Raw genomic sequence first — 72,089 nt, forward strand, 5'->3', positions numbered from 1 at the left:
CATCACTTATACAGCTCAAACAATTTATTTTAAAACTCCCAGATAAACTGTCAATCTGCGTTATAGTCACTTAAAAATTTGTATCTTGAGTTCTGAAACTCAAAATTTAATTCCGAAAATTTTTCCTAAAACTAGACTCATATATCTATCTACTAAAATTTTTCCACAATTTTTGGTCTGTCCAATTAATACAGTTTATTAGTTTAAGTCTCCCCTGTTTCAGGGTTTGACTACTCTGACCTCTGTGTATTACGAACCAGATATCTCTCTGTACAGAGATTCAATGACTATTCCGTTTGTCCCTAATAAAACTAGAATCAATAAGGAATCTTCAAATATAAGGTATGACTTCTAATTATCTTTGTAGAAATTATGGTGAATTTCCAAATTCGTAACAGGGGATCCAGAAATCGTTCTGACCCTGTTTCACAAGATTTTAAATATCTCATACAATATAACTCATATTCTTTTTTTACTTCTTCCATGTGAAAATAGAGTCATCAAGCTTCGATTCCATAATTTATTCATTATTTAATTCCATTTCTACCATTTTTAGTGATTTTTCAATTTCACATCACTACTACTGTCTGCATCTATTATTAGAGTAAATTTTACCTATTAGAGTAATTTAACAAACATATCACCAAGTATGATCATGACTAGCCATACCAAAGGCTAATCATTACCAAGCATTTCCTTACTACTCAATAACCATATCGTGAGTGTAACACCGGAAATGATTAGCCATGACAAACGGCATAATAATCAAATAGACTTTAACTATTGCTTATAACTAAGTATCATAAGACCAAATCCAACTTAACATTTATGCCATTTTCGCATGGCTAAAAGTATACATACCAAAGTTCAAACAAAACATAATAGCCTATACATGCCAAAATGTTCTCTTAGACCAACTAAGAAGAAGATACCAAAAAGTTGCAAGCTGGTGTGATGACTTCGACGATGGTCCCGAGCACACAAAAATGGATCAAAGGAACCTAAATAAGTGACAAATAAACACACCGAATGAGTATATAACTCAGTAAGTCATAAGCATTACACTGCTGTCCATTTATAAAATATCATAAAAGAAAACAAATAATGCAAGATTAGGTACTCCATCCATACCGACTATGCTATAATTTCACGCACATTTATCATTACATGCTCTCAACTAGACAAGCCTCCATTGACATCTCGTATGATATTCGATATGATATTTGATGCATTTCCACACATCATTTTATTTTCGTTTAGATTATACTAATAATAGCATTTCATCTATTCCACAATAATCTTATGTTCCTAACTTCAAATATAATCACCACATAGGTTCAAGACTTACCAAGCTCAGTTCCAAATATAAACATAACGTCTATTCCTTATGAACTCAAAATATCTACTCATTCCGCTGTCCATGATTTACTCGATAAAGTCGCACACTTAACGTTAATAATTATTCGAAAATATATAGTAAGTACTTAGTGCTTAATAGTCAAACTCGCACACTTAGTGCTATACAATTAAACTCGCACACTTAGTGCCAATCTCATTATCGTAAATGTTTATACCCGCACACTTAGTGCCGAAATCAACAACTCAATACATCTCACTTCTTTTTACAATCGATAATTTTGTCACTACATGCATTTATATATCGTCCCATTCGGCATAAGTACATAAGTATTATGATTATTTAAATCAATACAAAATATATGCTTAATAACTTACCTTATGTTGGGTAAAACGGTTCCAACTCGGCTACTCGATGTTCTTTCCTTTGCCTTTGCTTGATTCTCCTCCTTTAACTTCTTGAGCTTAATCAATAAATTAACTAGTTTAACCGTCTTGCTAAATATTTATATCAAATATTAATGATTTCATATCATAGGAGATACATGACTAATTCTTATCTTCCTACCATATGTTTTTGAGCTATTCGGCTAATAACCATATGCTATCACCCTACTATCAATAATCCAATCACACATGCATATATATATATATATGGCCGAATGTGCAAAGCTTAGACTCAACATCACCTATGCTCTTAATTTGATGGCCGAATATGCATACATATATATATGATATCAACTATACTATCATCTTTAATTCACCTAAACACAAAATTTCATCTCATGAACACTTGACCGAATCTTTCCTAATCTAGCATGGCTTCACATCTATTTGTAACATCCTATAAATCCACATATACCACATTTCTACATAAATTTTCTTTTACTTTTTCACTACTTCCATTCACAACATCAAAAGCACCATACACTTAGCATTTACCTCTTCCTAACCATATGCCATCTAAGTACCCTTTTAGGTAGAAAATTAACATATGGGTTGTAATAAGACATTGGCTACTAACTAGATTTTCACAAGAATTTAGTAAAAGTAACATAAATCCTACCTTAATCAACCCCTTTTGAGTTGGCCGAATGTCTAGAGCATTTCTTCTTTCCTTCTCCTAACTCACGGCAATTGCAAGAAAAGAAAGAAGATGAATACTCCCTCTTCCTTCCTTATTTTATTCATCTTTTCTTTTTAATTCCTTTCTTTAATTTATTTTAATTGCTAACTAATAAAAGAATTGCATTGAAATTCAACCTAGTGGATGGGCATCATGGCTTGGCCGGCCACTACTTGGGTGTTTGGGCAATTTGACATGCAAACCCAAGTTTCCTCACTTTGTTATTATTTGGTCCTTACATATCCCCCTATCATATTTTCTTAAGTTCTCAACTAAGTCAATCACATGAAATTCACGTTCATAAGTCTAAATTAAAACATCAAATTTTCACACATGCACTAATACTCATAGAGGATATGCAACCAAATTTTTAAATAAATTTTGGGACTCGGTCTTGTGGCCTCGAAACCATTCCGACTAGGGTCGAATTAGGACTGTCACATTGTATAAATATTTTGTTAGGAAATCTTACTGATTACATGTTTAATTGATAAAAGGAAAAAATTGCATAAAATGCAAAAGTTAATTCTAGTGGCTAAAAGAATCAATAGCTATGGAATTCAAAATTGGAGGTCCTTATATGATAAATAAACCATTAAGATGAGTTAATAGATAAGTATGATGATTCATCCATGGAAATTTAAGAAAAGAAAAGGACTAAATTAGAAAGTAAATAAATAAAAGATGATAAATAAAATAAATATCTAATATCATCATTTTATATCATCTTTCCCAATTAAAAGACATGGAAACCCTAGTTTTTAGGTATTGAGTGCAAGAAAGTTGTTTTGGCTCAATTAGGTATGGATTCTTATCCCATTTTTAGTAATTTTTATGTTTTCGAGATCTCAATAGCTTAATCTACCTATCTTGGCGATTAATTTGTAAAGTTATCAAAGTATTAAAGTTTTTTCACGGATGAATATGCATGAATTATGAAATTTTTGGTAGAAAATGAAAGGTTGTTGATAGATAAACAACTTTTGTAAAGTGAATTTTAATGAAATTGTGAATTAAGGACTAAATTATAAATATGTAAAATTTATGGAAAAAAATTGAATTTTATGAATTACATGGGCTGCAAATGTTACATGTAAAAGTCAGTTAGGCTTGGGATAAGGGTTAAGTTGCCTGAATTTCATTGTTCGAGCCTAGGGACGAAATCAGAATTAATCAAAAGTATAGGGGAAAATGGTAAATTTTCCTAAGATATGAATTGAATATGAATTGTATTAAATTGAGCTACATTTACTCGTATAGATCCAGATAGACCAAATACGAAGTTAGATCGAGGTAAAGAAAAAGTAACGGATTAGTAGCATACAAGTTCACGAACATTATTGAGGTAAGTTTGTATAACTAAATTATATATTTATATGTTTGAACTAAATTGTATGCATGTGAATTGTATAAATGTCGTATGTATGAAATTTATCATATATCCAACATTACCTGATAAATGATAAATTCCATTTGGATAAATGATATTCGATGGATACAGGGTTCCCGAATTGGTTGTGGTCCTGCATATGTTGTGAACACACCATAGCTCAAAAGAGCGTCCAATTCTTAGCTCTCATGAGCATCCTGATATATGGCCCTCTCGAGCTTCCCGTTATATGGTTCTTGCAAGCTTCCCGTTAATAGCTCTTCAAAGCATCCCGATTGGTTGTGATTCTACATGTGTTGTGGACACACCACAGCTCTTATGAGTGTCCCATTATATGGCTCTTTGTGAGCTTCCCGATATGGCTCGCTTGAACTTCCTGATAATAAGCTATCAGGAGCTTCCCGTTAATGGCTATTCAGAGTTTCCCATTATTGGCTCGCTTGAACTTCCTTATAATAAGCTATCAGGAGCTTCCTGACTATGGCTCTTATGAGCTTTCTATTATACAACCCGAATAAGCTTTTCGTTACATGGCTTAGATGAGTTTCCCGTTATATGGCTCGAGAGAGGGCTTCTCAATTATGTGCTTTAATAAGCACTCCCGAATATGAATTGACGGATTATAGATTCATACACTTTGTGTATATTACTTTGTATATATCAATATTTCAAATGGTTCAACGAACAAAGTTTTGATATAAGTTAAGGTGAATTTTGAATGATATATTACCTATATACACCTGAAAACACATAGAAATTTGATATTTGATTAGCTCATCCCTAATTCTTGATATTCACATGAAATACATGACTAACATGTTGATGAAGTTGTGTGTTTGGGCTATTTATATTGTATGCTTGGATTTATTTTTATGCTTACCTTAAATGTAAAATAATGGTAAGTTTACTTCCTGTTATACAAACTTACTAAGCATTAAATGCTTACTCTATTTTATTTCCTCTGTTTTATGATAGCTCAGAAGCTCGTTAAGGTTGGAAGCTGGTCAGAGACACATCACACTATCCATCAGCTCATTTCGGTATAAATAGTAAATTAATTTTAGGTTATAATGGCATGTATATGTTTAAATAGCCAATGTTGGCATATAAATGTTTTGGTTGTAATATTGTTAAATATGGACTATTGATAGTAAATTTCATAAGTATTTCTAAATGTATTTTTGGTTAAATAGGTAAGTTTCGATATATGGATTTATGAAGTAATATGTCATGCATAAAACTTGATTTTTGGCTTGGTTTAAATGTCTTGGATTGGCTTGTGTATGTGTTAAAGTGTTTATGTAGGTGGAAGACTAATTGGGTGAGAAAATTCGCCTTGAAAATGGCCTATTTTCGTCCACACAGGCAGAGACACGGGCATGTGTCTCAACCGTGTATCACACATGGCCTAGCACATGGGTGTGTGGTTTAGCCATGTGTCCCCTGCATCTTTAAAATTTAAAATAGAATGCTTAGTATTTTTCACACGGCCTGGTACACAGGCATGTGGCTTGGCCGTGTGACCCTTGCACCTACACACTACCTAGCACACGGGCATGTGACTTGGCCATGTGACCTAAGTCAGAGACTTACACGGGTATGGACATGGGCATGTGTTCCCTACACTCTTGGAAAATTTTAAAGTTTTGCGAAAAATTCTCTAAGTACCCGGTTTAGTCCCGACCTATTTCTAATGTATGTTTTGAGACTTGAAGGCTTAAATAAGGGACAATATAAATGTATATGATTGATTTCTAATATGATTGAAAAATGATATTAAATCTTTGTTTCTGATCTGTAAATTCTGGTAATGCTCCGTAACCCTGTTCTAGTGACGGATATGGGTTAGGGGTGTTACAATTGTGAAGGAGGATGACTGCTTCGTAGTTTTGAGGAGGCCGAAATGCCATGCTAGACGAGTCACGTGGGGCCTAAGCAGATATGACATTTCCTACTATGCTCTGTTTGGTGGCAGCAAGCAAAGGCCATGAAGTAAGTAAGGTTGAAGGTGTGCCCCATCGCCATGTTCCATAAAAAATAATCGTTGAATGTATCGATGACCTTGATACTCTCCCTCTGACCAGTCAATGTGTGGAGCAAGATGGCATGGATATAGTGCAAGGCCGGAGGTAGTGAAGTCACCTTCAATCGATTCTGTTCATATGGTATCATACTAGCAGTAAATGTTGCCCATCCTAGAGACAGTGAATAATGTATGTACCGGTATAAGTTTAGGAACCCTTTGGCACTCATGAACTCCTCAGTATAGAGTCCAAGGACAGCTCCAAAGTCAGGGATGCTCAGATAACATATCGTACCATTGAGTCTGAAAAAAATAGTGTGCGGCTCATTGTGGCTCGACATCATTTGCTGTAAAATGAATATCAAACAGAACTCGAGGGTAAGCTACGAATAGGTGGGCTTAATGATTGAGAAGAAATAGTTTTATGAATCTGTATCAAGCAAGGCCCTCACTGTATCAACCAAATTGATCTGCTCTAAGTTCTTCCAATCAATACAATGGCCCAATCTCAATGGTCATTGTTGGAGACCCTGTGAAAACCATAGAAATGGATGGCGTGCATTGGAAGTAGGGTTAGACGATGAGGTTGCTCCTGGAGTCTTCCACTCTTTCGAAGAGGGAACGATGGCCTTAGTCTTACCTCGTGTGATTATCATTATGTCCCTAAAAGAAAAACATAAAAATGAAATCAACATCAACACTATGAAACAAATAGGGAAACCAATTCAGCAAATTAGAAACCCAAATTGTATTCGTTCAGGAAATCACACAACGAACATTGAAGCAAACTATAATTGAAACCTCAAGACCTAATAACGAACCTAATAATAACTAAACTAATATTAAACATAATAAAAATAGTAAAAACATAATAATAGAATTAAATACTAATAAAAATCAACATAGCCATATACAATTAATAATAAAAATAAACTATCGAGAACAGTAATAATAGTGCTAAGAATAAAAAACAATAATAATAGACATAACCAGAAAATAAGAGTAAAACTAGAGTCAACAGCAAGGAAAATAAGACTAGTATCAATGGTAATAAAATTAAAAACAATAATCAATAATAATAATAAACGAAATAAATAAATAAATAAAGAAAAAGAGTAGGGCAAACAGTGCGGGTTAGGTGAATCACGGCGGCACACATGAGGGAGGAGGTGCAACGATAGATAATCAGAGGTGAGGTTCTGACGATGGGGGATGAACGGGGAGAGAGTAAGGGGAACAGTGGCTTGGGAGATAGGTCACGGGGAGAGGAGATGAAGGGGAAGGGAGGGGTTGTCTCGACAATAAACGACGGCGCGAAGGTGTTGACGAGGGAGAAAGGAAAAAAAAGCGAGAAAAAGGGGGAAAGAGGAGAAATGAGGGATGAAGAAGGGGCAGATGGGGGTAGTGGGAGAAAGAAAAAAGGGAAAGGGGTAGAGGTAGAGTGGGGGCGAGGGAAAAAAAGGGAGAGGGTTAGTTTGTTGATCGTCAACGAAGGGAGAAGAGAGAAGAAGCATGACAGTGGCTGGTCAGAATGGTGAGGAAAAAGGGAAAATTGGTGGCTAAGGTTTTGGGAAAAGGGTGGGGGAGGAAGAATACTACAAAAAATCAGCACTTAGGGTTTTTTAAGGGGACACGGTAATGTAAAGGCCCATGTTAGGCCACACAGCCATGTCACACGCCCATGTAGTGTTTAAAAATTAAGCCTAGTGGTCACACGGCTTCAAACACAACCGTGTGTAAACCTCCTTTACTTCTCCCATGCTCATGTGTGAAGCCGTACGAGGCACACGGTCTCACAAATGCCCGTGTGACTGGTTGTGTCTAATATACGGCCGTGTCTATGGCCTGTGCAACTCACTATTTTTGTAATTAAATTGAAAAGTTGACTCCAGTACACACACAGCCCTAGACACACCCGTGTATCCAGACCGTGTGTCCCACACGGCCATGTTGCTAGGTTAGGTGGATCACCTTAGGCCGTGTAACAATCAAAATCGAAAACATTAAGCGCTAGGAGTCACACGACCCAGGACACGCCCGTGTGTCCAGGTCATGTGACCTCCATGACCATGTCTTCAAACCATGTAACTCTTTGTCATTTGCTCCAACATACACACGACCTAGGACACGCCCATGTGTCCGGGCCATATAGGTTAAAAAAATTTAAATATAATTTATTTTTAATTAACATGCGATAAAATTAAATGAATTAACAAAATTTAAACACTTGAGTTGCCTCCTGAGAAGTGCATATTTAGAGTCTAAACCCGACTTTACCTTATATGCACAAGGTTAAGATGATTCTTGGAGCCGAAACTCCTCTTTCTCGTTATCAAATTTAACACAAAATAAGGTTTAATTCGAGTATTGTTTACCTTAACTGCGCCAAACTCAGAATGTGTTACCTGAATTGTATCGTATGGAAAAACATTCAGTACCACAAATGGGTTTGATCTGCTTGACTCAAGCTTTGAAGGGAAAATTTGTGGATCCAATTCGTCTAGCAATACTATGTCCCCAACCTTGAATTGGTTCATTTTCATCACATTCATATCATGGCGTCTCTTTGTGTCTTCATCGTGTTTTCTCGGTTTTTTTTCAAAATACATTCGCCATTCATCTAGTTCATCGAGTTGCACCATTCGCTCTTCATATGTTATTCGGTTTCTATCACCTTCAAGACATGGCTCCAACACGTTTTCACGAGGGATGTCCTGTAAAGAACATTGAGCTACATGATTACTAACATTAACAGGACATTTAATATCATCTGACTCACTAGTGACTCTCATATATTCACGTGCTTGAAGAGTAATCTTTTTGTCACCTACACGAAGCACAAGTTCACCCGTACCAACATCGATAATAGTTCTAATAGTGGCTAAAAAGGGGCAACCTAAAATAAAAGGTACCTTACTATCCTCATCCATGTCTAATATAACAAAATCAATAAGGAATATAAATTTATCGATTTTCACAAGTACATCCTCAATAATACCCCTAAGATATCTAATAGTTCTATCTGCTAATTGAATACTCATCCTAGTATGTTTGGGTTTCCCAAGACCAAGTTGTTTAAACATTTTATAAGGCATGAGATTTGTACTAGCCCCTAAATCTGACAAAGCATTTTCAATATTTAAACTACCAATGGGATAAGAATAGTAAAACTCCTTGGACTTTAAGTTTTTTGGGTAGTTTGTTTTGTAAAATGACCGAGCAAACTGCATTGAGCTCCACATTTGACGAGTTATCTATCTTCGTCTTCTTTGTTAATAGCTCCTTTAAGAATTTGATGTAATTTGGCATTTGCAAAAGAGCTTTAACAAACAATAAGTTAATGTACTAATTTTGTAAGAGTTAAAGAAATTTACCATATTGTTCGTTTGTGTGGTCTCTCTTCAACGTGTTTGGATATGGAACTCGAGGTTTTCATTCTCTAACAATCGACTTTTGCTCTTTTTTAACTTCTCCAGCCTTATCAATATTCACCACAACTTCTTGCCTCGGTTTCTGTTCAGGTTCAACTAACCCTTCCATGTCTCAAACAATAATTACGTGAAGCTGCTCCCTTGGGTTAGTTTCAGTATTGCTAGGCAAGATACCTTATGGTCTTTCTGAAACTAATTTAGCAAGCTATCATATTTGATTTTCAAGTTCTTGAATTGATGCTTGCTGATTTTTTAGTACTGCCTCAATGTTTTGAAGAATGAGTTTTTGACATTGAGATAAATTTTGCCAACATCTCTTCAAGGTTTGGCTTCTTCTCTTGCTAATAAGGTTGTTAAAAACCCAGAGAATGTTGTGTTCTTTGATTTCCTTGACCACCCAAAGAAAATTTGGGATGGTTCTTGATGGTTGTTAAACTAACTAAAAATTCAACTAAGGCAAGCGCACCTATCGAGCAATAGTATAGCTATGGTGAGACCGGGAATATTGTATCCACGAAGACTAAAAGTACTAGTAATTACTATCTTTTTATTATCTAACCTAAGAATTAAAGGATGTTTTAAAACTAAAACTAATTATCTAATTAACTAAGATTACGACAAAGATTAAAGTTGAAAAATAATTTTTAGAAAACCGATGGAGAAGACAATACCCAAGGAAGAATCTACCTAGACTTCACTTATTACTTCTAAATTAGACGATTTATTCACTTGACTTAATCCGTAGAAATCCCTAGTTTATGTTATTATCTCTCTCGAGACTAAAACAAATTGACTCTTGGTTGATTAATCGAAATCTCATTCTAATTAAAAACCCTATTGTCGCATTAACTCGATCTATGGATTCCCATATTAGATTTGACTCTAATCTGGCAGATTTATGTCGTCCTATCTCTAGGATTGCATGCAAACCTACTTAATTATGAAGGATCTACTCTTAAACTTTTGCTCCACTAAATAAGCACATCAAAACCTGAATTAATATCCTGGAACATTAAAGCAAGAATTAGAACATACAATTAAGAATAAGAACAAGTATTTATCATATAATTCAAATAGCAATAAGGTCCATCTTAGGTTTCATCTCCCTTAGGTATTTAGGGAGTTTAGTTCATAACAATAGAGGAAAACATCTCAAAATTGGGAAAACAACAAAAACATAAAGAACCTAATGAACTTCTAAGGAAATTGGATGGAGACCTTCAGTCTTGAAGTAGATCCTACTTTCGAGCTGATTCTGATAGCTATCCTTGTGTATTTTCTGCCTTCTACTCTGTGTGTCCCCTTGATCCTCTTCTAGGGTGTTTATATAGACCTTGGAATACCCAAAATAGCCCAAAATTGGCCTTTTCAGAATAGAATTAGACTTTGGCTTGACAGGGACACGGCTATGTGCCACGCCCGTGTGAAGGTGCTCAGGCCGTGTGCAATCTGACTTGGTCTAATGTCGACATGGCCACGACACACGGGCATATGGCCTGCTCGTGTGTCACACACGGGTGTGTGGTTTACCCATGTGAAAATGCCTAGGCCGTGTGCAATTCTAAATTAGGCCCAGATTTGTCCGTTTTTGGCCCGTTTCATGCTCTTTTTGCTATCCTAAGCTCTCCTGAGTATAAAACATGAAATTAAAGGATTAGGAGCATCAAATTCACTAAATCTTATGATAAATCATCAAAAAAAAATATGTCAATCATGGGATAAAAATATGTATATATTATGGTTTATCAAATATCCCCACACTTAAGCATTTGCTTGTCTTCAAGCAAAATCCTCAACTCTCAATTAAAATAAATTCTTATCAACTTACAATTTTGATCAATATTGTATCGAAGTAAACCACAAACAATCATATATTGAGAATTCAACTAAAAGAACATCAAAGTTTCACACAATCTAAGTTGAGCATTTTAATCATAAAATTATAGGTATCCCCCTTTATCTCAGTAATTACCTTTAATTTCAAATTGACACGAGTTGACATCCTCACTAAGATTCACTCAAATTACTCAAAGTGTTTAAGGTTCAATAATTAAGTGCTCAATAGTCAAACATGAAAAGTTATTACCATAGGCTTTCATGAAAATCAGATCTCCACCAGTATAAATGAGGTGATACACAAATCAAAAGGTTTTTAACAGGTTTGTATTGGGGCTTGGGTTATAAGTGTGGATAAAAGCTAAAAAAGAGGGTTAGAATCAAGATTAATTTAATAATTTACCAAACTTAGAAAAATAAAGCTAATTACTGAATTACAAACAGGTGCCAAAATTAAAACCATCCGGAGCTAGTCAAGTAAGCTTTTTCTTACTAAAATAACTTTAACTCATCCAAGCTCTTTATAATATGAGTAAAAATATATGATTTTTTTTTAAGAATAAGAACAAGTACAATAATGGAAAGTGCATAATAAGGAATAATTCAGCAACTTGAAATGAATGAACATAGTTAAGTAACTAATCAAATCAAATCTCGATAAAAAGGGAATCAATAGAAAGGGAAAAATTCTTAACGAATCAAAAAGGTTTAAGCTGTGGGTTAATATTAAGGGGAAAATCAAGAACTAATAGTTAAGGCTCAAAGGGTTCACTAGGGGTCAATTATGTGGGTAGGCTTTTATGGGGTAAATAGGTTAAAACCTAAGTGCCTTTATCATCTTCGTATATCAAATCAATGGTGTGGTCTCGACATGTATAATCGAAGCAAGTTCTAGAATAACAAATCAATGTTGACACACTCATAACCAATAAAATCAGTGAACAAGAAAGATATATGCTCTAAAAGGCTCAACATCTCATAAAAATTATTGGTATTTGATGTCAATCTCATAAATTCAAAACTTCAAGATAATACCTCAATTCAGGGAAACAACCTAGCAATTTTAATTCTCAAAAGTCAACTTATCATGCTTGATTCTCTAATGCTTTTAAAGTTTAAATAATCAATCCACAATTACCTGTGATCAAATTCAAAACATATCAAAAAAAATCATAAATCAATTAGAATTCACTCTAATAATAGTATGAGGAAATTATTTGAGAACAAGATAGAGATTCAGGAGTTTTCTAATATAAATAACCTCCCCGCACTTAAGATGTACATTGTCCTCAATGTACAAAGATAGATAATGATAATATAAGCATAAAAGAATAGGGGAAAAGTGAAACTGCCCTGAATTTGGATGTAGTCCTTGAAAGAGCGGAAGTAGGTTTAGAGACATTGGACGTGATGTGTATGTGACATGTAGACAGAGGTGAAGGTGGTGGTAGAGGTTGGGTTCCACAATCACAGTGCCCAGCGAAGAGGTTATCGTGGTGGTCGGTGTTGTGGTGGCTATGGTCATGATCGAGCAGGACTTGGCAGTCGTGGGGGATTGTTTGTATATTTCTGAGTAGCACCAATCGACTGAACCTTTTGAAACTACGATGCCATCAGTAATGGTTTAGGGAGTTATATCGATAGGGTTGTTATGGTTGGTAATAATGGAATAACTAGATAAAAGAAAATTCAAATTATACTAATAAAAGTCTTTTAAGAAAATGATAAATAAAGATAAAAAGAAATGAAAAAATAAAAATAAAAGAAAAAGAAAAACAAATTGAAAGATAAATGGACTCAAAAGTCCTCATCGACAGCTGGATCGTGAGGTGGTGGTGCTGGAGGCGATATGTGAAAATGCTAGCAAATTTGTTGTAGGGTCGCCTTGATGCTGTTGAATCGCTGAGTGCAACATTGCTCAAAGTGATGAAGGTGGTCAAAAATTTCAAATAATGAAGCATCCGCATGAACTGGTCGATGACTCGGTGGTGGCTGAGAAGGTGGGTCCTCTTGGAAGGCAGGGATATCGTCAGGAATATCCTCGGCATCATCCTCATCAGTAACTCATGCAAGTCAGTATTAAGGAGAATGGAACCCACGACAATGCTCTATCATCCTCATATAGAGTATACTTTGGATGCCCTATGGGGACATCTGGCCGATGAATGTGAGCGATGAGGATTGCGTTGATGTGTTCAAGAGCCTTAAGTATCAAGCTAGTCGAGTCACGTACGGGCCGAAGTTGATGACTCCCTTTCGGTGTCGCTCGGTTTTATGGCAGAAAGCAAAGGCAATGAAGTATGCAAGGTCAAAAACATGCCCTTGCCTCATGCTCCACAGAAAGTATGCGTCGTGAGTGTTAACCATGCCGGTGCTCTCTCGTCTCCCTGTTAATGTGTGTGCCAAAAGGGCGTGGAGATATCACAGAGCTAGAGCTAAAGCCGATGCCTTTGAACAGCTGGGGTCATAGATGCTTGTAGCAGGCATCATGGCTGGCCAACATGATGAAGGCACATAATGGATATGACGATGGAGGTGTGGAAAATTTTCGGCCTCTATCAACTCGTCTGTATACAGTCCCAAGGTGACACCGAATTCTGGGACACTCAGCTGCCGTACTAAACCACCAAGGCAGAATTAGACTGTTCCTGGGTCGTCGTATTTTTCCATAACTGTTTGCAATTGAAACGTCGAGCATAGTTCCAAGGTGAACTCTAGATACGTCGGCTCGATTATATCAAAGAATCGGTCCCACGGAGTAGTGGTGAGGAAGGCCCAAACCGAATCAACTAGGTGGACCTGCTCTAGTACGGCCCAATCGATGCAACGACCCACACCAAGGGGTCGGCACGTAGAATCTGAAATAATTCTTCCTATGGCCCTAGTGGAAATTGAAGGAATGGATGGCGGATCTCATAGGTGGCACTTGAAGAAGTCGTACCTGGTCCCTTTCGTTTTTTAGAGGCGAGGACAGAAGTTTTCTTGCCTCTAGTGTTTGTCATGATGTACCTGAAAAAATAGAATAGTTCATCAATTAATAAGCATCCAAACACTAACCAAAATCGAGTCTCGAAAAGTCAAAGTAGTCCTAATAGTAAATTTCTCCAAAATAGGGTGCACAAGTATCCAATCACACACAACCAAAGCAAAGTCATCAAGAACCAAAGTGATGCAAATAAATCAAATGAAGAGTCCTGACCTATAGACATATTCTTGGTGTTCTGGAGGCATCAATAATTCTTTAAATAATTAATTTTAATATGAAGGAGAAATCAATAGCAATATAATCCAAGAGACTAAACTAAGAGTAGAACTATCCTAGAATTTGAGAATGGGACAGAAGGTGATTAACATAAAGTTTATGCAAATAAAGTTCTAATGGCAGTGAGTATAAGAAAAATATAAATAAATAATAGAAAATGAGTATACTAATATTGATAAAAAGAAGTAAATAAAATAAATATACATGGCATAAAAGAGGGTTAACAGGGTATAAAAATCGACGGTGGGGGAAGCGACGGCTGGAGGTCTGGTAATCGTGGTGTGGTGGTTCGTCAGCGTGGGTAAGAAAAAAGAAATGAGAGGAAGGATAAAGGAAGAATGGAGGGGAAAAGGGAAAAGAAGGGGGAAAAAAGAAAGAGAAAGGGAAGGGAAGTGGAGTGTTGGTCGTTAGAAGTTCATCGGAGAATAGTGGCCGGAGTGGAAGGGATGAATAGTGGGGAAGAAGAATAGTGGTAGTGGGGTTTTAAATAGGGAAGGGGGAAAATTTAGGGTTAAGGGAGGGGAAAAATGGGGGCCACGGTCGTGTAAGCCCCGTTTTGGGCTACATGACTATGGCCCACGCCCGTGTGGTGTAGTCTTAGCCCGTGTTTTTCGTGAAATCTTAATTAGTTTTGCACACGGTCCCTTCGACGCACCCATGTTTATAAGCCGTGTGACCCATACGGCCACATCGCACGGCCGTGTGCACATTCATTCATTTCTCCCACGCCCGTGTTATGTACACCACGCCCGTGTCCTTAATTTGTGCTTATGGTATGATGATTTAAGTCAGTATCGCACACGGCCTATGGACACGCCCGTGTATCCCACATTACCGCATCACATAGCCATGTGTGCTGTATTCGCTTTTCCCACGCCCGTGGTAGATCCAACATGCCTTTGTCTGGTAATCAAGATTGCGCACGGCTTTCAGGAACGACCGTGGCTTCAGCCTGTGTTCTATTCTGACTTGTTGAATGTTTCGATCTTTGAGCAAGTTCCCACACGGCCCCCTGCACGCCCGTGGTAATGACCGTATGGCGTTCACGGCTGCCTAGCATGGCCGTGGTGATTTAATGTATGCCGTCTCTCTGCTGATTTATTTGAGGAATTGAAGTGAAGTTTCACTACGGTCTGGGACACGCCCGTGGCCTGAACTGTGTGGTGCACACGACCGTGTTGTACGGCTCTGGCTATTTATCGCAGCCCGTGTGTCATCCTATCTTGGGAAAAATGCTTGTCCTATTTTAGCACGGCCATGGTCACACTCGTGTTTCATACCCATGGTGAGTACATGGCCTAGGACACTCTCGTGTGTCAGGCCGTGTGTGCCAAGAATACCTACAGTTAGATTATAAAAATTGGAAAAACAAACTAAAGTTATTTAGTGGGGTTAGTCTCGGGTTGCCTCTCGAGAAGTGGTTATTTAATGTCTAAGCTTGACTTTACCTTATGGGTATATTTAGGTAGGTTCGTGGAGCCGTAGCTCCTCTCCATTGTCTTTAAAATCCTCACTGTTATAAAGTTTAAGATGATGCCCATTTACCTTGAAAACGCCTTGGGTGACTTACCTCTACTGTGCCATATGGAAAGACGGTTTGGACTACAAACGGACCTGACCATTGTGATTTAAGCTTCCCAGGAAACAATTTGAGCCTTGAGTTATATAGTAGGACAAGGTCTCCAACTTCAAATTTCTTATGTTGCTTTAAATGAGCATCATGGCGGTACTTCGTGGCTTCTTTGTATAGTCGTGAGTTCTCATATGCGTTAGCTCGCCATTCATCTAACTCGTTCAGCTGCATCAATCTCTTTTCACCTGCAAGTTTAGGATCAAAGTTTAGGAATTTTATATCCCAAAATGCTTTATGATCTAATCCGAATGGTAAATGACAACTCTTCATGTAAACAAGTCTGTAAGGGGATGTTCCTAATGGGGTTTTAAAAGTAGTTCTATAGGCCCATAAGGCATCATCTATTTTCTTTGCACAATCCTTCCTATTTGACTCTACAGTCTTTTCTAGGATATATTTAAGCTCTTGATTTGCGACTTCGACTTGTCCACTGGTTTGAGGATGGTAAGGGGTAGCTGTTCTATGGTAAACTCCATATTTCTTAATGGTTTTATCAAATTGAGTATTATAAAAGTGTGTACCCCTATCACTGATAATTGTTCCAGGTGTTCCAAATCGAGAGAAAAGTTTCTTAAGGAACTTCACCACCACTCTAGCATCATTAGTAGGTAAGGCTTGGGCTTCCACCCATTTGGACATATAATCAACGGCTACTAAGATATACTTATTCCCAAATGAGCTAGGGAATGGACCATAAAGTTAGTACCCTATATATCAAATATTTCACATGAAAGCATATACGTTTGAGGCATTTCATCACGTTTAGAGATATTACCTGTTCGTTGGCATTTATCACAAGAAGTAACATACCTGTTAGCGTCTTTGAATAGTGTTGGCCAATAAAAACCTGATTCGAGTGCTTTATGTGCGGTCCTAGTCCCATTGAAATGTCCTCTAGTCGGTCCTAAGTGGCAATGTTTCAAAATTTTAATTGCTTTTGTCTTTGTAACGCATCTTTGAATTACTTGATTTGCACATATACGAAAAAGAAAAGGTTCTTCCCAAAAATAGTTTTTCACATCAGTGAAGAATCGCTTCTTTTGCTGATGTGTCAACCCTTTTGGTGTAACATTAGTAGTTAAATAATTTGCAATATCTGCAAACCAAGGTTCCTCAAAGTCAGAAATAGCAAAGAGTTGTTCTTCCGTCATTTATCTTCTATTCGTCAAGCTCCTTGAGACGTGGGTTTTTTAATCCAGATAGATGATCTGCTGTAAGATTTTTTGCTCCTTTCTTATCTTGAATTTCTAAATCGAATTCCTGCAATAATAAAATCCATATTATTAGTCAAGGTTTTACATCTATTTTAGTAAGAAGGTATCGAAGGGCTGAATGGTCAGTGTAAACGACAACTTTAGATAATATTAAATATGGTCTAAATTTATCAAATGCAAAAACCATGGCCAACAATTTTTTCTCGGTCCTCGTATAATTTTCTTGTGCGGCTGTCAAAGTTTTGCTAGCATAATAGATCAGTTGAAAGTGCTTGCTTTCTGCTGTCCAATAACCGCACCTATTACAAAATCACTCACATCACACATTAGTTCAAAGGGTAAATTCCAATCAGGTGCAACCATAATTAGGGCATTAATTAATTTGTCTTTAAGAGTATTAAATGCTTCGAAAAATTCCTTGCTGAAATTGAAAGGCACATCTTTTTCTAGTAAATTTGTTAAAGGCTTAGCTATTTTAGAAAAATCGTTAATAAATCTTCTATAAAAACCCATCATGGCCTAAAAAGCTTCGAATAGCCTTAACTAAACTAGGGGGAGGTAATTTCTCAATAGTTTCAACTTTTGCTTTGTCAACCTCGATTCCCTTACTAGATTTTTTATGGCCTAACACAATCCCTTCACGAACCATGAAGTGACATTTTTCCCAATTCAGTACAAGGTTCATTTCCTCACATCTCATTAAAACTCGTTTTAAATTTTTAAGGCATAAATGGAAAGAGTTACCAAATACCGAGAAGTCATCCATAAATACCTCCATAATTTCTTCCACGAGTTCAATAAAAATGGCCAACATGCATCGCTGAAAAGTAGCAGGAGCATTACATAATCCAAAAGCCATTCGTCAACAAGCAAATGTACCGTATGGACATGTAAATGTCGTTTTCTTTTGGTCCTCAGGAGCTATTGGGATTTGGAAATAACCAGAGAGTCCATCTAGAAAGCAATAATACATATGCCTAGATAATCTTTCCAACATCTGATCAATGAACAGTAAGGGAAAGTGATCTTTACTTGTGGCATCATTCAATTCCCTATAGTCAATACACAATCTCCATCTTGTGACATTTCGCATTGAAATTAATTCGTTCTTCTCATTGGCCACAACAGTCCTGCCTCCTTTTTTAGGAACAACCTGCACAGGGCTCGCCCAAGAACTGTCAGAAATAGGATAAATAATTCCAGCATCTAGGAGTTTAATTACCTCAGCTCTTAAAACTCCTTTCATGTTAGGATTTAGTCACCTTTGAGCTTGCACGCAAGGTTTGTATTCATCTTCCATTAAAATTTTATGTGTGCAAAAAGAAGGACTGATCCCCCTTATGTCAGAAATCTTCCAAGCTATAGCTCTTTTGTGCTCCTTCAATACTTGGAGTAACTCCTCCTTTTCAGTTAACTGTAAATATGAAGAAATAATCGCTGGTAATGTGTAATTATTTCCAAGAAACACATATTCTAAGTGATTTGGTAGTTACTTTAATTCCAATTTAAGAGGTTCTTCAACAGAGGGTTTTAATTTTAATTTATTGTTTACCTCAATACCCTCATAGCTCTTCTGTCTCAGTGAAGCCTTATTAGAATTAAGTTCAGCTTTTACCTTACCTATCGCAGAATCATCATCATTTAGCTCCTCTCCTTGGGCAAGATGCAGTTCCAACGTATCTTTATGTACGATATCCTGTAAAGATTCTTGAGTAGCATGATCAATAGAATCAATAAAATAATAGGAATCATCTTGTTCCCTAGAAAATCTCATGGCATCATAATCTTAAATATAATCTCTTCGTCGCCTACCCTAAGTACAAGTTTACCGTCACCCACATCAATAACAACCCTAGCAGTGGCTAAAAATGGGCGACCTAAATTTAAAGGCACCTCAACGTCCTCATCCATGTCAAGCACAACAAAATCAACAGGGAATATGAATTTATTTACTTTTACAAGTACATCCTGTATAATACCCCTAGGATATTTAACAGATCTGTCAGGTAGTTGAATACTCATCCTAGTAGGTTTTGGTTCCCCAAGGCCAAGTTTGAACATTTTGTAGGGCATCAGATTAATGCTAGCACCTAAATCAGCTAGTGTCTTCTCAACATTTAAACTACCAATTAAGCAAGGAATAGTAAAACTTCCTAGATCTTTTAGTTTGGTTGGCAGTTTATTTTGGAGTATGGCCGAGCACTCCTCATTGAGTTCCACTATAGACAATTCTTTAAACTTCTTTTTATTTGTTAGAAGCTCCTTAAAAATTTTGGCATATGTAGGCATCTGCGAGATAGCTTCAACCAAAGGTAAGTTAATATGTAACTATTTAAAAAGTTCAAGAAATTTATCGAATTATGCATCCATGCGATCTTTCTTCAACTTTGCTGGGTACGGGATTGGTGGTTTATATTCCCTCAACACTGGTTTTTTATTGATTTCGGGTTTTGCCTCCTTTGATTTTGGGTTTTGCCTCCTCATCTTCTTTTTTGTCAGCTTCTGGTGGCAGCTTATTTTCAGATTTAGCTAACAGCTTCCCACTCCTTAATGTAACTATTTTCACATGCTCTTTTGGATTAGGTTCGGTGCTACTAGGTAGACTCCCCGGTGGTCTCTCTAAAATCATCTTAGCCAGCTGTCCTATTTGATTCTCGAGCCCTTGAATTGATGCTTACTAATTTTTAATTGCAGTTTCAGTGTTCTGAAAAGAGTCTCCGCTCCTAAAATAAACTTTTTCATCTTCTCCTCAAGGTTCGGCTTTTTCTCTTGCTGGTAAGGTTGTTGTTGGAAGCCTAGAGGGGGTGGTGGTCTCTGATTGCCTTGGCCTCCCCATAAGAAATCCAGGTGGTTTCTACAACCTGCATTGTAAGTGTTACTATAAGGATTATTTTGAGGCTGAGAATTATTACCCATATAATTCATTTGCTCGTTCTCCATGTTAGGACCATAAGATGGATATTCTAAATTGCTCGTTCCACCTCCATTCGCATCGCACTGCATTACTGGATGAACCTATGTAAAACCAAGTAAACCATCAATTTTTCTATTCAAAAGTTCAACCTGATTGGAAAGCATAGTAACCGAATCGACATTAAAAATGCCAGCTATTTTCGTTGGCTTTTCCTCATGACTTGCCACTGATAATTGTTCAGTGACATCTCTTCTATGAACTCATAAGCTTCTTCAGGGGTCTTATTATTGATGGTTCCACAGGCAGCTGCATCGATCATTTGTCTAGTTGAGGGATTCAAATCGTTGTGAAAAGTTTGAACTTGTAGCCAAAGAGGCAACCCATGATGAGGGCACCTTCTCAATAGATCCTTGTATCTCTCCCATGCATTATAAAGTGTTTCTAAATCCATCTGCACAAAATAAGAGATATCATTCCTTAATTTAGCCATTTTAGCCGGTGGAAAATATTTAAGTAAAAATTTTTCAGTCATTTGTTCCCAAGTGGTGATTGACCCTCACGGTAACGAGTTCAACCACTGTTTAGCCTTATTCCTTAAAGAAAAGAGAAATAACCGAAGGTGAATGGCATCATCAGAAACACCATTAATCTTAAATGTATCGCAGAATTCCAGAAAATTTGCTAAATGAGTGTTTGGATCCTCGTCCCGCAAACCATCAAACTGAACAAACTGTTGTATCATTTGAATAGTGCTAGGTTTCAGTTCAAAATTATTTGCAGCAACCGCAGGTCTAACTATACTCGATTCAGTTCCTATTGAAGTATGTTTAGCATAATCATACATAATACGAGGAGCAGGATTCTGATCTATTAGATTTGCAGCAACCAAAGAAGGTAGTGGTTTATTCTAATTTTCAGCCATCTCCTCGGTATTAGTGTGAATATCGCCCTCTCGCTCTTCCTCTATGTATTGTAGACTTCGCCTTATTTCTCTTTGGTTTCTGCGAGCTGTGCTCTCGATCTCACTAACAAAAAGCAAAGGTCCTGACGGGTTTCTTCTAGTCATCAACTATAAAAACCTACTAGAACTAAAAAAAGAAAAATTAAACTAAAAGCAAAAAGTAAATTACAATAAAAGTAAAAATGGATAAAGTAATAAAAATCAAGCGTTCTTAATATCTTAGTCCCCGGAAACAGCGCCAAAAACTTGATGGTCGTTAAACTAACTAAAAATTCAACTAAGGCAAGCGTACCTACCGAACAATACTATAGCTATGGTGAGACTGGAAATATCGTATCCACGAGAACTAAAAGTACTAATAATTACTATCTTTTTTATTATCTAGCCTCAGAATTACAGGATGTTTTAAAACTAAAACTAATTATCTAATTAACTAAGATTACGACAGAGATTAAAGTTGAAAAATACTTTCTAGAAAACCAATGGAGAAGACAATACCCAAGGAAGAATCTACCTAGACTTCACTTATTACTTTTGAATTAGACGATTTATTCACTTGACTTAATCTGTAGAAGTCCCTAGTTTATGTTATTATCTCTCTCAAGACTAAAAACAACTGACTCTAGGTTGATTAATCGAAATCTCTTTCTAATTAAAACCCCTATTGTCACATTAACTCGATCTATGGATTCCCTTATTAGATTTGACTCTAATCTGGCAGATTTATATCGTCCTATCTCTAGGATAGCATGCAACTTTGCTTAATTATAAAGGATCTACTCTTAAACAGTGACTTTTGCTCTACTGAATAAGCACATCAAAACCTGAATTAATATCCTGGAATATTAAAGTAAGAATTAGAACTCAAAACTAAGAATAAGAACAAGTATTTATCATATAATTCAAATAGTAATAAGGTCCATCTTAGGTTTTAATCTCCCTTAGGTATTTAGGGAGTTTAGTTCATAACAATAGAGAAAAACATCTCAAAATTGGGAAAACAAAAAAACATAAAGAACCTGATACATGATATTCGCAACAGGCGTTGAAAATCTATAATTAGTCGTTCTTGAAACTAACTATTATCATGATGAAGGCAACTGTACCTATCGAACAGTAATATAGCTTTAGCAAGACCAGATTGTCGAACCCAAAGGAACTAAGAGTACTAGTAATTACTTTCTTTTTATTATCTAGCCTAAAAATTAAGGGATTTGTTTATCTAAACTAATTAACTAAACTAAGAGTGCACAGGGAGAAAATTAGAAAACAACTTTTAAAACTCGATTGATTAAGACAATACCTAAGGAAAAATCCACCTAAACTTCACTTGTTATTTGACTCTGAATCAGACGATTATTCATTAGACTTGATCTGTAGAAATCTCTAAGTTATATTATTATCTCTCTCGAGACTAATAACGTCTAACCCTAGGCTGATTAATTGAAATCTCTTTCTAATTAATGCCCTAGTGTTGCATTAACTCGATCTATGGATCCCCTTATTAGGTTTCACCCTAATTCGGTAAAATTTTGTCACCTTATCTCTAGGCGTGCAATCAACTCCACTTAATTATGACAAATTTACTCTTAGACAGGGTCTATTCCTCCTCTGAATAAGAGCATTAACTCGAATCAATATCCTGGAATATTAAAACAAGAATTAAGAATAAGTAAAATATTTATCATACAATTCAGATAACAAGATCCGTCTTAGGTTTCATTCCCTTTAGGTATTTAGGGGGTTTAGTTCATAATTATAGAAGAAAACATCTCAGAAGAATAGTAAATACAAAACATAAAGAAAACACAAAACCCCTGAATGGAAATTGAAGGGAGAACTTCAGTCTTGATGATGAATTCAGCTTCTGAGATGGACAAATCGGCTTTTCTTAAGTAATTCCTTGCTTCCTACTCTACGTCTCGATTCTTAAGTGCCTCATCAGGTGTTTAAATAGGCTTTAGAATGCCTAAGAGCCCTCAAAATTAGCTTTTTCTGAATAGGGTTATACTTGGGCTCAACAGGGACACGCCCGTGTGCGATTACTCTAGCTCATGGTCAAGGCTGTTGAATAGGTACGGGGGTGTAGTCTACCCGTGTAGGTTACGCGTCGATCCTACCAAAGAAACACGGCCGTGTGACATGCCCATGTGAGGAAGTCCAGGCTGTGTTGATTTTCCATGTGGGTCCATTTTCTCCGTTTTCGGCCCGTTTCTCGCTCTTTTTACTCTCCTATACCCACCTAAGTATAAAACATGAAATTAAAGAATTAAGAGCATTGAATTCACCAAATCTAAGGAGAAATCATCCATAAATGTGTTAAGCATGGGATAAAAATATGTATAAATTATGGTTTATCAAATACCCCCACACTTAAGCGTTTGCTTGTCCTCAAGAAAAATCCTCAACTCACAATCAAAATAAATTCTTCTCAATTTATAATCCCTATCAATAATATCTCAAAATAATCCATAAGTATTCATACATTAAAAATTCAACTAAAAGTACATCAAAGTTTCAAACATTCCAAGTTGATCATTTTATCACGAAAACATAGGTGTCTCCCCTTATCTAAGTGATTACCTTTGATCAAAATATCACAGAGTTTAACATCCTCACTAAAGATTCACTCAAATCACTCTAGGTGTTTAAGGACATTAATTAAAGCACTCATTAGTCAATATGAAAAGTTATTGCCATAGGCTTGCTTGAAAATCAAATCTCTACCACCATATATTGAGCTGATACATTAATCAAAAAGGTCTTTAGAGGGTTGTAACGTGGCTTTGGTTTGGGGGTGTGGTCACAAGCTGAAGGAAAAGGTTAGAATCGAGATTGAATTGAAAAATTGCCTAGCTAGAAAAATAACTAGTCATTAGTTGAATATAATTGAGCTTCTTTTCAGAAAATGGAATTAACACTCAAGCTTAAAAACGACGAATTACTACTAATATGTATTGCAGTAATCTTTTTTTTTAAGAACGAGTCAAATACATAGAAGAACAAAACATAGCTAAGCAATTAGTTCAAATCAAATCTCGACAAAAATAGGGATCAAATTAGGGGATTTCAACAATAATGGGTTATGGGTTAATATTGAGGGTAAATCAATTAATGGCTTGTTAGGCTCAAAGGGGTTCACTAAGGGTTAATTATGAAGGTAGGCTTTTATGGAGTGAGTGGGTTAAATCTAAGTGCCTTTATCATCTTGACATATCAAATCAAATGGTGTGGTTTTGACATACATAATCAAGCAAGCTCTAGAATAACAAATCAATACTGACACACTCATAATAAAAGTGAGCATAAAAGAAATAAAATATGCTCTAAAGGTTCAAGATCTCACAAAAAATTATGGCTTTTTGATGTTTAAACTTGTGAATTTCAACTCAAGATAATACCTAAACTAAAAGTTTTTTAATTTTTCAAAAATCAACTTATCTTGCTTGATTCCCTAATGTTTTAAAGTTTAAACAATCAATGCATAAATGCCTATGTTTTAATTCAAGACATATCAATAAAAATCATAAATTAATTAAAATTTATTCTAATAGTGATATGAGTGATTCACGTGAGAATAAGACAAAATTCAGGGATTTCTAATGATGATATAAGAGACCCCTCACACTTAAGATGTACATTGCCCTCAATGTACAAAGATAGATATAGTGAAAAATATAGATAAATAATCGTAAGATAGGGAGAGGGGTGAAACTTTCTGAATGATGAATGAACTCCTTAAATTGGAGTTATGGAGAATAATCAGCCAAGGCAATGATGAGAGTGGAGGAGGATACTCTAGTGGTGGTAGAGGCTCATTAGTCCATAAGTCCTGCGCCAAAAGAATATTATACCTAGTGGTGGCTATAGTCATGGTCGAGTAGGACATGGCAGTCGTGAAGAACCTTTGCCAGTGCAGTTTTTAGTTCCTATGCGATGATGAGCTTTGGAGCTCTTTATAACTGTGATAGAATTAGGAACTCTTTAGGAAATATAAGGAAAGATAATTACTTGTAATGAAATAGCCAAAAATAAAAAATCGTAAAAACTAATATTAAACTAATATTAAAGGAAAATAAAAATAAAAATACTTAAAGAAGATAAATAAAGATAAAAGTGAAAATAAAAATAATAAATAAAAAGTATTTAAACATCGTCATCGTCGGATGGTTCGCGAGGTGGTAGTGGCGATGAAATGAAAAGGTGCTAACAAATCTAGTGAAGTGTAGCATCAATGTGATCAAAACGCTGAAAACACTGCTGCTCAAATCGAGTAAGGTGCTCAGAGATGCCAGAGTATGAAGCCGCCGCATGAACTGGACGATGGATGGGTGGTGGCTAAGACGGTGGGTCCTCATGATGTGGAGGGACATCATCAGTAATATCCTCTAGGTCCTCCTCCTAAGTGGACTAGACGAGGCAGTACTGAGGAGGGTAGGTGCCACATATTTTCTTGATCATCCTCATGTTTAGCATGCTCAAGATGCCTTGTGGGGACATCTGGCTGATGTGAGTGAGGGAGGAGGATTGTGTCGCTATGTTGAGGAGTCGGAAATGTTGTGCCAATCGAGTCACATAGGGCCCAATAGAGATGACACCCCTCCGATGTCGCTTCGTCTGATGGCGGATGGTGAGGGCGATGAAGTAGGCGAAGTCGAGGATGTGCCCATTCGCCATGCTCCATAAGAAATAGGCATCGTGGGTGCACACGGCCGTGTCGAACAGCCGTGTCGCAATGCCGTGTCGCACGGCCGTGTCTTGCTTCGTTCGCTTCTCCCACACCCGTGTATGATAGCCCATGCCCGTGTTAGTTTGACAGTTTCGACCACGGGGGCTTGGCACGGGCGTGTCGAACGGCGGTGCTAAATTGACAGGTTTGCCCATGGTTTCAAAACACGGGCGTGTCGCATGCCCGTGTTGGTTTGGCAGTTTCGCCCACGGCCTTATCACACAGCCGTGGTAACTTATCGCATCCCGTGTTGGGGAAAAATTTTTGCCTTGTTTTTATACGGCAGTATCGAACGGCCATGTCTCCTTCTGTGGTATCAGCACGGACTAAGGTACGCCCGTGTGCCTGGCCATGTGGATGGGAAAACCCTGTGTTTCAAGACTCAATTAGTAGGTTAGATGTGAAAAACTAGAATTTAAATAAATCATTACTGTTAGTGGTCGGGTTGCCTCCTGAGAAATGCTTATTTATAGTCTAAGCTTGACTTACCTCCCTAGTGTGTGATCATGGTGGCTCGAGGAGTTTGTACTCCTCATCTCTACTATCAACTTTATCAATATAAGGTTTAAGACAAGTATTATTTACCTTAAAAGTTCTAAATTTGGGGTGAATTACCTCGATTGTACCATATGGGAAAATACTGAGTACCGTGAGAAGAATTTCTTCATTAGGTTCAAAAGTGGTAATGCGAGGATCTGCTGCATCTAGTAGTACTTTGTCTCCAACCTTAAGTTGATTTGGTGATGTATTGAGCTCGTCCTGGCTTGGTTTCAGTTTATCGGGTGTTCTCAGTTTCTATGTCCGCCATTCATCTAATTCCTCGATTTGTAGCCTTCGTTCTTCATAGATAGGTCCTTTGCTATTGCTTAAACATGGCTTGTGTAGGTTCTTCAAACTTATTTCCTGTAAAGTAGGTTGCACCACATAGTTAGTTTTAGTAAAATGATCTATACAACCACCTTCAATTTTCGATGTGTTACTCGAATTACGAGCTTGAAGGGTCATTGTTTCGTCTCCCACACGAAGTGTGAGTTCACCTGTGCCAACATCAATTATTGTTCTAACGGTTGCTAAAAAAGGCCTCCCTAAAATTAAAGGAACGTTACTATCCTCTTCTATGTCTAGAACAACGAAATCAACTGGGAATATAAATTTGTCAATTTTAACAAGTACATCTTCAATAATCCCCTCAGGAAAGCTAATTGTTTTATCGGCTAATTGAAACTCATCCTAGTTTTTTTGGGTTTCCCAAGATCTAGTTGTTTAAACATTTTGTAAGGCATGACATTGATACTAGCCCCTAAATCAGCCAAAGCATTATTAACCTCTAGGCTACCAATTAAATAGGGAATTGTAAAACTCCCTAGATCTTTTAATTTGTTGGTTAGCTTATTCTGTAGTATGGCTGAACAAACCGCATTTAGTTCCACATGCGACGCCTCATCCAACTTCCACTTATTTGTTAAAAGCTCCTTTAAGTATTTGACTGCGTTTGGCATCTGCAAAAGAGCTTTAATAAATAGTAATTTAATATGTAACTTCTTTAATAATTTAAGGAATTTATCGAATAGTTCTTCTGTGCGGTCTTTCCTTGTCGCGTTTGGGTATGGCACACGAGGTTTGTACTCTTTACTCACTGGTTTCTGGTCATTGTGGTCCACCTCACCCTTACCTTTACTTACCACAATTTTTTTCCTTTGTTCTAGTTCAGGTGCAACTAACCCTTCCTCATCTTGAATGGTAATTGTATTGATTTGCTTCCTTGGGTTAGATTCAGTGTTACTCGGTAGGCTACCTTGTGGTCATTCAGATATCAATTTAATGAGCTGACCGATCTGAGTTTCGAGCCCTTGGATCGACGATTGTTGATTTTTAAATGCTGTCTCGGTATTCTGGAAACGAGTTTCTGACACTGAGATGAATTTTGTTAGCATCTCCTCAAGGTTCGGCTTTTTCTCTTGTTGGTAGGGTGGTTGTTGGAAGCCTAGAAGTGGTGGTGGTCGCTGATTCCCTTGGCCTCCCCATGAGAAATTTGGGTGGTTCCTCTAACCTGCATTGTAAGTATTACTATAAGGATTATTTTGAGATCGAGAATTATTACCCACTTAATTTAACTGCTCGTTCTTCATGTTGTGGCCATAGAATGGGTAATCTGAATTGCTTGATCCACCTCTACTTGATTCGCACTGCATTATTGGGTAAACCTGGGAAGAACCAAGAAAACCGTCAATCTTTCTGTTCAAACGTTCTACCTAATTAGAGAGCATGGTGACCGAATTGACGTTAAAAATGCTGGCTGTTTTCGTTAGTTTTGTCCTCTTGACTTGCCACTGATAATTATTCAGTGACATCTCTTCTATAAATTTATAAGCATCTTCAGGTGTCTTATTATTGATAGTTTCGCCAGCGGCTGCGTCGATCATCTGTCGAGTCGAAGGATTCAGACCATTGTGAAACGTTTGAACCTGTAGCCAGAGTGGTAACCCATGGTGAGGGCACCTCCTCAACAGGTCCTTGTATCTCTCCCATGCATCGTAGAGTATTTCTAAATTCATTTGCACAAAAGAAGAGATATCATTACGTAATTTGGTTGTTTTAGTCGGTGGAAAATATTTAATAAAAACTTTTCGGTCATTTGTTCCCAAGTAGTGATTGACCCTCGTGGTAACGAGTTCAACTATTATTTAGCCCTATTTCTCAACGAAAAGGGAAACAACCGAAGGTGAATGACATTATCAGAAACGCCATTGATTTTAAAAGTGTCGCAAAACTCTAAGAAATTTGCCAAGTGAGCGTTGGGATCCTTGTCCTACAAACCATCAAACTGAACAAACTGTTGGATCATTTTAATGGTGTGAGGTTTCAGTTCAAAATTATTTGCAGCAACAGCAGGCTTCACTATGCTCGATTTAGTTCCTGTTAAAGAAGGTTTAGCATAATCATACATAGTACGTGGAGTAGGATTTTGATTAGCAGCAATCGTAGGAGGTAGCAAATTTTCTTGGTTTTCAGCCATCTCCTCGGCTGTGATTGAAATATCGTCCTCTTGCTCTTCCTCTTCCTCTGTGTACTTAAGCTTTGCCTTATTTCTCTTTAGTTTCTGCAAACTGTGCGATCAATCTCACTATCAAACAGTAATGGTCTTGACGGGTTTCTTCTGATCATAAACTAGAAAAAGCCTGTTAGAAGAAAATAAATGAAGAATTAGAAAAGAGAATAAAAATTTAAATAGTAATAAAAGTAAAATGGATAAAGTAATAAAAATCGAGTGTTCCTAATATCCTAGTTCCCCGGCAATAGTGCCAAAAACTTGATACGTGATATTCGCGACAGGTTTTAAAAATTTATAATTAATTGTTCTTGAAACTAACTATTTTCACGATGAAGGCAAGCGTACCTATCGAACAGTAGTATAGCTTTAGCAAGACGGGATTGTCGAACCCAAAGGAACCAAGAGTACTAGTAATTACTTTCTATTTATTATCTAGCCTAAAAATTAAGAGATTTGTTTATCTAAACTAATTAACTAAACTGAGAGTGCACAGAGAGAAAATTGGAAAAAAGCTTTTGGGAAAACTCGATTAATTAAGACAATACCCAAGGAAAAATCCACCTAGACTTCACTTGTTATTTGACTCTGAATCAGACGATTTATTCATTTGACTTGATCCGTAGAAATCCCTAAGTTATATTATTATCTCTCTCGAGACTAATAACGTCTAACCCTAGGTTGATTAATTGAAATCTCTTTCTAATTAACGCCCTAGTGTTGCTTTAACTCGATCTATGGATCCCCTTATTAGGTTTCACCCTAATCCGGCTAAATCTTATCACCCTATCTCTAGGTGTGCAATCAACTCCGCTTAATTATGGCAAATTTACTCTTAGACAGGGTCTATTCCTCCTCTGAATAAGAGCATTAACTCGAATCAATATCCTGGAATATTAAAACAAGAATTAATAACACATAATTAAGAACAAGTCAAATATTTATCATACAATTCAGATAACAAGATCCGTCTTAGGTTTCATTCCCCTTAGGTATTTAGGGGGTTTAGTTCATAATTATAGAAGAAAACATCTCAGAAGAATAATGAATACAAAACATAAAGAAAACACAAAACCCCTGAATGAAAATTGAAGGGAGATCTTCAGTCTTGATGATGAATCCGGCTTTTGATATGGACCAATCGGCTTTCCTTGAGTAATTCCGAATTACTGTCGAATCATTCCTGAACTTGTTCGTAATCACATAATTACAATTCATGCTATATCAAAGCATATAAAATACAATTATAAATAAGCTCATTGCATACGAACTTAACTCGTATTTGGAATTGACGGATCGAGTCGACTACTCGATAACCTTACTTTTCCCCCGATCTCAATTCGAATTCTTTTTTTCTTGAGCTATATATATTAAAAATTAAATTATTCAATCACATGTTCTTTCAATTTAGTCAATAACACACACTTAAGCATATTTGCATATTAGCCCTTAAATTTTCACATTTTTACAATTTAGTCTCTATTTAATAAATACACAAAATTCACATAATTTCAATAAGCCCAAGCTTGGCCGATTTACCATAGTGCCCTTAGCGGCCCAAAAATTTCATTTATTTCACATTTCAACCACTCAATTTGCATATTTCACAATTTAATCCCTTTTTGATATTTTTGTCAAAAAATCACTTAACAAAACATGTAAAACTATCATCAAGCTTTCATATTTCAACATTAAACATCAAAGAACACATGGATTCAACAATGGAAACTCTCAAAATCTTAAACGGTTTCAAAATTAAAGGTGCGGGCTAACTAGATTGAGCTGTAACGGTTACAAAAACATAGAAATCATCAAAAACCGAGCTAAAACCGTACCTTAATCAACGATTCAAAGTGACCTAATGGAAAACTTGATTCCTTGGGTTTCTTCTTCTCCAATTTTGGTTCCAAGTGAGAAAGATGGTAACAAATTTCATTTTTTTTATTTTATTAACCTTTATTTGTCTTTTTACTACTTTACCATTAAAAATAATTCATATTTACACAAATGCCAAACCAAATATCATCCACTAACTCACAATTGGACTATTTACCTCATAAGGACTTAAAATTTAAGGTTCTATAGTTGTTTAACACCTTTAGCTAATAGAACGGTACTTTTTCATTTTACGCGATTTAGTCCTTTTTCTCAAATTGAGCAATCAAAACGATAAAATTAGCTCACAAAATTTTTACAAATATCAAATCACATGCTGTAAACGCCAAAAATAATATTAAAATAATTTTTTAACATCGGATTTGTGGTTTCAAAACAACTATTTCGATTTAGCTAAAATCGGGTTGTTACATATAATATACATAGTACGATGAACAGGATCTACAGGAGGCAGTTGAATATTTTGATTGTCACCCATCTCCTCAATAATATTGTTTTCCTCTTGTTCGTCTACTATATTATATTCACATTGTCTTGCTTTTCTAGCCTCTTTATGATTTCTGCTAGCAGTACTTCCAACCTTATTGTCAAAAAGTAATGGTCCCGATGGGTTTCCTCTAGTCATAAACCAAAAGAACCTGCTAGAAGCAAACAAAAGAAAAATTAAAATGTAAAAATTAAATTAAAACAAAAATATTAAAACAAAATAAAATAAAAATGGCTAAATTAATAGAAATAAAGTTTTCCTAATATTTCAGTCCCCAACAATGGCGCCAAAAAAATTGATAGTCACGAAACTAATTAAAAATACGACAAAGGCAAGCACACCAATCGATAAATAGTATAGCTACGGTGAGTAGAGATATCGTATCCACGAGAACTAAAAGTACTAGTAATTACCGTTTTCCTATTATTTAACTGAAGAATTGGAGTGATCGGTTTAAGCTAAAATATACTAAATTAATTAACTAAAGAACTCAACAGAGAATAAATCAGGAAAATAATTTAATAATAACCAAGAAGCTAAACAATACCTAGGAAAGAATCCACCTAGACTTCATCTATCATTATGAATATGAATTAAACGATTTATTCACTTTGTATCTTGATTCGTAAAAATCCCTAAATTAAGCTAATACCTCTTTTAAGAGTAAGAGCAATTGACTCTAGGTTGATTAATTGGAATTTCTTTCTAATTAAAACCCCTATTATCGCATTAATTTGATCTATTGATTCCCTATTAGATTTGACTCTAATCCGGTAGATTTATGTCGTCATATTTCTAAGATTGCATGCAACTCCATTTAATTATGCTAGATCTACTCTTAAACAGGGACTTTTCCTCCTCTAATTTAAGCACATTAAACATGAAATAATATTCGAAAAATATTAAAACAAGAGATAAACACACATAACTAAGAACAAGAATTAAGTATTTATCACGTATAAAAAGAAATCAAATAATAGAATTCACCATAAAGTTTATCTTCCCTAGGTATCTAGAGAATTAGTTCATAATTGTAAATAAAAACATCTCAAAATCAATATAACCACAAAAGATAAAGAAAATCATAAAGAACTTCAAAGAAATTAAAAAGAAATCTTCAATCATGATGGAAATCTGCTTCAAAGTTGATTTTAATGGTGTTCTTCAAGTTGTTTTCTTCAATACTCTTTGATGGCTCCCTATTCTCTTATTCTATTTGGTATTTATAAACTTTAGAATGCCCGAAAAGCCTAAAAATTATGTTTTTCTGCGTGTTTAGAATGCAACTTGCGAAATCGACATGATCTGGCACATGGCCGCGTGTCCAGCTCGTGTGGCTCCTGAAATCTACTTTATTTGTCCGATTTTAGATTGCTTTTCGCTCATTTTACTCCCAAATGCTCTCCTAAGTATAGAAACATGAATTGAAATGATTAGCAGCATAAAATTCACTAATTTGAATAAATAATCATCCAAAAATACTTTAAGAATGAGATTAAAATATATTACTTTTATCACTTATCACTTATCACTTATCACTCTTCTTCTTCTTTCTAGTCTCCTGCTTGTACTGTCCAACTAGCCCTTTAAACAACAGCTAGGATGGTCACGTAGCTGGTTAAATAACAGGTCAAGATGTAACGGAAAATGGTACGGTTGACTAATTTGTTATTTTTTGAAAGTTGAGTAACTGTTGATATAATTTACTTAATTTTTTTTTCCTTTTCAAAATCATAACTATGAATGTTATGATATCCCCAGCGATAGAGCCAAGAGGGGGCTGACAGGGGCCCTGGACTCTCCTGAAATGATTTTTTTCATTTACGCTTTTTATAATTTATAAAATTTTAAATTAATAACGATAAAATTACACTTTTATCCCTAATAAATGATAAAAAATTAATTTAATCATTTAAAAATTATAAAAATATAAACTATTAAAATGATAAAATTATATTTTTAGTAGAATAAAATATCCCTAACACTATTTCGATAAGTAACTAAATAAAATCTACCATTTTCATATAAAAAATCCAACAATATAATGTTGTATAATTTGAAAATATTTTAAAGAACAATTTTAAACTAATCCAACCGACAGGTTCGTTCCAGATTTTTCAACGCTGAGAGGAATCTCACTCTTCAAGTTTCATTCTCTCTGGTCAGAAAAGAACCAACTAAAGTCTACAGCGTAAACGCACTAACACATCCCAACAAAGAACGAGATTGATAAGTAATTGACTACTGCAAGTATTTAAGAATCCTTTTTATTCAGAAAACCAAAAAACCCATGTATGCAAGCAATGTACACGAATTTCCCATTTGTATAATGTTATAATACCATTTTTTTTCCTCTTTTCTAATGATAATGAAATAACAGCAGCTGACAAATGTGTCCCTGTTTCAAGTGCGCTCTCTTTCTCTCTCTTTCATATCATATTAGTAGTAGGCCAGCACATGGAACCTCACCACAAATTTCTCTGTGTTTCAGTTTTTTTGGCTTTTAAGACCAGCTTTTCCCTAGCGAAGTAGGTAATTTCATCTCTTTGAATACTTCATAGCTTTTCCCTTTCTTTTTCCACCTTTTTCTCACTCTTTTATCCATGGATACTGCTCAGAGGCCGCAGGTATATAAGGGTCTCCTTTTTCTTTTTTTATTTTTCTTCACATGAAATCATGATTTTCTTTTTCCTGGGTTGAGTTTTTAAAAGCTAATACCTTTGAGTTTTGAGGCTTCTTTTTCGTTGATTACTTGCTTTAAGGTTTCGCATTTTTTTGCTATGAGATGATGTTGTTCAGCCACCACTAATGGTTGAATTTATGTTGCTGTCGTTTAAGATCTTTCATTTTTTTTTTCCTTTGGGAAAGTACTGCACTTTTCTTTTTCATTCTTTTTCCACCATCTGATAAAAAAAATACTATTTTTATTTGTTTTTATTGGTTGTATAATCTTTCGACTACAAAGCAGCGTCCTTTGCTTTTCTCCGTCTTGTTTTGTTTCTTATTTCATCTCTCTTTTTTTTTTAAATCTATTTACTTTGTGAAACAAAACACCTTTCTTTGATCATGAAGTCATGGCTTTTTCCCCTTTCTTTTGTTTATTTTTGTCTTTTTAAAAATTTCAGGGAATTGAGGTAGTTAAGCCCATGGAAGCTTCAAGAGGTATGGTGGAGAGAAGGACTAGACCTCAAAACGATCAAGCTTTGAACTGTCCCAGGTGCAATTCAACCAACACCAAGTTTTGTTATTATAATAACTACAGTCTTTCTCAGCCAAGATATTTCTGCAAAACTTGTCGAAGGTATTGGACTGAAGGTGGTTCCCTCAGGAATGTTCCTGTTGGAGGTGGTTCAAGGAAGAACAAGAGGGCTTTATCATCACCACCACCACCACCACCACCACCAGCAGCAGCTTCATCTAAAAAGCTTGGTGATCTAACAACCCCACCTACTCCTCAAAACCCTAAAATCCATGAAGGTCAAGACCTTAACCTAGCTTACCCACCACCAACTGAGGACTATAATAGCTTGCCAAAGTTCGTTGAGGTGCCCTATAGCCACAAAAGCAACCATCAGAACTCTACCTCCTCTTCAACTCATCTCAATGCTATGGAGCTCTTGAAGACTGGTATTAGTTCAAGAGGCTTGAGTTCGTTCATGTCGATGTCGGTTTCTGATTCTAATACGGTATACTCAAGTGGGTTTCCAATGCAAGACTTCAAACCGACTCTGAATTTTTCCCTTGATGGACTGGAAACTGGCTTCGGGAATCTTAAAGGGGTCGAGGAAAGTGGTGCAAGGCTTTTCTTTCCTATGGAGGAATTAAAGCAGGTTCCGAGCAATGCTAACGAATTGGAGCAGAATAGAGGACAGGGAGAATCTACCGGTTACTGGAGTGGGATGTTGGGGGGAGGACATTGGTGATAGGAACAGCCAAAAGTAACATGGTTTAACAGGACGAAGGTAGACTTCATGCTTTCCTTCTTACATAATCGGTGACTAGTTTGATTACTAACAGCAGGTACTTTTGGGGAAATGGTTAGCTTTTTACGAGCTCGTTTGATACCCTTTTTACTTGTATTGTTGTACTGTAGTAGTACCTTTCTCTACTCTTTGATCAGTGTGGGTGTTTGAAGCTTCTTTTAGGATGGCTTCAAAAGGTTGACATCAAGTGGTGTGTGTGTGCATAAATATAAAAAGAGCAGTAAACTATGCGACTAGGCACCAGGCAATCGAAAAGACGAGAGGAACTAAAAGTTCTTGGCTACTTGCTGCTGCTTGGGATTGGATTGCACTATGATTTTGGTTACACCCTGGTTGTTGATCTTCTAATACTGTGTGCCATGTTGTTAGGTAGCCGAAAAACAATGTAATTAGCAGTTTGATGAGCAGATAATGACTTTGGTTGAATTAAGAAATTGTGATTGGTGTAGTTAGTTATAAACATGGATTGTGTATTAGTATTTTGGTTGAGGTTGAGTGAGTTGGAAAGATGGGCGTCAGTCCTCTGCAGCATTACTTTTTTGTTTCTCTTTCTCTCTTTTTGGCTTGACAAACAGGTCATAAAATGTCGGGTCCTATCAGCAACTTCTGGGTTTTGAGAGATTCTTCCAACTCCTCCCCAGCCTTAAAAAGCAATCCTTCATTAGCAAGTGTACTATTTTGAGAAGGAATAACCCAGAAAAAATGAATTACTTATGTTAGGTCTGACCCCATCCCTGCCCATGCTTTTCCACTTTCTAATGCAGCCTTAGCACATACCTTTTTCTTTTTTATTTTAAATGAACAGAAGTGTTAGGGTCATTAATATTGATTCTTGATCTAGTTAGGCTACATGTGTTTAGATGCATTTGTTTTTTCTTGTATAGCAAAGTACTTCATGTCCATGAAGTTATATTCGTAAACCAGTAAACCCTAATACACATGTGAATTCGAAGACAAAGAAGCTCTTAGCAGCTTTGACTAGGTGCATTTCCATGTAGTGGAGAGGGCCCACAAACATTCTCCTTGGGAGCGGTGCTTAAGAATAATTTCCACCATCCTCGCAAAATCATTTAGAGATAGCCACGCGAATAGGGCCGAGATTAGAAAATTTTTTTAGGGTTAAGAATTAAATTATATTTATGATGAAAAATATAATTATTTTAATACTTTATATTTTATATTTTTTAAGGATTATATAGAATTTTATCATTTTGGTATTAAAAGTGTAATTTTATTATTAATTTAAAATTTTATAAATTATAAAAATATTTAAATTGATTTTTTTTTTATTTTAGGGGATAGTTTGCCATTATAGGGAGGGGATGCCATTGTTCAAAGGCATAATCACCTATTTGACTCTTTAATTTTATAATAATTTTTAATAATTTATTTAATTTTCAGCTTTTTAACTTTTATTTTTATTTGAAAGATTAATGTTTATTAATTTTGCTAATGTGACGTACATGTGGGTTATCATTTGGATGACATGTCAACAATTAAATAATTTTTAATTTTAAAAATTTAAAAAATACAAAAAATATTTAAAAATATTAAAATCATTAAAAAGTATAAAAATCATAATAAAATTTTTTTAATATTTTTTGGTTATTAAAATAATTAATTAATTATTAATGTAATATGTTATAATTTATAAGTATGTCCCATCAACAAAGTTAATAAAATTTAATTTTTTAATTATTTTGAGATGATTTGACAAATAATACAAATTTAAAAATTAAAAGAGACAAATAATTAAATTAAAAATTAAAAATAACTTTTTTTATAAAATTAAATGATCGAATAACTTATTATGACATATAAAAGATATATCAATACATGTAGCGTTAGTTCCTCAAAGACAATGGTAGTTATTTAATGTAATATTTTCCCAAGATGTTCACCACTAAGTAAACAAGGTTTTTTCAAAGCCGTGAATTGAGGTTCACCATCCCCTCATCATGGAGGTCTCTTTCTTTCTTGCCTATCAAACGTTATATTACATTATATTTTCAAAATGGTGAATTCGAGTTTCAGCGCTCAAAATTTTATAGGTATTCAAGGTTTTATGGGCACTTTAGCTTACATATTATATTTTGATTAGAATTGTCGATATAGTTAATAAGATATAATTTTTTAAAATTATTAGTAATTAGTTTTTTTATAATAAAATTTATTCAATAATAAAATTCTTTTAACTTCACAAAAGAATTCAAAATCAGTGCATATTTTGTTTATTTTCTAAATATAACTATGCATCAGTTTTAAACCGGTTTGCGGGTTAAATAAAGTCTCTTGTCAGTGATTATAGTCCATATTTCAATTTCAATTATTACTATTATTTTCCATTGGGGATTTTTTTTTTTTTGCTGTCCTGAGATTGTCAATGGGACGAGGCAAGGTTTTCAACCATTCCAAATCAGCCTGCTAGAGTGTCGGTGATGATTAGAATTCATTAATATTTTAAAGCTTCCTTAAGCTCTAATGGTGATCTATTGGCGCTACCGCACTAGGTGTTTATTCCAAAATTCATTTTATAAGTTGGTATTATACGAGCAATTTTATTTGTGATGTATGAATTTAAAATAATTTACTTTTATTAAAAGAGTGTAATCAATTATAAATTTATTTTTATACTTTGGGTCATTTCTTATTGAATTAAATTAAAATTAAATTACCGAAAATATTTTTGTAGTTTAATTTAATTACAAAATCATATAAATATTTGTGAATATGAGAATTGATGCTGGAGGTTGGTGTCAGTTTAAGTGAAAATGTGTAAATCCATCTAAAGTTATTCCAGTGATTTGGTAAAAAAAATAAAATGGTATTTGATGAATTTGGTAGAATTTAAGTGTTTGGAAGTGTAACAGCAGAATCTAAGCAGTGGAGAAAGTTTATATGGTCTCAAGTCGGTCGTACATGTGATTTTCTAGGGAGAACTGATAGGTAAGTCATGATGGCTTTTACTTTTGTATTTAAATATGATTAATAAATTCGCTATCTTATTGAGGGGTCTCTAAATGGATTCAATAAAATTTGATAATTGTTCACATGCTAAACATATAGAAGAAATGAGTTGACAAAGGACGTAGCCTAGACATAGTTACATGTAGTATCTAGCAAGGTATTGTTTTAGACATAGTTACACAAGTAATGCCAGCTCTACCTTATTTTCTTCTTTGGTTAAAATAATTAATTTGTTCAGGTGGTACATATAATATCATGTATGATATATTTGAAAATATTAATTTGAAATTTAAAATATAAATTTATGAAAAAAATATATATTTTATATAATTAATTATTTGAGATTTAGTATAATTATATATTTAGAGCTTAAAAAATTACAAATTACAAATTTGGAAAATATGTAATCTTTCAACAAAATTATTATTACCAAAAAGAATTGTAGTAAATAATGATACAATATTTTTGTAAATTTTTTCCCCTAAAGTGTAAACATGCCACGCAACCTGCAATTAGCTACATGGTGTAGGGGACGTCACATATAGTGAAACGGTTGAAGCTATATTCAAAGTCGGTGATAGTCAGGCTGAGGCTTTTGCAATGTCACATCAGATTTCAACTTTCCAACTTTTAACCATGTATATATAATTTCGCTAGAATATATACCATTTCCTATTCATTTTGAGTTCATTTTCTTTTAAGGTGAAGCTCATATTCCTCAAGTGATTCGTGAAATAATTAAGGTTGATATTTGTAAGCAAATTCAAATTGCGTTTAAGAAGTGCTTAAGAGTAGTTTCGACTGCTTCTAAGTATTGTTGATGAATAAAGCCAAAATTGAAGAATATATGATGTATTTATATATTTTGATTTTTCAAGTTTGTACCTCTTGCTTAAAGAGATAATTTATTATTTTCCTAACACATATAATTAATGATTATAAGTTTATAATCTCCAAAGTTTATCATATTAGACTTTCCATTTTGTACTTAAGATTTAAACAATTCTTTTGTAAGTTTTTTTTCACTATAATTTAAGATAATAACTAAGTAAAACACTTGATTTTGCATTTAATGCACTTACAAGAAACATTTCTCAATAAACAAGAATAAGTGATCTCTCATCCGTATATCACTTATACAATTCTTTTCAATTTATAAGGAATCAGTACTTGTTAACTTATTATATCAATTATAATCAATCTTCTCATAAAATTAACAAGATAATAAGCATATGAAATATCTTTAGTGAGCTTAGGATAATTTTTGAATTATCAAATATGCTTCCGAGTTTTACTCGATTTGATCCATGTAACATTCTAAAATAGGGTTTAAACGGAACAGTGGCTACGAAACCACAAGATAGAAAAAATTATTCCGATTAATTTTTATAATTTACCGAGTGATTAGATGCATGTGTTAGAGTATTGATGGAAAAATTTATAGATAGCATGCTTAATTTACCTACTAGGGCGTAATTGCAAAAGTTGATAAATATGAGTTGTAGACACTCAATTTTGCCTGGGCCCAGAAATAAGTCCAAAAACAAAAATAATAAACCCCCAAAAAAAACGAAGTCCAAGTTCAGTCCAGAATTACAAATATAATTTGGCCCGATCAGAATGGCCCATTACTTGAAAAGATTTAAGGTCCATCTACAAGCTTGACTCATATGGAAATATAATCTTCAATGATATGCAATCTTAGATATGATATGCAATCTTAGATATGATACAATCTTAGATATGATTACAATCTTAGATATGATATGCAATCTTAGAAGATATGATTTTGTAATCTTAGAGATTTAATTTGTAGATACCTTTTAATCTTAACCGTCGATGTAATTGATCTGTACCGTTAGATTTGAGGAGGTTCAACTATAAATAGAGGCCTCTTCCTTCATTGTAAATACACTAGAGTTTTGGGAAACAATAAAAATTTTTGAGAGCTTTCACTCAAATTTCTCTCCCACTTACGTTCTTATTTTCTACGGTTTGTTCTTATTTTATTCTTTGTTCATCTTCATTTTTCAACCCTTTTTATTTTGATTTAATCCATGTTTCCCTGATTTTTTTTATATATTTTAATTTTTTAATAATTTTAGTATCATATCAAAATCTTTCATTTTTTAATAATTTTTTTATTACTCTTAGTAAATTATTTTTTAAATTTTACTCAAATCATTATTTTAAAAAAATATATTTCATTTAATTGTCATATTTTATCCAAAAGTTTTTCTAAAATGAGGCAATGTTTTTCGTATTTAGGAATTCCAGAAATAGTGCCCTAACATGCTGGGTTGCGATTTCCCGTTTGTCTAAATGCCTAAAGTATCCTTCTAAATAGATTTTGTAAATCATGAGATGATTTCAGTTGCGAGAGTTTAAGAATATCGTGTCCTATCATGCTGGATGTGATGTTTGTATTCTTTCGGAGCTAAGGAATCTCGATTTTTCAACTTAAATAATTCCGGTTTTAAAAAAGGGATCCTATTTTTAAATCCTTTCAAATTTTTGACATTAAGACAGAAAACTATTCAATTTGGTACCAATTTTGGGCGTTGCGAGGGTGCTAATCCTTCCTCGTACGTAACCGACTCCCGAACCTGTTTTCTTAATTTTCGTAGACCAAAACGTTTTATAAGGTGATCCAATCACACCTAAAAAGGTTGGTGGCGACTCCCGTTTTCATTTTTCAAAAGTCGATCCCCATTTTTCAAACATCCCTTTAAAAAATGGTTTCTACATGAGTTTTAGGTGCTAAAGAATTAAATTGAAGAGCATAATTGAAGTAGAGGTCCTTAAATGGTAATTAGACCATTATGTTTTCATGGACAAAAATGGACATACATAGATAAAAATAACTAAAGTTTTAATGAAGGGTATTTTAGTTATTTGGTAATTAAAAGATTAAAAAAGGGAAAAAGATGGCAAAATCTGCCCATCTTCTTCATTAGGCCGAAATTTTAATGGTTCTTCATAGTTAGAGTTTTTTCAAGCGTCCAAGCTTCATAGTAAGTGATTCCAAGCCCCGTTTTTAATGTTCTTTACGTTTTTGAAGTCACGATAACTTGATTTAGCTTATTCTAGCAATAATTTAACCTAGGGTTCATATTTGGAAAAATACCCATAGGTAAAATGTGTTTATTTTGATATTTTATGGTAGAATATGAAGCTTGAAATTATGTTAAACGACTTGAGCTAAGCGATTTTAAGCGAAAACGAGTAAAACGACATAATCGGTAAAAATACCTGATGGTCATAAGTACATGTTAGAGTGAGAATTTGATGTTGCCATAGGTAAATAAATGATCAGCATGTCATAAAATATAAGAATTAGGGATAAAATTTCATTTCCGAGCCTTGGAGAAAAAGTGTAAATATGCAAAAGTTTAGGGGTAAAATTGTAATTTTGCCAAAGTTAGAGTTAAGGACTGTTTTGATAAATGTAAATATTAAATAAGTTAAATTTGCTATTATAGATCAAGAATAACGAAATTCGGGGTTAGACCGATGAAAGAAAAAGGTTGAGAACTAAATCAAAATATTTGATCGTATTTTGTATCAATGTAAGTTTGCGATAAATAAATGCAATATTTTACTATTTATAATTAATGATGTTATTTTTCAGCATCTATATATTTATTTTGTATTTATTCCTTGATGATTCAAGCAAGAATTGACGGAGAAATGATACTTAAAAGTCCCAGTTGAACCTTAGGAATGTGTAGGATACAAATGTCATGACATTAGGGTTTAAGGATACCAAGTAAGACCATGCCAAGGCATGGCATTGATAAGTTTTACAAGGCAAGGAAATCATGTAAGACCATGTTAAGACATGGCATTGATAAACTACCATAAGGCTAAGATCCCATGTAAGACCATGCCAAGGCATGGCAATGGTGAGTTCATAAGGCAAGGATACCACGTAAGACCATGTCAAGACATGGAAATGGTAAGTTTAAAAAGAAAAGGTACCCGTGTATCCTTAGTATTCCAAGTGGTTCAACGAAAAATTTAAAGAGTGTACCAAAGGGAAGGTAAGATAAGTCCATGTTCGAAAGGTTCAGGTTATCTTGATAATTCATTTAGAATGTTGTTATTTATTTACATGCAAACTTACTAAGCTTTATGCTTACTCCCTTTCTTTTCTCTCTTTTTTATAGTATCGGAAAGCCAACTCGAAAAATAGTAAAGACGTCGGAGATCGCCTCACACTATCAACGAGCTATCTCGGTATTTTGTGACTAGAAATATTTTAAGTTATGGCATGTATAGGGACTTGGCTATTTTGTGTGTATGTCCTTATGATATGATTAAAGAATGACATGTGAATACTTGGTAATGATTAGCTTATGGTATAGCTAAACAAGAACATGTTTTGGTATTATGTATGCCTAAATGAGGTTTGATGCAAAAAAATTATGGAGGAGTAAGAGTTGGCCATGGAACAGTTAGGAAACAGCAGCAGTGATGTGGTTTTGAAAAATCACTAAAAATTGTAGAAATGGAATTAAATGGTGAATGAGATATATAATTAAAGCTTATTGAGTCTATTTACATAGGAAAGAAATAGAGCAAGCAAAGGAAGTCTATATTCTGAGATATTTAAATTTTTGTAAGACTGATTTAGAGTGACTTCGTGATCCCCTGTTCCAACTTTGGAAAATCATTAGAAATTGTATAAAAAGAATTATAAGTCATAGTTTATATGTATAGATTCCTTAGTGAGTCTACTTTCATTAGAAACAAATAGAAATGTTATCTGAATTCTGTATAATGAGATAATCAATTTTTTAGTGAAGAGAGATAAGATCCGTTGAACTGCAAAAAAGGGGAATATTTAATGAATAAACTGTAATAATTGGTCAAACCAAAAATTTTGGAAAAATTATGTTAAGAAGATATATGAGTCTAGTTTCAGGAAAAATTTACGGGTTTAAATTTTGAGTTTTGTAACTTGAGTTATAATTAATTTGGTGACTATTATGCAGATGGACAGTTTTATTATGAATAGTGAAATAAATTGTTTTGATTTGTGTAATTAATTGAAAAATTTTTAATGTTCCCGGTTTGGTCCCGAACCGTTCCAATTGCACGTTTTAAGGCCTCGAAGGCCCTTTTTAGGGATTTATTGGATGAATGCGAGCGAATTAATTTTTAAAGGTAAAAAATAATAATAATAAAATAAAAAATTATGCCCCGAACAAGTAAGATAAGTCTGGTAATGCCTCGTGCTCGACTCTGGAGACGGTCTCGAATAAGGGGTGTTACAATCCAATCTCATAAAAATGGAGAAGTAAATTTTCTTGATCCAATTTTAGTACATATTGTTATAAACGATTTAAATATCATAAATTAACTTACAGTGAAATAAAGAATAAACAAAAAATCAAAGCTAAGAACTTTAGTATCAAAATTTACTAGAATTATTCATGCCAAAATTCTGAGCTGAGGAATACAATACGCTAGTACACTAGTGGACATTACTCCATCAATTCCATTTCAAAGTGGACATTAAGGCATGAGCATCACCAAGAAGGAAGATAGTCCAAAACGAAGCAGAAGCGCACACATAAGCCTTTTGGTGCAATTGGATTGGGATAGAGATTCATTAGAAAATCCTATAATTAAAAAAAAGAAGAACATAGACTTGAAACATTTTTTGGGGTTATGTTTTTCATTATGAATTATCACAATTGAAGAACTACACTTCCATACAAATTTGAAAGCAAGTCAATGATAACAATAAAGGGTTTCGAAATAAAACAAAAGTCTTCAATGATCTAAGTTTTCAAAATATTTTCTTTTTTATTTTTTTGGCATATATTTTTCTTTCTTTTTATTGTGCTCTTTCTTGGGCATACGTTATGTCTGTTAAATGAGTATTAGGTTTTTTAGAAAGTTGAAACTAATTCATGTTTTGAATTAGATCGTGATTCGACTTTGAATAAAGTTTTAAGTTTAGGCTCGTTTTTGGGTAGATTTAGCTTGACTTGTAAATTCATTACACTATTAATGTTGTAAAAATTCGGTTTAGAAAATAGGTTTATTGCAAGGCAAAAATTTAAAAATTTTCTAAACCTAAATTGTGTTATTTATAGAAATAAATTTTACCAAACTTACTACCTACGTTTTCGACTAATCTATTTGGTTGTTTCGTGGCTTTCAACCAATATTATCTTCTCTGTTATTTTCAAACATTCAATTTGCTTAGAGCGTGGGCTCTAATCACACGAATTGGTCATATAATGAAAATTTTTAATTTTTTAGTGGGAAAATGTAAATCTCTCTATGAGATAGAAACTTGACTCGAGTTCTCATAAAAAAATAAAATTTACTTGGGAAATAAACTCATTATAATCCGATAGAGTAATTGGCTTAAGATGGTATATTTTTTTGCTTAGCCCGTAGTCTCAATTTATGAGGCAAAGTCACAAGAGTTCTACTTGAGTAAGAAGAGACGAAGTTATAATATTTTAGTACAAAACACTGAGTCCCATTGGGACTACTTAGTAGGGTGGCAACACCCCCTTTTTAGAAATTCAAGGTGCCGCCCATTATATGTTTTATCTGGTTTTTAAACTAATTCATATTATTTATACAACCTAATAACCAGTTTTCTATTCTAAAATATTAATTAATTAATTAATTAATTCAATTATTTTTCTCAATTCAATTCTAATTCTGTTAAATTCATGACTACTTTACCATACTAGAATTTATGTATGGATAAATTTGTCTCGTTCCTTTAAATTGCAATGACTACTTAATTTAATTTTCACATTGAACTTCAATTATTTAATTACAACAAATCAATTAAATAATAATTCAAAGAAATTAAATTAATCACTAAGTCGTCTCTTGTTCTTTTGCGAGAAAATGCATTAACTATGTATAGTGATTTATGTAATCTATTTCTTTATTCATCATTTTCATTCATTCAACGTATCGATTCACTTGCAAGCTATAAAGGTTTGTGTCAAGTTAGCGGAAAAATTTATTATATATATAATTAGCACTTAAATAACTTGTAATTAAGTTCCAAATCTTCATCTATTAATTACTATATTATTGAGTTATTGAGTCAATCCACTAAAAGTAACTTAATTTATGCTTGTCCAATGACCTTGCCATATGTGTGTTACCCTCATAGGGTAACTTCAATCTATTTAGTTTAAATATGTTCACCCAATATGATTCTATTTTACTCATAATAACCTTGCATCTTCCTTAATAAAAAATTCAATCACTAATATGTCGTAATTAAATCATTTGTCCTAAACAAATGACCTGTAACTATGCTATGTTTCCATTAACCATGTAATGTCGATGAAAAAATATCTTTTATCCTTGTTTTTGGTGCTTTTGAGCCCTCCAGGGCCTATAGTTGATCATGGATACCCCAATCTCCAATGGAAAGGTTTTTTTTAATGATTTTAAGATGATTTTTAAGGCCTTAAAATGATTTAAACCTATTTTTATAATTTTATTTAATAATTTTAAAATTTAAATTTAATAGAAAATTCCTACTTTTCTCAACTCGAACAACCTTGATTTAGGTTGATAAGTTCGGACACTTGGTCAATGATTTAAATATATCCTAGCATGTATTCAATGACCCACAACAATTCCAAGTATATTTGAATCATTCTAAAATTTATCAATTTGTTTTAAAAACACTAAAATGTTATGAAACAAACGTTTTTATAAAAGAAAAATTTTGGTTTAAGATTGAAAGAGCTCTGCTAGCTCTTCTCACTCTTACAGTATATCGATATGAGTGATAGGTGTTACATTTACGCGACATTTGGTTCACTGTAATAGAAATGGAATAGAACTGTAATCAATAATTCAATTGTTTGGTTAAATGAAATGAAATAGAAATGTAATAGTATTTTTGTGTTTGGTTGAATGGAATAGAGTTGTAATAGCATAAGAAATAAAAAGCTAAAATGACCAGAGTACCTTTAGTAGAATTTTTTTAGATATATGATTATTCTTATTGTTATTAAATTTTAATAAGATTATTATTAAATATAATTTAATAAAAATAAATAATTTAATCATATATTTAATAAAATTATTATTAAATATAATTTTAAAAATAATATATAATTTAATAACATTATTAATATAATTAATATTAAAATATGAATTAATAAAAATAATATATAATATTCGAAAAATAATATATAATATTAGAAAAATAATATATAGCCTACTTTATTATTTTTAAACTTCAATGCATATTTAATGTGATAGAATATCATTAGTAAAACAAATAATTTATTTATCCTCTAAACTAAAAAGTAAAAGATTAGAAGTAATTAATAGCTTGAGAAGTATATTTTACATCCAAACAAAATGTTCATACATTAACAAAAAGTTACATGATGTTATTGGCTTACAAGATTAGAAATAATCTATATGTTGAATTTTATAGCATCAAAAAGTTACAATACATGGCATTCTCACCCATTCCAGTCCGTGTCATTATACCATCCAAATAATTACATACAAAAAAAGTTATCAAAACATAATCAACACCATCAACACAATCGTGATTTTAATGGGTAGAAATAAATCTTATCACCCATTACAATTGCACAGAAGAAGGTAGATTGAAGAAAATGAGCATTTGCATTGGATAGTCTGGAATTTTGCTCAACGTATGAAAGCGCTCATCCTCAGTTAATCCTTCTACTTCACACAAGGTCTGATATAATTTTTGGGTACATTCTTAAATGACCATTTCTAACTTTTGTTGAATTAGCACTTTGGAGGAAATGCTCTTACTTATTTCAATTCCAACAGTCCGTATGTTTTCTCTCAATAACGTGACAACCTCATTTAATGAAGTAGAAGAGATTTGATCACTTACATTAGAAATGTTTTTTCTTCTTCTTCGAAAATGTGGAATCATCTTGGTTTCGCCTCAACTGTTGTGATTGTGTAGCTGAGACATCCATCTAATCCAAAGAAACATTAGCTTTGCATCCATGGTAATTGTTTCTTTCTTTAGGAATATTTGTAGTAGCTACATCTTCAACATCTATTTCTTCAACAATATCAGTGAATATTTGAGCATCTTTCCCAGTGGCTCGATATTTTGTGTTGATGGCAGTAAGTTGGTCATAATAAGGGGAACTGTGATGTCTAAATTAACCAACTTCTTTATGACTTTATAAAGAAAAGGAAGAATCCACATTAGAGTAAGTTTGTTCAAAATAAGATAATAAAGATAGGAAATAATTCTTACACTTATATACAAGTTCCACACATCATCTTTAGCAACAACAAGCTACCTATGCTCGTCCCAACCAAGGCTACTATTGCCTTTTCCACTGAACATGTCGTAAACGATTACCCAATCCCTTTTTAATGCCTAATCCTTGATTCAAGATTAGGTTTAGCCTTCAACATAGCATGAGGTAAAAGTTTTTCTAACATTTTGATAACTCTTTAAAATAGTTATATTTCAAGCCTCTAAATTGGATTAATTATTTGTAATTAAGTAAATATGTTTACATTTTTAGATATTTTTAGAACATTACATAAAAAGCTTGGATTTTGCTATACATTTTATTATTTGTTCTATTATTGGGGAAGAAAGGTGTTGTTTTTGGTTGGCAACAAGTGCAGGGTGAAAAAAATAGAAGAGAAAAAGGATAGGAAAATGAAGGAAGTGAAATATTTCCATGACAAAATGTTGGTTAGATTTCCAGAACTAATGCCATGGAAATTCCAGGAAGATGACACAGCATGCAATCCACGTCACTCTCAGCCAGCTGTACTTGTACCAGATAAATCACCTTAAAAAAGAGGAAGCAAAAGGTGTGTGCCGAGAGGGAAAGACCTACCCTATAAAGAAGGAAAAAGAAAAGATGATTGGAGAGAAAAAAAGAGAGAAAAAATAGTTTCTATCTCTCTGCATCAGATTCTCATGAATTCTCAAAGAAAGAGTGGAAAGGGTAGTAGTAGAAGAATTACAGACGCAAGGAAGGGGAAAAAAGATCTGCCCTAGGTTTTGCATCAAATCTCATTGTCAGATTGAAAGTTAGAGTAGCGAAAGCTTCTAGAATTTTGCCTTTGTTTTCTAATTTGAACTTGTGATTCGTGAATATAAACAATGACATTGAATGGTTCTGTTATGAATTCTAATGTTCAACCCATGAACTAATTTTCTTTGGGTTGAAATTATTCTGGGTGAATTTTTATTAACTTTAATGTCCATGGTTCGATTTTGAGTTGAATACTGTTCCATTCAGTTTGTGATTATTTTTAATACATGCATGCAAGCTCTAGACATAGATGACTGTGTAGCATGTTAGTAGATCTAATTTAATTTTGAAAAGAATAATTAGATTGGATTATAATTGGTTGATACAAGCAAGTATTTGGAAGAATATTTGTAGCACTCTAGGCATAGAAGTTGCAATCTGTCTAGGGAAATGCAGAAAAATTTGGATATCATTCTTAAGTTCTGTGGACATACAAAAAATTAGAATGATAGCTCAAAGTCTGGCTGTTGAAAGAAGCAGACTGCAGTAGTGATTCCCTAAGCAATAGAATGGTCAAGATTTTTCTATGGCATTCTTATGTTATATAAATAAACATAAGTAATTCCAACCTTTATCATTCAAATTATAAACTCTTTCCTGTTTATTCTATGAGAATTGCCACAACATTTTAATTGCCACAACATATTTTTAATCATAATTGATTTTCTCAACCCTTTATTACATCTTTTTATCAATTAATCACTTATCCAGTTTGCTCAGTTTAATTAGCCAGTTCCATAGTAATAGCATAACCAATTATTTTAGTAAAATCTGATCCTTGTGGAGACGATACTCATTCATCACTTTATTATTTGATTCGATGTGTATACTTGCACATTCACATTACACATTCACACGCGACAAGTTTTTGGTGCCGTTGTCGGGGATCAACAATTTTGATTAAATATTTGGTGTGTTATTATCTTTAAAATTTTATTAGTTTAGCTTAATTAGCGTTTTGAATTTTTTTTTGTTTTTCAGGATTGTTTTTGTTTTTTTTAGTGCATGAGTGAGATATTTTAACAATTGAAGAGTATGCTTTTGATCTAAAAATTGAGAGAACCTTGAGAAGAAGGAGAAAAGAATTGCGAGAAATGGAAAGAATTAGAAATCATCAGGTTCGAGAAAAGCTATTACAGTAAGAAGAAAGGGATCCTGATATTTCTTTAATAATAGATGATAGAGACAAGCCCATCAGAGAACATGTAGTGTCAATCTTAGATGATTTGAATCCAAGAATTATCAGGCCGCATATTCAGGCTCTGCATTACGAGTTAAAGCTGACGATGTTTCAAATGTAACAACCCATTTTTAATGAAATTGGAATAGTGGTTTCGGGACCACAAATCTGAGCCAGAAAGAAAATTTATTTTAATATTATTGTATGGTCCGCATTATGATAGGAATGTTATATGAAAATTTTGATAAGAAAATTTTAGCGATTATGTGTTTAATTAGGGAAAGGACCAAATTGCATAAAATGCAAAAGTTGAGTTCTAGTAGCTATAAGTACCAAATAGCTATGGAATTCAAAATTTGAGATCCTTATATGGTAATTAGACAATTAAAGAAAAGTTAGTAGATATTTTTGATGAATCATCCATGGAAAATTAGAAAAAAAGTAAGGACTAAATTGGAAAGTGGAAAAATTAATGGTTGATAAATAATTAAAAAGAAATAATATCATTTTATATCATCTTTGTAACAGCCCGTTTTTGGGTCAAATCCGAACAGCGGTTTTGAGACCACAAATCTGAAGTACAAATGTCAATTTTATTATTTCTTTAATGTCTACAGTATGATTTGATGATTGTGTGAAAATTTCATTAAGAAATTTTATCGATAGTGTGTCCAATTTGACTAATAGGACTAAATTGTAATAAGTAAAAATACGTGTTCTAGTAGCTAGAGGTGTTTAATTGAAATGAAATTTTAAATTGGAGGTCCTTAAATGGTAATTAGACCATTATACTTTAAGTTGGATAAAAATGGACATGGTTAGATAAAATTTCAAAGTTTTAAGTGAAGGGCATTTTGGTCATTTAGTAAATAAAGACAAAAGTAACTAATAAAAAGATGTCATCTTTTCTAATTTGATCCCTCATGGCCGAAATTCACAAAGGGAAGACATAGCTAGGGTTTGGCCAACTTCCAAGCTCGATTGTAAGTCCGTCTTTGTCCTATTTTCAATGATTTTTACGTTTTTGTGAATGTCGTAACTTGATTTAGCTATTTTAGGGACTAATTTGAAAGAAAATCGAAGTCTAAAATTTTAACTATGTTGAATAGTTGTGTATTTTGATGTCTAATGGTAGAAAATGCATGTTTGGTGTCAGATAAACAACAGTTACCAAGTGATTTTTGATGAAAATTTCAAATAAGAACCTATTTGTAAAAGTTGTAAAATGTGTGTAAAAATGTGAATAAATGAAAAATGTGGGTTATTATGTGCACTATTAATATTCAGCTAGGCTTGGGTAATGAAGAAATCGAATGAAAATCATTTTACGAGCCTAAGGACTAAAATGTAAAAAGTTAAAAAGTTAAGGGTAAAAATGTAATTTTTCCATAAGGTATTTTTGGGATTAAATTGAATAATTGATAATTGAATGAGTTAAATTTGATATTATAGATCAAGAAAGACGAGGTTCTGATCTAGACAGGGGAAAGAACAAAGTTGTGGACTAAATCAAACTATTAGTCATTTTGTGCTGAGGTAAGTTCATATGTTAAAAATAAGCTTTAGAATAATTGTACTTAAATGTTTTAATGTTGCATGAATTGTATGTTTGATTATGTGAATGAGTAAAATTCTACGAACGAGTTCAACGATGATTCGGCAAGTGAGAAGTCCCTTTGAAACTTAGGAATAGATTAGGATACAAGTGACATGTCACTAGGGCTAGTATGTGTTATGTGATTATATGATTTGGGTGCTGGTCTTGTACCTATCGGTGGCTGAGTATACCGACATATGTTGCGGATACTTGACAGCTTGTGGATGACATGGCCTCGAACACGGGCGTGTGCCTTGGCCGTGTGAAGTCTGCACCTATTTTATGAAAATTAATTTTCCACACAGCCTAGCACATGAGCGTGTGACCTCAATTTGTTCATGGGTTACAAGTCATTGGGTTACACGGGGTCGGGACACGGGCGTGTGTAGCCACATGGCCTACCCACACGGGCGTGTGACCTCTGTTTAATGGAAAAATATTCTAAGTTTCGTGAAACTTTCTAAAGTTCTTGGTTTAGTCCCGGACCACTTGCAATGCATGTTTTGGGCCATGTAGGCTCGTATTAGGGACTTTATGATTAATTGCAAATGGTTTTAATTTGAATGCAAATTTATGACTTGGAATTGTGTGAATGCTTGTGTTGTAAGTCCAGTAATGCATCGTACCCTATTCCGGCATCAAATATGGGTAAGAGGTGTTACAACCATCATCTCTAAAAATTCCATGGAAACACTAGGAGAGAGAAAGGAAACTAATCAAGCTTAATTAGGTATGTTTTATTGTCCTGTTTTTAGTAATTTTTATATTTTTTGAGATCGGGATAGTCTAATCTATCTATTTTGGGGATTTCTTTGCAAAGATATCAAAGTATAGAAATCTTGCCATGGATGAATATGCTAAAATTTTAAAATTTATGGTAGTAAATGAAAGATTGTTTATAGACAAACAAATTTTACAAAGTTAATTTTGATGAAAATATGATTTAGGGATTAAATTGTAAAGATATAAAAGTTATGGAAGAATTATGAAATTTGTGAAATACATGTGCCGTAAATGTTATATGAAAATTTCGGTTAGGCTTGGAATAAGGATTAAATTGCGTGAATTTCATTTTCCGAGCCTAGGGATGAAATTGGAATTTATGAAAAGTTAAAGGGCAAAATGGTAGTTTTGCCTAGGGTGTAAATTGATTCCAATTGAGTATTAAATGAATTAAATTGATGATTAAATTCATTTATATAGATCTAGACAACTCAAATTCGAAGGTAGATTGAGGAAAAGAAAAAGTTTCAAATTACTAGATGTTCATACACAAACAAGTGTTGAGGTAAGTTCGTATAACCGAATTGTGTTATTTTATATGCTTGAATTGAATATGGTATGTGATTGTACGAATTATATAAAAAAATGAATAATCATATTTTCAATCATATTTGGAAAATATTAAGTCCTGTTTGAATTACGAAATTTGATGGATATATGTGATTTCCCATATTACTTGTGGTCTTGCATATGTTGCGTACAGAATATAGTTCAAACGGCAATCCTGTTAAAGCCCTCCTGAGTATCCTGTTAAATAGTTCTTGTAAGCATCCTGAGTGATAGTGAATTTGCATGTTTTGCGCACTACCGCAACTTTTTGTTGGCGTCTTGTTACATGATCCGATCGGTTGTGATTCAACATATGATGCAGACACAAATGCAGCTCTACATGAGCATCCTGATATAAGCTCTTATGGGCTTCCTGACATGGCTCTCTTGAACTCCTTATTACCTTATCCGGTGCTCCCTGATAATAACTCTTCAGAGTTACCTGTAAAGCTCTATGAGCTCTCTGATTAAAACTCTTATGAGTTTTCCTATTTAGGCCAGATAAGCGTCCTGTTACATGACTCACATGAATATTCTGATATGTGGCTCGAAAGTGTGTTCCTTGATTATGTGCCCTAATGGGACCCTTGATTATGAATTGACGGTTTACAGTTTTGTACACCTTTTGTGTACTACCTGAGTATCCATTTATATTTCAATAATTCAATGGACAAAACTTCTAACATGAGAAATTATGTGATTAAAAGAGTTATGTCCCGAATACTTCTGAAATACCTGAAAGGAGTGTAGCGTGATGAGCTCATCCATATTTATTTGATGCATAAATGAAATATGTGACTAACTTGCTTACTTGAGTGTATGTTATTAGGCAAATAGCCAATTTGTTGGGAAGCATGTTATTATATACTTATTTTATTGAATGCAATTAGTAAGTTTAATTCCTGTTATACGAACTTACTAGGCATTAAATGTTTACTAGGTTTTATTTTCTCTCTTTTATAGTGTTCGGAAGCTCGTTAAGGTTGGAGAACAGTCGGAGAATCATCATACTATCCTCCAGCTTGTTTTGGTATAAAAAGTAATCCTATTTTCATATAATGGCATGTATAAGTTAATTTGGCCAATGTTGGCAAGTACATGGTTGTTTGTAATTTAGCCATTGGAATGGCTAATAATGGTTTGCTTTGGTATATTGTTATGAGGTTATATATATACATCATGTTTAACATATATGTATGTGGTTGGTTAGATTGAATTAGGGTAAAATATAAGTCTTTACTAAAAGGTAAGTTTGATCATATGAATGTATGTGATGTTATTTCATATACGTTATTGATGTTTGCTTGATTCATATGACTTGAATTGGTTGGCAAATATATGCAAATGTTGTTGTAGGTTGAAGATTAAATTTGGGTAATAAGGCTAGAAAATGACTTTATTTTGTCCAGACGGGCATGTGTCTTGACTGTGTGTGACACACGACATGGCACATGGGAATGTGGATTGGCCGTGTGTCCCCTGCATCTTAAAATTGAGAAAATAGAATGCTCAGAATTGGGCACATGGGTAGAGACACATGCATGTGTCTCAGCCTTATGTGCTACATGGCCCAGAACACAGACGTGTATCTTGGCCATGTGAAACCTGCACCTAATTTGTGAAAATTAAATTGACCACATGGCCTAGCATAAGGGCGTGTGGCAAGCCATGTGGAATAAGTCAGAGAGTTACACGGTAAGGACATGGGCTAAAAAAGGGTTGTCTGCCTCACATCGAATGCTCACACAGCCTGAGACATGGGCATGTCAGTTGATCATGTGATCCACACGGCCTACTCACACGGGCGTGTGACCCCTGTATATGAGAAAAATTTTGAAATTTTGCGAAAACTTCTCTGAGTTCCCGATTTAGTTTCAATTTGATTCTAATATTTAAATTGGGCCTCGAGGGTCTATTCAAGGGACAATATGAATAGTTTCAGATAAGAATAGTAAATGACATGAATTATCTATAACTGTTCTATAAATTTCGGTAATGCTCCGTAACCTTGTTTCGGTGACTGATACGGGTTAAGGGTGTTACATTTATTGTATCAGAGCTATGGTTTAGTCTATTCTTGGACTAACTTAGCAAGTACGAGTTTAGCTATACATGCCATGTAACGCCCCAAATTTTGGGCCTAGAAGTATTAGGTCTTGAGCATGGGAGCAGGTAGGAGGCTTCATATAAATGTCTGCTTCAGTGGTTAAGTGTCCTGGGAAGAGTCTGAGAAGTCTTGGGTTCAAGCCTTGGATTGGGCAAAAGTTTTGTTTTAAATGCATAAACCTCTGCCTCTAGTCAGTTGGCTTTTAAATAAATATGGGTAAAACATGTCAGAAAGGGCTTGCTGGTCTAAGGGATAAGTGGCGTGTTACTGTAACCTAAGGTCTGGAGTTCTAGTCATGCTATGCGCAAGGGGAGTGTTTTATTTTGCTGCTAAGGCCGTGTGGGAATTTTGGTCAACCTAAACTATTGAAATGTTGTAGTGGGTTTTGAATTAAGTGGTTGAGGGAGGAGTGGACGGTATGAAGGGTCTTGGGGAGGAAAATATGGGATTTTGAAAGGAGTTTGAGTGTTGGTGCCGAATTTGAACTTCTAGCTCTCAGGATTTCGGTTTTGGTTTTTTGCTACTTCTCCGTCTTTTCGTTTTTCTCTTCTTGGGGTCGATTATTGCTAGGGATCATTCGGGTTTTTCTCGTTTTTCTTTCTTTGTTTATTTTGAGGTTACACTTCCCTTGTGTTCTTTTCCTGACCGATTGCTTTTTCTTTTCCCTCTCTCAATCGGTTCTTAACAGTTACCCTTTCCCTATGTGCTCTGGCCGAATACTTCTTCTCTCCCCCTCTATTGTCTTTCGATTTTTGGACAAATCCCTCTTCTCATTTTGCTTGCTTTCCTGCCGATTTTCCCTTTTCTATTTCTTCTTCTTTTCATCCAGCAGGCTGTGCATCTTCTTGCATGTTTCGGTGGCCGAATATTGATAGGTAATTCTCTGCTTTACTTCTGCCCCTTTCGATTTTTCTCTTTTCTGAGCACCAGTTCTCCTCTTTTCCTCTTCTTGCTGTTACCCCTCTGTTTACTTTTTCAGTTTAATCCTCCTCTTCGATTCTTGATTCACTGCATCACCGGATTTCATCCTGCTCTGTCATTGTTGGTAAGTGTTTTAGGTATTGTTGTAATGAATCATAAGTTACTGAATGAAAGTGGTGTTGAGTGGTAAGTACGGTTCAGTCAAGATTGAATTATAATCCAAGTATAGGTTTAATAAAAAGGTTGTGACTTTCGTGTAGGTGGAGATCAAGGTTGATTGGTGCGTCTCCTAAGAGCCAAGGGTGCGATTTCGATTGATTTTCGGTAAGGAGGTGGCTATTGTGATCGATTTGGAACTCTGTTAGATTCCATTTGATATATGATTTAGGTAACTGATTAAATGGCGTTTTGATTAAATTCAGGTATAGGAGTATTCGGAATGCGGTTAACTTCAAATCACGTTAGGTGTGTACAAACAAAACTCCAGTTATAAAAATTAGTAAAAGCCGAAATGAGTGAATGTCAACGCCACACGGGTGTGCTCGCGGTGTCTAGGTAGGCCATGTGATTAAACATGGGCGTATTGTCGACATGGTCGGCCATGAGTGATTCCATGGGCTGAGGCCGTTTTGGGCCATATTTGGCTGAACTGGGCCGTGTGAGCCCTAAGGTTATGTGGGCCCCACACGGGTAAACTACACAGACGAGTGGAAATTATTGGGCCAGGTTGTATAATACACACGGCCAAGGCCATTATGGGCCTTGTGGGCAACACGGGCATGTGGGCCCACATGGGCCCGCAAAATAGGCCGTGGGCCTATTTTCACTGTTTAACTGTTAAGATTGCACGTGTCGTCCGAGAAGACTGTGGACCTACTGTTGGGTCAGTAAGTTTACCTAGACCCCCTATTTGATAAAATAACTGTTTTGCCCTATATGGTAGAATGACGGTTTTACCCCAATGTGATGTATGATTGTATTTAAGCATGCCATTTTAGACGCATTGAGTACATGTATGATATTATGACATGACATGACATGACATGATGCATGATGTATTGCATGGGGTTGGTTTTATTATGATTGGAGGAAGTGTACTATACTGGCAGCTTTGCTGCAAATACTGTTTAGCGCCGCAACCGGTACTACTTAGAGTGTAGGGATGAGTAGGTTGATTATATCCTTACATAGAGTGTTGGGTTGGGCGGAGATGGAGTCTAGAGGCTGGTTGGGTAGGATTTCTTGATGGCATATCTGTACTGTTACTGCCATTGAGATGGGCTCAGGCCCAAACTAATACTGATACTGTAATGGGTTAAGGCCCTAATTGAAATTGAACCATTACTGAATGGGCTTAGGCCCAGACGGTATTTGCTCACTGTATGGTTGTTTGATTTGGGATTACACATTGAATTTTCATAAAATCACCCTTCTGTTTATCTGCGTAGGTAATCCCCAGACTTAGGTGAATCGGTGTAGTGGGGGACTCAGAGGTGGCCACACAACTGCTATTATTTTCGCATATGATTTTGGTTATAAGTATTATTAGTTGGGGTGTTTTTATTGTAATAAGGCCTCTTTGGATTTTATTTTTAATTATTGGTTTTTGATTTAATACTGCTAGCAGTAGGAAAAGACGTGAGTTTTTAAAAAGATAAATGTTTTCAAAGATACCATGAACACGTAACCGATTTTAAGAGCTTCCATAAGAAATAACATTTTAAAATAAAAATATATTAATAACATTTTAATGTGAATAACTTTTTGACAATGATTCACATTTTGAAAATGAACGACATGTCTTAAAATCATCATTAAGATCACACAAGTGATTAAATAAAAAAAGAGTTTTCAATGACATCACACTTTACGAAAAACACTTCAATGTGACATCGCCAGATTCGGCTATAGCGTTCAGGACGGGTTTGGGGTGTTACATGCCATTATATAAATTTGATAGTGCGATATCTCCTGACCATTTTTAAATGTGTTTTTCATATAGTAATGTCATCCAATCAAACTAGAGCTGAATCTGAGAAAGCTAAGAGCACTGCTGAAGCTTCTGTACAACGAGCTGTATCTAATAGTAGAAGGCCTGTATTTGAAGGCCGAGGTGATGAGGCAAAAGAAGCCTTCTTTGAAATGATGAACGAGTGGTTTACTAAATATTTGAGAACAAATCCTGCTGTACAACAACCTCCCCCTCCTATTCCTCAACCGGTTCCTGAGATACCATAAGGTGCTGAACAAGTTAGAATCCGTAAGCCTCTTGTAGATAAAATCTGAAAATATGGGGTAGAAGAATTTAGGGCTACTACCAAAGATGAACTGGAAAGAGGTGAGTTTTAGTGGGAAAATACCATTAGGGTTTTGGATGAATTATCACGTATACCAGCTGAGTGCCTAAAATATGCAGTTTTTTTATTAAAAATCATAGCCTACCATTGGTGGAATGCCTTGATTTCAGTTGTACCAAGAGAAAATGTTACATGGGAATTCTTCTAGGCTGAATTCAGAAAGAAAGTACATCAGTCAAAGATTTCTAGATCAGAAAAAGAAAAACCTAGAGCTTAAATAGGGAAACATGACTGTATCTGAATATGAACGAGAATTCGTTAGATTGAGCAAGTACACCTAAGAATGGGTTCCGACTGAGGCTGACCTGTGTAAATGTTTTAAAGAGGGATTAAATGAGGATATCAAACTATTTATTGAAATTCTTGAACTAAGGGAATTTGTAGTTTTGGCTGGTCGAGCACACAAAGCCGACGAATTACGTAAAGAAAAGAAGCAAGCAGATAGAGAAGCTCGAATTTTTGGTAAAAGATTTATGAGCAAGTCACAATCATCTGCTTCAAAGAAATCAAAGAAGTACCATGACTATTTTACTGTGTTTGCGGGATATTCTGGAAAAGAGCGGGGCTCTCAATGCTCTAACTCGAGGTTATAACCAGTGTTGGAAGTGTCGGTAATCCCAAATCAAAATGTAAATATTGTAACAAATTTTATTTTGGGGAGTGTCGTTTGAGAAGTGGAGCCTGTTATCGATGTGGTTCTCTTGATCATTTCCTCAAAGATTGTCCAGAAAGGATTGAAAAAAATACTAATCAAACTTCAAAGCCGAATAATCCCGCCTTGAGAGGCAGACCACCCTGTCACTCTGGTAATGTCAGTGGTAGCCGAGGTACTACAAGAGATACAACAGTTAAGTTTGAAGTACAAGCACTGGCAAGGACATATGCTATTCGTGCTAGAGAAGATGCTTTTGCACCAGACATCATTACTGGTACATTTTCTCTACTTGATACTGATATTACTACTTTGATTGATCTTGGTTCAACACAGTCATACATATGCATAAATTTAGTGTCTGTTAAAAAATTACCTGTTGAATTCACTAAATAGTGGTTAAAGTTTCAAACCTCTTGGGATAGTATGTTATGGTTGATAACATTTGTAAAAACTGTCCGTTGATGGTAAGAAGTTATTATTTCTTAGCTGATTTGATGCTACTGCCCTTTGATGAATTTGATGTAATTTTGGAAATGGATTGGCTAACTCAACATGATGCAATGATAAATTGTAAATAGAAATACATTGTGTTGAAATGTCAAAGTGGTGAATTACTCCATGTTGAATCTAATAAACTTGATGGGTTTTCTAATTTGATTTTAGCTATACCGGTACAGAAATATATTAGAAAGGGATATGATGCTTATCTTGCATATGTTTTAGATACTAAAGAATCTGAGTCAAATATTCAGTCAGAGCTGGTTGTTTGTGAATTTCCTGATGTATTTCTGAAGGAGTTACATGGTTTACCACTAGTTAGAGAAGTGGAGTTCTCTATAGACCTTGTTCTGGGGACAACTCCGATATCTATAGCACCCTATAGAATGGCTCCTACCGAATTGAAAGAGTTGAAAGCACAGTTGCATGAATTGACTGACAAAGGCTTTGCTCGACCCAGTTTTTCACCTTGGGGGTGCTCCGGTTCTGTTTGTATAGAAGAAAAATAGATCATTGAGACTGTGTATTAATTACAGACAATTGAACAAAGTCACAATAAAGAACAAGTATCCATTGCCTCGTATTGATGATCTATTTGTCCAGTTGAAAGGTGCCACTGTATTTTCGAAGATTGATCTTCGTTCTGGTTATTATCAGCTATGGGTGAAAGAATCAGATGTTCCAAAGACAGCTTTCAGAACCAGGTACGAGCATTATGAGTTTCTTGTGATGCTGTTTGCCTTGACAAATGCACCTGCGGTATTTATGGATCTGATGAACAAGATCTTCAGACCGTATCTAGACAAGTTTGTGGTGGCATTTATTGATGATATTTTGGTATATTCTCGAGATAAAAATGAACATGCTGATCATTTGAGAATAGTGCTGTAAACATTGCGTGAGAAACAATTGTATGCTAAATTTAGTAAATGTGAATTTTGGTTGTGGGAAGTTGGTTTTCTTAGACATATAGTATCTGTAGAAGGTATCTGCGTGGATCCGAATAAAATTTCAGCCATTGTTAATTGGAAGTCGCCAAAAAATGTGTCTGAAGTTAAAACTTTCCTGAGATTAGCTAGGTATTATCGAAGGTTTGTTAAAGGGTTCTCAATGATAGCTTCTTTGATGACTAGTCTGTTGTAGAAAGATGTGAAATTTGAATGGTCTAATAAATGTCATGTAATAGCCCGGTTTTAGCTGAATCGGAATAGTGGTCTTGAAACCATAAATTTGAGGTCAAAAAATTATTTTAATATTATTTTTGGTGTTTACAACATGTGATTATATATGTGTGAAAGTTTCGTGGAATAATTTTATCGTTTGAATGTTTAATTTGAGAAAAAACACTAAATCGCGTAAAATGCAAAAGTTGAATTCTATTTGAAAAAGGTGTCTAATTGCTAATGGTCTTTATGATGATATTAGACCATATAGTGGAATTTGACATAAATGGGCTTGTATTAGGTGTTTTTAAATGGTTTTAATTAAGGTTAAAATGGTAAATTTGTTAAGAAGGTTAATATTAATAAAACAAAACAAAAACAAGCCTTATGATCATCTTCCACCACCGATTATTGAAGAAGAAGAAGCCATTTTTGGTGTTTTAGAGTTCGACTAGGATATAGCATAATTAAGATCAAGAAAGAAAGAATTTGGATTTAGATCGGGGGAAAAGCAAGGTTATCGAGTAATCAATCTGATCAGTCAATTCTGAACACTAGGTAAGTTCGTATGTGATAATTTCATTATAAATGTATGTTATATGCTTTGGTATTGCATAAAATGTGATTATGAGTTATGGATAATGTTTGAATTGTGAGTACAACTATTATGGATGTGTTCGATGGTGAAATCAACAAGTGAAACTTCTTGGTTGAACCTTAAGAATAGTTTAGGATGTTAGTGATATGTCATTAGGTTAAAGTATTGGCTTATTTAATCTCATCAAATCAATAAATTGAGATATTACTGGTATCTAAGGAGGATTAGGCCGAGGTTGGGGTTGTTGAACAACTGGATTTTTTCGGATATACTGTGTGAACCATTCTTTCATCATCTGGAAGAAGGCTTGCTTAGCCTCTCCCTCATGGCTACTCATAATAGGTCTAGAATCAGATTGCACTGCCCCTTGAGCAGGAGCGAGTGCATTACTTTTCACATCATCAGCTACGGCTCGATCGGGATCCATATACTATACGAAAACACATTTTAATTATCAGGAATCATCACACTATCGCAGTTTATAAATATGACATGTATAGCTAGACTCATACGCGCTACGTTAGTCTTAGAATCAACTAAGTTGTAGCTCTGATATCAATCAAATGTAACACCCCTAACCCGTATTTGTTGCCGAATTAGGGCTACGACGCATTACCAGACATAGCACAGTTCAGAACAGACATTTACTACATTTCTTGCTTCGTAATTTAAACTCATTAGAACACTTATCTTATTTAATTTCGAACTTAAAACTACTATATTACTATCATTGGCATATTTAAGATTTATTCAAGTATATATAAAAATCATTACATAACATATACCAGACATATAGCAACTATTTTTCATAAGCTGAATATCAAACATAACATTTCATAATCTAAGCATGTTCACATATTGAAACTAATTAACATCCACACAAAAATGCAACCTTGATTATTATACATTATGGCCGAATATATTGTTGTTTATTAGCAAACATAGTGCGCATTTATACCCAAACAATGAACCATAACACAACTTAAGTATCACTTACTTATACAACATTGATTGCATTTAAAATCATAATTTAAGACTAAACATACTTCTTTCCTAATCACAAAACCATGCGCATCATAAGCCATTTTAAGCACAAATAACAACTAAGAGTACACATAATTCATATGCTAATTTTATATGCTTTAATTCATGCCAAAATTTCATTCACACAATCAAGCTAAATTATTTCATATTCGGTCATTCTATATAACATTCAATACATAATATATTTATATAAATACACTATAAACCAAATCTCATGCTTATTATTATAGTTCCAATGCCTTAACCATATATACATATACACTTACATTATCATCTCTAAACAAAATTACCCATTTAAGCATGCCATTTCAAATCGGCACAAAAGTCACATTTCTTAATCCAATTTTCATAGCCTAACATAGTTCACATATGTCCAATACCACAAATCCAATGTTAACATACAACTAAACATTTGATGATAAGATTTAAACACCATAGCCGAATTATAAATAACTTTAAAACATCACCTATATATTTCCTTTCATAATTGAATACATAAATACCTTATAAGCAATGCTCAATTGAATACATAAATACCTTATAAGCAATGCTCAAACCAATTCATGTTACAAATTATGCATCTCAATAATCAGTCCTTAACTATTCATAACCTAAACATATTCATCGACCACATATATATCAAACTTACCAAATGAATAATCATGAGCTTTACATAACATTACTTTAAACCATAATCATATTCCAAACACATCACACACATATAGTATACATATTACTCATCTAATATATTAAACCATAATTGCAAATCATACCAAGAACTTCACACACATATATATCATAACCGAAATCACCTAAGCTTAGACATCATTTCTAGCCATTTTCACATGGCTTTAATAATTACAAACTCAAATTCAACCAAACTAGACTATGCATGCCATAGGTTCAAAATTCAAGCTTTAAAGGTACCGAATAGCGATCGACAGCGTGACGGATTTCCTTGATGATCCCCGAGCGCATAACTAGCTTCCAAAATCTATAAAGAAAAAGGAACATAACACACATAGTAAACTTGAATAGCTTAGTAAGTCATAAGCAATTAAATCATTTCAATGACATTCACAATTTAATTTGATTAAACCGAATCATACTAACCATAACCATACATACATTTATCAAGCTTGTAACTTCATATATTAATACATATACTTTAGCATTATTTTCCATTTGGCCGAATACACATATATTCATAAGCTTATTTAACTCTCACTTTCATAATGCACATTTCATTTATTCATACAAAGTATATACTTACCTTACTACTCAATCATTTAACTTAGTACATACTTGACCTTTTAGCTCGATTTCACATTCGATCTTAGCTCGATATTACCCGTTGAACCATTCGAAATTAATAAGGATACTCAAATAATCCAAATGCTCGTACAACGCCAACGTCCCAGATGTGGTCTTACATGTAATCACATATCAATGCCACTGTCCCAGACAAGGTCTTACACGAACTCATATACGATGCCAATGTCCAGGACATGGTCTTACACGCAAATCACAAATCAATGCCAATGTCCCAGATGTGGTCTTACACGAAATCACATATTGGGATCCTATGTCATGACATATGTATCCTAACTATTCCTAAGGTTTGTACGGGACTTTTGGATGTCGTAACTCGATCGATTCAGGCTTATAAATACTTTTCCATACTTAAACAAATTTGGCTTGAACATATATATATATATACACATATACAAGAAATAGCTCAGTTCAGCAAAAATATAATATATATAATCGAATTTAACAACATGTATTTACTTATGAACTTACCTCGCACGAAGACGAACAGACCGGGTCGACTATTCAACAACTTTAGATTTCCCCCGATCCAAATCCGATTTTCTCTTTTCTTGATATAAATTAATATAATTAAACTTATTTAATCAAATATTCAATCAAATTCACCCGAAAACACATAAATGGGCTAATTATACTTTGCCCCAGACATTTCACATTTTTCACGATTTAGTCCCTATTTCACAAAATACAAAATATTCAAAATTTGACTACATCTATGTTAGGCCAAATTTACCCCTAGCCCATATAAGCCCATATGTTTCATTTATTTCACATTTTGACCCCTCAATTTGCAAAATTTACAATTTAGTCCTAAATAGACATTTTTATCAAAAATCACTTAACTAAACATGCTAATCTAACTACATAATCAAGCTTTCAAGAATGGAAAAACTCAAAATCATCATCAATTTCCAAAATTGAACATGGGCTAGCTAGAACACAAAACAACAATCTCAAAAATGTAAAAATATAAAAAACCGAGCAAAACACATACCAAAATTATGCTTCAAAAATGCCGAGTCCTAAAACTCCATGATGAACATTTCCTTCTCAAGTTTTGGCAAAAAAAAAGATGAGTTCCACTAATTCTTTGTTTTATTTTTATTTTATTGACATTAGTTCATAATTTATTATTTTAACCTTAATGAAATAATATAATTACTTTATAATGGTTGTCCATTTTTTTCCATGCATAATTTTAATGGTTAATTTACAACATAAGGATTCCATATAATAAAAGCCATAGCAAAGAGGTACTTTTACATAAAGCATGCTAGTTTTGCATTTTACGCGATTAAGTCCTTTTTCAAAATTCGACACACAACCGATAAAATCAAATCACGAAATTTTTAAAAATATCAATTCTCAAATTATAAGCATGGAAAATAATATTAAAATATTTTTTTGACTCGAATTTGTGGTCCCAAAACCACTATTCTGAATAGGGTCTAAATCGGGCTGTTACAACCATGGTATTGGTACTCCGGGATAAGTTTTCTTGATTTGGCTACGGGCCCTAGTATAAGTACTTATTGATTGAGATCTTGAGTATCCAACTTCTATTCCAAATGGTTCAACGGGTAAAAAAGTGACGTATTTGAGAAAGAGGTTAGTACGAGGTGGTATAGGTACGTACGAAACATATTTGAGTATTACATTGAGAAAGTTCAATGAGATGGTATTTGATCATGTTTTGAGACATGATAAAGGTTTGTGGTTAAAGTGATTTTGATTTGGTAATGTGAATAGTTAAATTACATTTATTTGATGAATTGAGTTAATCACTTAGGAACTTACTAAGCTATGAAGCTTACTCTGTGTTATTTGTCTATGTTTTATAGATAATCAAAGCTAGCTCTGACTCGGGGATCGTCAGTAACTATCATCATACTATCGATCATTTATTCGGTACTTTTGAAGCTCGTAATTTTGGAATATGGCATGTATAGGCTAGTGTCATCTTGGTATGTTTTGAGTTATGATATTAGCCATGAGATTTGGCTTGTAAATGTTGTTGTGTATTTGGCCATATAAGTTAGCTTAATTCATAAGTTTGTTAAGTGATTTATAATGTTTATAATGTCTTAGGTTTTGGAAAGATTAATATGGATTCATGTGTTTGCTAAATGGGTAATTGATTTGGTTAATTGTCAATGATGTATCGTGGTTGAGAAATGGCATATAATGTGTATGAAATAATATGTTTTGGCTGCCTTTGAATGTCTTGAAATGGTACCATTTTGATTGCTAGGTGTACTTGGTAAAAAGGGTGGCAATTTGGCTTTATAAATAGCCTATTTTTGTCCATACGGGTAGAGACACGGTCGTGTGTCTCAGCCGTGTCTGTTACATGGTCATGCTACACAGCCGTATGTCCCTTGAGGTAGCCGTTCAAATTAAGTCAGCATACCCTACAAGTTTGACACGGCCTGACACACGGGTGTGTTTACGGGCCGTGTGTGGCACACGAGCATGTGGCTGGCCTTGTGACCCAAGTCAGTAACCCTTCCTGTTTTCCCACGGCCATAGCACATGGGCATGTCTCCGATTGTGTGGTGCAAGTCAGTATGTATGCCTTGTTTTCACACGACCTGTGACACGGGGGTGTCTGGTTGCCGTGTGAGGCACACGGCCTGTTCACACGGGTGTGTGACCCTTGAATGCTTGAAAATTTTATGTGTTTTCTAAAGTTTGCTAATGTTATTGGTTTAGTCTCAAACTTCTTCCAAGCATGTTTTAAGATCTCGTAGAGTCTTTTAAGGGACATTGTGATTATATTTGATTAATGTTTATATGAAAATGAATGATTTATGTTGTGATTGATCGGTAATGCCTTGTAATCCAATTCTGGCGACGGATATGAGTTAGGGGTGTTCCATGTCAGTAGAGTTTTGACATATTGAAAGCCTTATTAATAGAAACACCAGTGTTAATTTAGCCTGAATCGAGGAAAAATTATAATTTATAGTGATGCATCGTTAAATGGTTCAGGCTGTGTATTGATGCAAGAAGGTAAAGTAATAGCCTATGCTTCAAGACAACTAAAACCACATGAGAAGAATTACCCAATACATGATCTTGAATTGACAACCATTGTATTTGTACTAAAAATCTTACGGCATTACTTATTTGGTGAAAAATGTCACATATTCACTGATCATAAAAGTTTGAAGTATTTGATTTCACAGAAAGATTTAAACTTGAAACAGCGTAGGTGGCTTGAGTTATTAAAAGATTATGATCTGGTTATTGACTATCCTCTAGGAAAAGCTAATGTGGTTGCAGATGCTTTGATCAGAAAATCCCTATTTGCTTTGCGAGCGATGAACACCCAATTGTCTTTATCTGATGATGATTTAGTTATAGCTAAGTTAAAAGCTAAACCAAAATTTCTGTAACAGATCTGTGAAGCTCAAAAAGATGATAGGGAGTTAGAAGAAAAACAGATACAGTGTGAATCAATTTCTGATTCAGAATTTCAGATTGGATCTGATGATTGTTTATTATTCAGAGGCAGAATATATGTACTGAAGAATTTAGAACTGATACAGAATATCCTCCTTGAAGCTCATAATGGTACTGTAGCACCCCAAACCCGGCCCAAACGTTATGGCCGGATCCGACATGCCACATCGAAGCTTTAAAAACATTTTATATTGTTGATCCAGAAAAACCTACTTAGTGTTTTAAAAGATAATTTCATTATAGGTTAAAGTGAATGGAAGCTGTGCACTAGGTAGAAAACCGGAAAAGAGGAGGTGAGTCTATCGGACTACTTAAGTACCAAGCTCCCTTCGGATCCAATCCTAGACATGCACACCGCCATTGCCACACTTTAATGTCATGTATATTTCTAGGAAACCGATTTGATTAAGTCATTTTTAGGAAAAGTGATTAATTTTGGAAAATACTTTCATTGCGGAAGCTTTGCTTGTTGTCATGTTATTTTGAAATCAATTGTTGTTTTTTTTGAAAAGCGCCCTAAAGCTATCCAATTTCAACAGTTAAAATAAGTAATACCTATCTTAGTAATACATATTAAAACCATCAAAAATAATTAAGCGGCCTTATTACATTTAAAAACCCAAACCTCAACGTAAATAATAGGATGTCCAGTTCACCAGAAGAAAACCAAACTTTCAGAATGGGTGGCCACTCCGAATTCCCTCACAGCTCCAAGCCCACTATGGTTAGGGATTTCCTGTGTGGATGAAAATAAAAGGGTGAGTTTGGAGAAACTCAGTGTGTAAGGAAAACCCATTCAAAAACCAAGTTAGCTCAAGCCTATTGGGCCTAAGCCCATTCAGGTAACAGTGGTACTGGACCAGAGCCCTTTTCAGATTACAATAAACTGGGCCTTAGCCCCTTATTCAGATAACAGTATGGCCCAGAGGCCCATTTCAAAATACATGCAACATCAATAACATATGCAAGCCCATTTGGGGAGACTACTCAACCCACCAACCACTACACTCCACCCGTACCAGCCCTACACTCCATGTGGGGAATAGCTCAACCCACCCAGCCCAACACTCCACAGTTGCAGCCTTGCTGCTCAGTTAACAGTAAATTGAGGCAAAGCCTCCAGTACGTGGACAAGCCACTTTCAGTACTTCTTTCGTCAACATCCCAATCCCATGCATCAAATAATAACAACATGGCATGCAGTAAATAACAACAGTCAAACATGCATTTAGGTCAATTTAACCCTAGGGGTATTTCGGTAATTTATCTACTAGGGGTAAAACTATAAATTTTCCACTTTTAAAGGTATTTCAGTAATTTATCTATTTTAGGGTTTTTCATGCATATTCCTACTTTTCACGTACTAACAGAATCACTACCGAGGGTTCTTACCGAATTGGGCCCATTGGCCCATCATTCCAATTTTGGCCCATTAAGCCCAAAAATATCGAGGGCACAGAAATCATGCACTTTGCAGTCCAAACATTGTAGCTTACCAAAAACATTAATCGATTTACCTCACGAGCATTCGCACACTCACAAATCTACAAAATACCGATTTTTGGGATTTCAGCTTTTCGGCTTTTGCCAATCTAGACTAAGAAAGAGGGTGTTAGTTACACACCTGTTTGCGACGATATGCTGACGAGATCCACACACGAACCGCCTACAATTGGATTACTAACACGTTAATCTAACTATTCAAATACAAACTACGTATTAACCCCTTACAATATTCGGCCAACCACACCTACAGTTCATAGTAAGCTTATAAGAAATCAATAAGCAACTCAGTAACAAATTTTTGTCAATGTTTACCACATAATCATAATCTCACTGCAAGCTGCCTTCCTGAACAACAGTCACTAAATCATTTATAACTGGAGCTACGAAACTCCAAATCAAGTGCTGTTAATTTTACCTGAAAATAGACTCATATATATTCTATCCATAAAATTTTCAGAATTTTTGGTTTAGCCAATAAATACCAGATTTTTCTTAAAGTTTCCCATGTTTCACTGTTTGACTAATCTGACCACTCTTCATTACGAATCAAATTTCTCATTGTACAGAATTCAAAATATGTTCTCGTTTATTTCATTTGAAAATAGACTCATTAAAATTTAATTACATAATTTATTCAGCTTCTAACTCACCTCCCACAATTTATGGTGATTTTCCAAATTCACGTTACTACTGCTGTCCCAAGCAGATTTATTACCAAATCACTCTTTCACACATAACTTGCATGCATGTTTTTTTTTAAACATGTATATCACCAATCAATCATCACATATCTATGATTTTACTTAAGTATAATCTCCATTTCATCATTTTAAAGCACAACATATTAGCCGATTTTTCCCCTTAGCATCTAAGCACATGCATGCTCATTTGTTTGGCTCAACTTCACATATCTTCCATTTTTCATCAAAAGAACATGAAACAACAACCATTTCCTTCATTTTAATTCATGACCAAATGCTCACAACACAACCAAAAACCAAAATATGCTTCAAGAGTTAAGGTAGAATCTAGAAGAACTCATGAACATCAAGATAGTAGCAAACTACCATGAACTTACCTTCAATTTTTTCCCCAAGTGACCGAACATTCAAGAGCTTTCTCCTCTCCTTTCTCTTCTCTAACTTTAGGCTATGATGAACAAAGATGGACAAAACTTTGTTCTTTTCACCCCTTTTTCTTTTCATCCATTTAATTCTTTAATACAAAAGACATGAAATGCCCATCATGGAACATTTACCTAAACCATTATCATGGAACATTTACCTAACCCATTATCATGGAATATTTACCTAATCCATTATCATGGAACATTTACCTAACCCATTATCAATTTGTACCATGAATTATCGATATCAAGTGCTCATATTGTCTACAACAACATGATGGCTGGCCACTTCATGTAAAATGGGAGGTTTGTCATGCAAATCCTCCTATTTTGCACTCCTATTTATTTGGCCACTTCAATTTAGCCTATAGCATTTTGAAACATTTTCACATAGGTTCTATTTCATAATTTCACCCCCTTTTTCTTATGGAACAAAAATTAACTAAAATTGTCGGGTTCTATCTTAAGCTTGGGCCTTCTAGAGGCCCACTTACATAATTAAACCTATGCCAACATTCACAGAATTCTCAAAAATTGGGGCGTTACAAGTACCATGGCTATTCATCCTGGTAGTAAGAAAATGTACAATGATCTGAAAAAGATGTGTTAGTGGCCAGGAATGAAACGGGATATTTTTGAATATGTATCTAAATGTTTGATATGTCAGCAAGTAAAAGCTGAACATCAAGTGCCTTCTGGATTATTAAAGGCAGTTATGATACCAAAACGAAAATATGAAAGAATTACCGTGGACTTTGTATTGGAATTACCCCTGTCTCTGAAGAAGAAAGATGCTATTTGGGTAATTGTTGATCGATTAACAAAGTCTGCACACTTTTTTCCGGTACGTATGGATTTTTCCTTGGAAAGGTTGGCTGAATTATATGTTTCTGAGATTTTCAGATTGCATGGAGTGCCGGTCTCCATTATTTCAGATAGAGATCCTCGATTTACATTCCAGTTTTGGAATAAACTGCAAGAAGCCTTGGGTACACAATTACATTTCAGTATCGTATTCCATCCTAAAACTGATGGACAATCCGAATGTGTTATACAAAATTTGGAAGATATGCTTCAGAGTTGTGTTCTAGAGTTTGAAGGTAACTGGGAAAAGTATTTGCCTTTAGTTGAATTTGCATTTAATAATAGTTATCAGTCCAGTATTAAAATAGCACTATAACAACCCGTTTTTAGTCAAATCAGAATAGTGATTTCAGGACCACAAATCTGAAGTCAAAATAATTATTTTATTATTATTTTAATGTTTACTGCATGATAAAATGATTGTGTGAAAATTTCGTTGAGAAATTTTATCGTTTGAATGCTTAATTCGATAAAAATGACTAAATCGCGTAAAGTGAAAAATTGGAGTCCTATAAGCTAAAAGGGTTTATTACCTATGAACATAAATAGTTGATGGGTTTATGTTGCAATTATCCCATTATATTAGTAAGTGGACAATTATGGGCATTGTTTAAGTGATTTTTGTATATTAATTATAAGGTTAATATAGTAAATTAGTTAATAATTAAGATAAAATAAGTTAAACAAAAGAAAAAACTTTCATTTTCTCTTGTTATCACTGAAAATACAAAGAAAGAAGAAGCCATGGAAGCTATTTAGGGTTTGGTCATTGCATTGCTCAATTGTAAGTCCATTTTTGTCCCGTTTTAATGATTTCTATGTTTTTGGGATCATTGCAACTAGGTCTAGCTAGCCCAGGGACTATTTTGCAAAACTGTCAAAGATTTTGAATGTTTCCATTGATGAATAAACATGTGTTTTGATGTTTGATGATAGATTATGAATGTTTGTTGTGAATTATACAAGTTTTGTTAAGTGATTTTTAGTGAAAATGCAAAATAGGGATTAAATTGTGAAATGTAGAAACTTTGTGGTTAAAATGTGAAATAAATGAAAAATATGGGCTGGTAGGGGCAAAATAGTAATTTTACTAGCATGGGTTAATCTTAAATTGTATGAATTTGTGTTTTTATGAAATAAGGACTAAATTGTAAAAGTTGTGAAATATTTGGGGCAAAAGTGTAAATGTGCTTTAATAAGTGTTTTGGATTAAATTGAATAGTGAGGTAATTAAATAAGCTAAATTTGATTACATATAGATCAAGATAAGTGAAACTCGAATCTTGATCGGGGGAAAAAATAAAGTATCAAATTAGTCGGTTCATTCCATCATTTTTGTGAATCGAGGTAAGTTCGTATGTAATAAGTTTCATTACAAATGTATTTTATATGCTTTGATGTCACATAAGCTGTGAATACAAGACTACGGATATGTTCGATAGTAATTCGACGACGATTCGGCAAACGAAATCCCGATTGAACCTTAGGAATAGATTAGGATACTAGAGACATGTCATTAGGGAATTCATTGATTTGGCTTCGGGCCATGATATCGGCACTTCGGGTTCGAGTTTCATTGATTTGGATTTGGGACATGATATCGACACTTCGGGTGCGTGCTTTATTGATTTGGCTTCAGGCCATGATATTGGCACTTCGGGTGCAAGCTTCATTGATTTGGCTTTGGGCCATGATATTGGCACTTAAGGTGCGAGACTCCCGAGTATCCAAAATTTATTCTGAATGGTTCAACGGGTAAATGAATGATGTGGTTGAGTATGAGATTGATACAAGATGGTACAAGTATGTACATAAATCAAATAAGCTTTAAATAGAAGAAATGGTGAAGAATACATATAGTTTTGTGAATGAGTATTTGAAAGCTTTGTTAGTTAATATGAATTATATGTGTTTATATTCAATTGATAAATCATGTGTTTATGGTTATATTAAGTTCATTCATATGAGGTTCCTAAGCTATAAAGCTTACTTTGTTTATTTTCCCATGTTTTATAGTGAA

At 34.4% G+C, this 72,089-nt stretch overlaps 1 protein-coding gene and 2 non-coding genes across 11 annotated transcripts; all 3 read left to right on the forward strand.

Annotated features, from left to right (window-relative positions):
* The first annotated feature begins 20,562 nt into the window (after positions 1-20,562).
* On the forward strand, positions 20,563-20,669 carry LOC121205442 (small nucleolar RNA R71). The gene has a single exon (XR_005900520.1). It is a non-coding gene; the product is annotated as a small nucleolar RNA R71 (small nucleolar RNA).
* A 7,687-nt stretch (positions 20,670-28,356) lies between these two features.
* On the forward strand, positions 28,357-28,463 carry LOC121205904 (small nucleolar RNA R71). The gene has a single exon (XR_005900977.1). It is a non-coding gene; the product is annotated as a small nucleolar RNA R71 (small nucleolar RNA).
* A 5,164-nt stretch (positions 28,464-33,627) lies between these two features.
* Positions 33,628-35,824, forward strand: LOC107946715 (dof zinc finger protein DOF1.8). 9 transcript variants are annotated; one of them, XM_016881181.2, is made up of 3 exons: positions 33,628-33,934; positions 34,433-34,524; positions 34,609-35,824. In XM_016881181.2, the coding sequence occupies exons 1-3, from the start codon at positions 33,911-33,913 to the stop codon at positions 35,228-35,230; spliced, it is 738 nt and encodes a 245-aa protein (XP_016736670.1). In that variant the 5' UTR covers positions 33,628-33,910; the 3' UTR covers positions 35,231-35,824. The 9 variants fall into 9 exon arrangements, with proteins under 9 accessions (XP_016736670.1, XP_016736678.1, XP_040930448.1 ...); XM_016881189.2 differs by having other exon boundaries at positions 33,630-33,839; XM_041074514.1 differs by having other exon boundaries at positions 33,630-33,835.
* Positions 35,825-72,089: the final 36,265 nt, after the last annotated feature.

The sequence above is a fragment of the Gossypium hirsutum genome, chromosome A08 (genome assembly GCF_007990345.1).
Source record: "Gossypium hirsutum isolate 1008001.06 chromosome A08, Gossypium_hirsutum_v2.1, whole genome shotgun sequence".
In the NCBI taxonomy this organism is placed as follows: domain Eukaryota; kingdom Viridiplantae; phylum Streptophyta; class Magnoliopsida; order Malvales; family Malvaceae; genus Gossypium; species Gossypium hirsutum.

Bases quoted from the DNA above. Each gene is read 5' to 3' on its own strand.
- LOC107946715 (XM_016881153.2), top strand. From the start codon at position 33,911: ATGGATACTGCTCAGAGGCCGCAG. The intron at 33,935-34,432 runs GTATATAAGGGT...TAAAAATTTCAG, and splicing joins ATACTGCTCAGAGGCCGCAG to GGAATTGAGGTAGTTAAGCC.